The 70,928-nt window shown below is 37.1% G+C and overlaps 6 protein-coding genes, 1 non-coding gene and 1 pseudogene across 11 annotated transcripts; 2 read left to right on the forward strand and 6 right to left on the reverse strand.

Annotated features, from left to right (window-relative positions):
• The first annotated feature begins 1,686 nt into the window (after positions 1 to 1,686).
• LOC137737936 (cyclic dof factor 1-like) lies at positions 1,687 to 4,822 on the forward strand. The gene is made up of 2 exons (XM_068477524.1): positions 1,687 to 2,145; positions 3,219 to 4,822. Exons 1-2 carry the CDS (start codon positions 1,879 to 1,881, stop codon positions 4,515 to 4,517), a joined length of 1,566 nt encoding a protein of 521 aa, XP_068333625.1. The 5' UTR covers positions 1,687 to 1,878; the 3' UTR covers positions 4,518 to 4,822.
• Positions 4,823 to 20,360: 15,538 nt separating this feature from the next.
• LOC137736316 (uncharacterized) lies at positions 20,361 to 21,538 on the reverse strand. Its single transcript, XM_068475604.1, has 2 exons — positions 20,539 to 21,538; positions 20,361 to 20,389 (listed from the first exon to the last, which is right to left on the reverse strand). Exons 1-2 carry the CDS (start codon positions 21,536 to 21,538, stop codon positions 20,361 to 20,363), a joined length of 1,029 nt encoding a protein of 342 aa, XP_068331705.1.
• Positions 21,539 to 23,535: 1,997 nt separating this feature from the next.
• LOC137738260 (transcription factor CSA-like) lies at positions 23,536 to 26,032 on the reverse strand. The gene is made up of 3 exons (XM_068477889.1): positions 25,248 to 26,032; positions 24,426 to 24,974; positions 23,536 to 24,147 (listed from the first exon to the last, which is right to left on the reverse strand). Exons 1-3 carry the CDS (start codon positions 25,735 to 25,737, stop codon positions 23,819 to 23,821), a joined length of 1,368 nt encoding a protein of 455 aa, XP_068333990.1. The 5' UTR covers positions 25,738 to 26,032; the 3' UTR covers positions 23,536 to 23,818.
• Positions 26,033 to 38,935: 12,903 nt separating this feature from the next.
• On the forward strand, positions 38,936 to 43,532 carry LOC137737685 (agamous-like MADS-box protein AGL30). 4 transcript variants are annotated; one of them, XM_068477231.1, is made up of 12 exons: positions 38,936 to 39,096; positions 39,704 to 39,956; positions 40,468 to 40,527; positions 40,616 to 40,634; positions 40,786 to 40,850; positions 40,945 to 40,960; positions 41,076 to 41,137; positions 41,261 to 41,357; positions 41,835 to 41,882; positions 42,009 to 42,136; positions 42,339 to 42,702; positions 43,079 to 43,532. In XM_068477231.1, the coding sequence occupies exons 2-12, from the start codon at positions 39,772 to 39,774 to the stop codon at positions 43,088 to 43,090; spliced, it is 1,056 nt and encodes a 351-aa protein (XP_068333332.1). In that variant the 5' UTR covers positions 38,936 to 39,096; positions 39,704 to 39,771; the 3' UTR covers positions 43,091 to 43,532. The 4 variants fall into 4 exon arrangements, with proteins under 4 accessions (XP_068333332.1, XP_068333329.1, XP_068333330.1 ...); XM_068477228.1 differs by having other exon boundaries at positions 38,955 to 39,289; XM_068477229.1 differs by having other exon boundaries at positions 38,955 to 39,289; positions 43,082 to 43,532.
• Positions 43,533 to 43,630: 98 nt separating this feature from the next.
• LOC137738511 (U6 spliceosomal RNA) lies at positions 43,631 to 43,722 on the reverse strand (annotated as a pseudogene).
• A 2,229-nt stretch (positions 43,723 to 45,951) lies between these two features.
• LOC137737687 (expansin-A1) lies at positions 45,952 to 47,966 on the reverse strand. Its single transcript, XM_068477232.1, has 4 exons — positions 47,819 to 47,966; positions 47,558 to 47,697; positions 47,141 to 47,453; positions 45,952 to 46,788 (listed from the first exon to the last, which is right to left on the reverse strand). Coding segments are annotated over exons 1-4 (762 nt in total). The 5' UTR covers positions 47,821 to 47,966; the 3' UTR covers positions 45,952 to 46,481.
• Positions 47,967 to 64,127: 16,161 nt separating this feature from the next.
• On the reverse strand, positions 64,128 to 68,049 carry LOC137737028 (uncharacterized). Of its 2 annotated transcripts, none has more exons than XM_068476373.1 (4): positions 67,899 to 68,049; positions 66,563 to 67,341; positions 65,465 to 65,499; positions 64,128 to 65,383 (listed from the first exon to the last, which is right to left on the reverse strand). In XM_068476373.1, exons 2-4 carry the CDS (start codon positions 66,882 to 66,884, stop codon positions 64,499 to 64,501), a joined length of 1,242 nt encoding a protein of 413 aa, XP_068332474.1. In that variant the 5' UTR covers positions 66,885 to 67,341; positions 67,899 to 68,049; the 3' UTR covers positions 64,128 to 64,498. The 2 variants fall into 2 exon arrangements, with proteins under 2 accessions (XP_068332474.1, XP_068332472.1); XM_068476371.1 differs by having other exon boundaries at positions 65,465 to 65,505.
• A 2,056-nt stretch (positions 68,050 to 70,105) lies between these two features.
• On the reverse strand, positions 70,106 to 70,235 carry LOC137738537 (U6atac minor spliceosomal RNA). The gene has a single exon (XR_011068980.1). It is a non-coding gene; the product is annotated as a U6atac minor spliceosomal RNA (small nuclear RNA).
• Positions 70,236 to 70,928: the final 693 nt, after the last annotated feature.

A 70,928-nucleotide genomic window follows, 5' to 3' on the forward strand; every position in this document is an offset into this window, starting at 1 on the left:
TTGCAGGTGGGTCCCCGACCCTCCGTTCCTTGGTAGATGATCGAATTGAAAGCTGCCCCCACTGGTCCCCGTCCGCCACGTGTTTTCTACTGCAAGCGAACTTTTCCCACGGCACAACCAATTATTTCCCACAGCTGGCATAAACATTATCCTGCCTCAGAGAAGCCACACAATAATTATGCTCGCACAAAACAATAACTTCTACTTCGCATATCTGAATTTTTAGCCAAATTATTAAGGGTAATTTGCTTCTGAATTCGAATTTTTTATTTGTAATTTTATTTTTATGTTACATTCTTTTAGATTATGAAAAATGATTTGAATTTATATGCATATGATGAAAAATATACTATTATAGTCAACTTATCCAAGTTGGAATAGTCAGCTTATCTTTAGCTCAGTTGGTAAAACACATGATTGTAGTTGGTTAACCATTAGTTATGCATGTGGTCCATATGAGAAAAATACCACTAAACTAAGAACTTTATTAATGTAAAATTTACGGATTGTGTTTATTAAGGTAGTATTTCATTTGGTAATTTTTATTACTTCCCCATTGCTCATTTGGTAAATTTTATTACTTCCCCATTGCAAAATCTAACTTACTAATCATCATAAGGGAACAAGAGTTCAACACATTGCAGCAAGTACTTAATAGCTTTATATAACTTCATTCGGGGGTTAGGGTTTTCAATAGCCCTATATGTTCAATGAAACACAATTGAGATTTTTCTTGTGGAAACAAAACTCTATACATACTCATCCTAAAAAATCACGATTTCTTTATAGGTGCAACAATAGTCAGTATTTATATGCCTCATTTCTCGACACCGAACTTGTTTCAGTCATTTTCTATGTACAAGCTTGATAGTTTTTCCTTTTCAGAAAAATAAACAGAATTCCAAGCATACTTATCAGGGAAAATTCACAATGTTCTATAATTGTATTGGTGCTAAAATATCTATAGGTCTCATTCACCAATAATCCAATTTATACAGTCAATAGTATGTATTTATGAGTCATATTTTCTATTGAAGTACAACGTAATATGTTGTGATTAGAAACTGTTATTTTGGCACTAATTACTACAGTCTAGTTGTATTACTCTTCTTATAAGATTTTAAGTTTGAATATCGTAAATAACGAGTTCAATATCCATTTATTCCCTAACTCTTGCAGTAATAATTTGGACAAAAGGCAAAGAAAACATGGACAAATAAGTGAATCTGATAAGGCAAATAGCATAAATGAACAAACAAAAGAGAGAATATTTTTAAGTAGAAGGCAGGCAAACTGGCAAAGGCAGGTGAAGTTGGAGAAATGTTTCAGTACGTCAAAAATACGGTCTGGTACACTAAGTGTTATAATACAAGTAGTTGAATACTTGGAAAAAAAAATCCAACTGCTTGTATTATGACACTTGATGTATCAGTCTGTATTTTCGGCACAATGAAAAATCTCTCATAAAAGAGAAGGGAGTAATTAGCAAATTGTGAAAAGGGGTGGAAATTCAAATGCTGACATGGAATTGAAAAAAAAAAGAGGACAAAGAGAAGCACTATCTTTTTAAGAAATGTGGGGGAATCCAACAGAGCGAAAGATATCCTAACGCCACATACAACTTGTGGCTCACAAATCTCCTCCCTTTTCCCCCTTTTATGATGTGGCATTCCCCACCTCGTTAAACCCCACTCATTCCCTTTTCCCCTTCTCCTCAAAACTCCCCCTCATCCTCCTCGATCAGAACTCTGAGAACAACAAAAGCAACAACCATCAAGTGCACCAAAACCATCAAGTGCACATCAAAAGACTCGAACTTTCTGTACTTTTTGTTCGAAAGACAGATTTTTGTTTCTGGGTTTTAATCGAATTACGAGAATGTCGTCGGAGAGTGAAGGAGGTGGACACATGATAAAGCTGTTCGGAAAGACTATACCTTTGGCCATGGCGCCACTGAACCGTGAGTCTTCTTCCTCCATTGACGTGCGTTATGGAGCTGTTGACTCTGAAGTCGCTGCTACTGCTGGCGGCGGCGGTGGAGGTGCGGAAGACTGTTCCGAAACCAGCCAGAAGCTTTCTTCTTCTTCAGCTGCTACCAATTCGCGGGAAGAAAAGTCGGAGAGAGAAGAAGATGCACAGAAAGAGGTATGTTTGATCTTGAGTTTTCTATGGCGGCTGTTATTTTAGATTCTAAGAACAACCCATTTTTCAGAAACTCAGAATTTTAAATGGCTCGATTTTACCTGCTCTTGAGTTTGTGATTTTGGGATCCGAAAATTGACGTACTTAATGATTCCTGACTATTTCTTGTCCTGAAATCAAGATTGTCGATTTGGTCTGTGTTATTCCTTTCTTTTCTGTCCTCTTGATTATCCCGAGGTTGTCTTTGGGGAACTTGAGGATTACGTCATGATATTCGGATGCTGGCTGTGTTGGATTTACCAGTCTTATTCGGTTTAGTTTGATTCTGTTCAAGTTTCCGAAAAATTGGATTTTTGTTGATTTGGTGAAACCATTTTCATTTTTTGGTCAAAATATAATCATAAAGTTCCAGTTGAAATGGTTTGGAAATCAAAGGGCATGGTGATAAGGAGAAGTTGCTTTTTTTCGCTGCACTTTAGAAGTAGCTAATTGTGCTTTTGGCTTCTGAGACTCTTTCCACGGATACTTTGAATTGCTTGCTCTGTTTTCATCAGAAGGATTTATTTATCCATCTATGTCAAATTTGTACGTTGACATGGCTGGTAACATTTTAGAGGAAGGAAAAGGGAGAATCCTAGAATTTCACTTCATTTTCGTCGGGATCGGATAACTTTTGTCAGTTGAACAAACGGCTTATAAAATCCGAGATAGCTTTCGGTTTTTCTGCAGTGATTATGTTTTTTCTTTCCGGACAACTTCAGTGTTTTGCACCGTCTGCTTCTGTAACAACATTTTTTTCTTTCTTTGGCTCCGTTCTTATCTACTTTGGTTCCCCTTTGTATGTTTTGTGAATGACAATGTTTCGGACAATAACAAAATTTATGTATCAAAAGTTCTTCAACCCTTTTTCTCTTGTTTATTCTGCTTGAATAACTCGAAAGCGGTTTCTGTTTGATTTATAAATCAATGTTTTAGCATGTATGATCACAACAATCTGTTTATCAGTACATTGAGTGAACTCGGAACTATTCTTGTAAAAGCACTTTTCTGATCAGAAATTTTTGTTTGGAATATAGGAAACAATGTCAGGAAAAGAACTCGCAGCTGATAGACAGCATGATGATGATACCTCAGATCAAATCACAGAAGACATAAAAGCTCCTACAGCATCATCTGGAATTAGCGAGAATCCTAAAACTCCTTCAGCTGATAGAGAAACTTCATCTAAGAATGGAGACCAGAGCGAGACTGGTAGCTCACAAGATAAGACTCTGAAGAAGCCAGACAAGATACTTCCATGCCCTCGATGTAATAGTATGGACACCAAGTTCTGTTACTACAATAACTACAATGTCAACCAGCCTCGCCATTTCTGCAAGAACTGCCAGAGATATTGGACTGCTGGAGGAATCATGAGGAATGTGCCTGTGGGTGCTGGTCGTCGCAAGAATAAGAACTCTTCAGCTTCACAGTATCGTCACATTTTTATGTCAGATGCTCTTCAAGCAGCTCATGCTAGCACTGCAAATGGTGCACACAACGCTACTTTGGGAGGCAACGGCACTGTCCTTACCTTTGGTTCAGATTCTCCTCTTTGTGAATCAATGGCTTCTGTATTGAACCTTGCAGAGAGAAACCAAAATTGTATGCAAAATGGATTTCATGGACCCGAACAAAGGCTCCTAGTTTCTCCCACTGCTGGAGATAATGGGGACGACCGCTCAAGTGGATCATCCATTACAGCTTCAAATTCAACAGAGAGGGGAGGCAGAGCTAGTTCACAAGAGCCGTCAGCTCAAAATTGTCAAACTTTCCCTCCTCAAGTACCATGCTTTCCGGGTTCCCCTTGGCCTTATCCATGGAACTCAGCTCAGTGGGCCTCTGCAATGCCTCCACCCGGCTTCTGCCATTCAGGCTTTCCGATGTCATTCTACCCTGCACCGCCATATTGGGGCTGCACTGTGCCGGGCCCTTGGAATGTTCCATGTCTCTCACCATCCTCTACTCTTAGCCATTGCGCTACAAGATCCGGTCCAAATTCCCCAACCTTAGGGAAACATTCAAGAGACGAGGACATACCTAATCCATCCAGCTCTCAGAACGAAGAGCCTGCGAAAGAGAACAGTTCCGAAAGATGTGTATGGATCCCAAAAACTTTAAGGATCGATGATCCTAATGAAGCAGCAAGAAGCTCTATATGGGCAACACTTGGCATTAAGAATGAAAAGGGAAACTGTACCAACGAGGGAGGAGGTCTCTTCAAGGCGTTTCAATCAAAGGGAGATGAGAAGAATCACGTGGTTGAAGCTTCTCCAGTGTTGCAAGCGAACCCTGCAGCGTTTTCCCGGTCACTCAACTTCCGCGAAAGAACATGATCAAAGCTGAAGTTTGAGTGGTAAACTTCGGCAATGTGATGGAAGCGGGTTTACCTCCCTTCAACCTCTTGCTGCTGACAAATATGACACCTTTTTTTTCCATTTACTTTTGTACCATAAGGCAATGTTTACTGATCAGCCTCAATGTTTCTGAATTAGATCATATAGATGTATTTTCTTGAATCTCTGTGTAACATTATGGATAGTTCGTTTTTGTTTTCACATCAGTTAGTTGCTGCAGAAAGTGTTTTTATACATATTTAGGATGTGAGGTAACATAAGATAGCTAATAAAACGAGAGATATTTGGATGTAAACAAAATCCAATATTTGTTAACTAAACTTTAATTTTTCTCATGTGCTTTTCGTTGTTCTGGCAATTATGATATGTTGATCTACTTAAGTGTCAATTAAAGCTCAAAACATACTGACTTTTAATAATATCACAAAACTAACAAGTTATAAAATGATCCGACTTCAATTGTCTTTAGAGTAATGCGTGATATAATTTAAAAATAAATTTAAAAAAAAATAACGAAAAGTGAACAGTATGAGAATTGTTTCGTTAAAACTCCATGTTTTAAAAGTAACGATTCATGAAAAGAGTGAAAAAGTCAAGGTAGGGCCTAAATTGGGAAGATAAGCTTTGAACTAGTGGACAATTGAAGGGGCATATATCCCTTTCCAACACACAAGGAATCCAAATTGGTAAAGATAAAGACCATAAAGGGTAAACCGATGCGAGCCAAGTATATCCACCAAACACAGAAAGTGGCTTCTTTTCCCCTTCCACTTTGCTTGCTGGATAATATATCAAAATCAGGGAAGACACTCCATATTTATATATGTGTTTCTATTCAGATATTTCCTTGTCTTTGTCCTCACTTGGAGGAGGGCCACAAATTAGTTGTGGTGGGACCCATTAAAATTCTGAATTTTTGCTATATGATGATTATATTACAGGAAATTTTAACGAAAAGTTCCTAGTACTATTTACTTTAACGAAAAATCATATTTTTACACTAAAAAGTCAATTCTGATACTATTCACTTTACTCTTTATTTTATTCTTATAGTTAAAACTCAAAGTTTTCAAGCTATTTTCATTAATTTTCCTTATATTATATTCATACCAAATACTATAGACAAAGATGAGTTGTACATGTGGATCAGACCAGTTAGTTAAGTTTTTCTAAAACTTGGATGATACAAGGAGAATTTTATTAAAAAATAAATAAATAAAGTTATATCTAATCAAGGGGCGTAAATCAAACTATTCATAATACAAGGAAAAAAGATAAAATACATAAAAAATGAGGGACATAAACCTTATCCTTCAAAAAAAAAAAAAAAAGTAAGGTAAATTTGTATGCTAAGATGCACATCAATTTGAGAAGCGGAAGCTAGTAAAGAAAACATAGTCCGAAAAACAAAGTAGAACGAGCCACTAATGGATGAGAATCATGTCATACCAAAGTTGGAGAAGGCAAGCCATGTTAACAAAGTGTTTGCAACAACATTTACTTCGCAATATATGTGAGAGGAGTAGAAAGTCATCTTCCAAATGTGGTTCAACAAATAGACCATTGTGTACCAATAGACCAAGGAGAATCAATTGATTGGAGAGAAATTAGTGTATTTACATTTCTCGGTTGTATTAAAAGGAGAAAAATTAATTATTTGAAAAAAATAAAATCATAGTATCTTGTTCTTTGCAGTGTCAATCAGTAATACGTGACATTGATCCAAATATATTATAAAAGCTCTTGTGGTTGTAATATGTTTGCATGTTAACATCAACACCTTGACTTTGAAGTAAAACAAAGGAGATTAATATCAAACCTTACTAATCATGTTCTTTATTGGTTGCCGTATGATTTAATTTCTTCTTTTGGTATATAAAATAGAAGATAATTAGGGGAAAAAGGGTTCTTCATATATACACCTTTCTTTTTCTCTTGTTTGTTTTGAACTTTGAAGTTTTAACAGAAAAGTTCTCCCAGACATGTCACATCTGTATGTTTCCTCGTCGCTTGGGCCTCGTTGTTATGAAAATAATGATTTTGGGCTTCAAAGCTTTTAGACTTTTAGTTGGGCCCAACCCGGTTTGGAACTCAAAACGACTTAGGGACGGCCATAGGCAAGGCGAACAAGGCATGTGCCTTGTCCTCACTTTTAAATCAGGCCTTGATTTTGTTCATACTTTGCATTATTCATCGTAGCAATGATAATGGATAGGTGTTGAGTTTATCCACATGCGTTCCGAATTTAAACTTTCCACTCTCTTAAATTATAGTAATAGTTTTAAATCCTCTTACTCCCATTGATAATAATAAATTTGTTAAAATAAAAAATTCGTACTTTTGATTAAAAAGAACGGAAACAATCTCTTATTCTCATAAATATAATCTGATGTACCTCAAATTCATATTGTTATGAAATAAATCATCCTAAAATAAATTTGGAAGGCCACATTTCTTTTTCGTCTTAGACCTCATTTTGCATTGGGACGGCTCTGAAACGACTTGACTCGATGTGGTGGATTTTAGGATTTCAAGGAGCAAAGAATCTTGAGATAGTTATGGGCAGCTTCTATTGGAAGAAGCACATGGGTGTACAGACAGACAGCACAGCACAACAAGCATACAGCTCAAAGCACATGGGTTTACAGACAGTAAAGGACAGCAAGGGTGTAAAGCTTCAGCTTTCTTTGTTGCTGACTCATGGACAGCAGGGAAAGGAATTGCATGCGCATGTGTGATGTTGCATCCGAAGCTTTCCTTGTATTATGTATAAATATGCCTTCCCATAAGGCTTTCGATATATGAAAAAGATTACAATTCAAACCAGAAAAATCAATATGGTATCAGAGCAGGAAAAATAACCTGCTTCTGCATCATCTTATCCATGACGGATCCGGATGGTACATGCCCCCGTTGTCCACTGCCAACACTGTAATGGTGCTGCGCTTGTTGATCTCATCGCCGAGCTTGGTCTCCTTAAGGTAGTTGGTGTGAAGCTGCTCAGTTCCGACTGCTTCTCAAGAAGCTTGACGATGTCAAAGGCCGAGGCCGAAGAGAAGACAATAAAAACTGGAGCATAGTCCCTCCAGCACCTCAAGCACCGTCAAGTCTGATTCGAAGTTGCTCTCAGATTGCTGCAAATCCGAATTTGAACTCGCAACTTTCGGCTCGAAAAATAAGCCCTTCACGCCCTCTGCCTCCACCGTGGTCTCGCCTTCCACCGTGGACTTGCCGTAGCATCCCACCGACACATAACACTCAGCAGCGTGGACGTGTTCTCCCACCGTAGTCACGTCCTCCAGCCGCGGTCTCATGCTCTCGTGGTAATAAACCACGCCGACAACACCGCTATCCTCCAAGAAGAATTGTCTCTGCCGTTCGAGATTATCCGCGGGGCTGCGGAACGATGTTTTTCCACAAACAGCAGGAATGCTAAGGCTTATCGAGGCTGCTGTTTTTTGAGAGTTTGAAGATCCGAATCCGAGACCAACCGGATCGAGTTGTCCAGCACCTCAAGCACCGTCAAGATCGGGGGAAGTCCCTCCTCAACCTCACATCGACGACGGCTCCGATCATCTGGCACACCTGCCCGATCGAGCCTTTCCCGGTGAATTCGTCGGTGATTTTTTTCCCTCTGTTTTTTTTTTCCTGACACTCTGTGAGTGAAAGAAATGGATTTGGCGGTATGGGTTTTATAGCAGGGAGGAAGAAAGTGCTTCTGGTGTTTTTCCGTGAGAGGAAGCTACAGATTTCATCCAAAGATTTCTGATTAAAAAAAAAAAAAAAAATCTTTCTTTATATGGCGGAAGAGAATTCTTATTTGTTTGGAGATTCCCAGATATCTTCCTCCTCAACCATGTCTGAGGTGGATGTCAATCCAAATCAAAGATTAAGCTCAGTCTTGTTAAATGAGTTTAATTACTTACCTTGGTCGAGAGCAGTGAGTCTTGCCCTAGGTGGAAGGTCCAAGCTAGGGTTCATAAATGGAAGCATCGAAGTTCCTGATGTTTCTTCACCAACTTATGAAATCTGGCTTTGCAAGGATCAGCTAGTTATGTCATGGCTCCTAAATTCCATGGAACGTAAACTAGCTGAAATATTCAGTTATTCTGAATCATCATTCAAACTTTGGCAGACAGTCAAGGAAATGTATGGCAGCCAGAACAATGCTGCACGTGTGTTTCAATTGAAGAAGAACATTTCCAACATACAACAAGAAGGAAAGCCCTTTGTTCAACTTTTAGGCAGCATGAAGAGCATGTGGAATGAGCTGGAAATGTATCGGCCTCACACAACTGAGGCGTCTTTACTACTGAAAAGGGCAGAAGAAGACAAGATATTCCAACTCTTGTCAAGTCTCGATCCAGGATACGAAGACCTACGAAGCCACATACTCATGAACCCCGAACTACCTTCCTTCACCAGCATATGTGCAACAATCCAACGTGAAGAAGTACGAAGGAAAGTCATGAACACTGGCACAAAGACCAGTGTAACTGAAGCAAGGGCTTATCTAGCCAACGAAAGAAAATACAAAGTGAAGAATCCACACTTAAAGTGCCAACACTGCAACTATACTGGTCACGTTAAGGAGACATGCTGGATTTTGCATCCAGAATTAAAGCCAGAGTTCATGAAGGATAACAAGGGCTCACAAAGACTGAACCGTGCACCACATAGAGCCAACAATGCAACTACCTCAACCTCTCATAGGTCTGATGCACTCAAGAGCTTCACTGCAAATCCAGCTGCACTCATAAATGAGTTTGCAGTGTATCTTCAAAGCAAGAAAGAAAGGATTAAGAGTGACCAAACAGTCGGCTTTGAAGATGGAAGTTCAACAGCTTTGTTAGGCAAGTTTGCTGGATTTCTGACAGAAACACAACACATGGCCCAAGATGACATGCAAGGTATCATGACTGTTTTTAAAACTGCTCTTAATGTAAATATGATGCATGATTTGTGGATTGTTGATTCGGGTGCCACAGATCATATGACCAACCATGTTTCTAAGTTTCACAAGTTTGAAAAATTTTCAAAACCATCTCAAGTCTCAACTGCCAATGGTGAGAGTTCTAAGGTTTTAGGGAAGGGAAATGTCAACTTAATATCGGACAAAATTGAGTCAGTAGCCTTATTTGTTCCTTCTTTTCCATTTCAACTTCTATCTGTGGGAAAAATCACCAATACCTTAAATTGTTTGGCCATTTTCTCTCCTCACAATGTCATTTTTCAGGATTGCCTCACCAAGAAGACGATTGGTGAAGGGTTTTACCTTGATGGCCTCTATTACATATCAAAAAACAGTCCCAGAGGATTTCAAGCCAAGTCCAGTCCATCCCAAGATAGTCAATTATGGCATCAACGTTTAGCTCATCCTTCCCAACCTGTTTTGTCTTCCTTGTTTCCAAACTTAGGTAATGATTTAATTTCGTGTGAAACATGTCATTTGTCTAAAGCCACCAGATTGCCTTTTACATCATCCTTATCTAGGACTAGTAAAGTTTTCGAACTAGTTCACTCAGATGTATGGGGACCAACGTTTGAATCTTTTGATGGTTATAAGTATTATGTAACTTTTGTTGATGATTTCTCTAGAGCCACATGGTTGTACCTTTTAAAGTCTAAGAGTGAAGTGATTGAAGTTTTTAAGGATTTTCACAATCTTGTTAAGAACCATTTTTCCTCTCAAATTCAAACCTTAAGATCTGACAATGGCACCGAATATATGTCCCATATCATGTCATTATATTTGAGCAAGCATGGTATCATGCATCAAACAAGTTGTGTCGGCACACCTCAACAAAATGGTGTAGCTGAAAGGAAAAATCGTGACATTCTGGAAAAAACGAGAGCATTAATGTTACAAATGAACGTACCAAAGAGATTTTGGTCACAAGGAGTCATGGCGGCTGTGTACATCATCAATAGACTTCCTAGCCGAGTCTTGGGTTTTAAATCTCCACTTGAAGTCATGAAAGGAAGAAAAATCGACCTTTCACATCTTAGAGTCTTTGGCTGTGTCTGTTTTGTTCATATACAGTCACACCATCGAGATAAGTTGGACCCTAGAGCTCTAAAATGTATTTTTCTTGGTTATTCATCAACACAAAAAGGATATAAGTGCTATGATCCTCAACTAAGAAAAATAATTGTATCTAAAGATGTACGATTCCATGAAGCTAACCCTTTTTTCAGCAAATCACATGAAGCCACAAGTCAGGGGGAGTGCATCTTAGACCTAATTCCTCTACCAAGAATCTGTACACCCATTGAAGTCAATAATGAAGGTACTCATCCTGATAATTCTGTGCATGATGATGACTCGGTGCATGATGATGACAACGGCAACATAGAAAATCCTCAAGGAGTGGATGAAAATTTGAATGAGGATGAGACAAACCTCCTAGCACCTCGACGCAATCCTCGGCGTGATAGACAACCTCCCACAAGGTTTCAAGATTTTGTCACATATAAACCGAGGCATCCAATTTCAAATTGCGTGTCGTATCAAAAGGTAACTCCATCTCATGCTGCCTTTCTTAACAACATTTCAAGTCACAGTGAGCCTCAAAACTTTTATGAGGCTAATAATCAAGTTGTGTGGAAAGAAGCTATGAGAGAAGAACTCAAAGCACTAGACCAACACAAAACCTGGAGCATCACCAAACTTCCACAAGGAAAAAAGGCAGTAGGCTGTAAGTGGATCTATAAGATCAAGTTTAATTCTGATGGTTCGATTGAGAGGCATAAAGCCAGGCTGGTGGCTCGAGGATTCACTCAAACATTTGAGGTGGATTACAAGGAAACATTTGCTCCTGTCGCAAAAATGAACTCAGTAAGGGTTCTATTGTCTGTTGCCGTCAACAAAGGTTGGTCTATGTATCAAATGGACGTGAAGAACGCCTTTCTACATGGTGATCTTGAAGAAGAAGTCTATATGAGATTGCCACCAGGACACCCTCAAAGCCAAGAGCCTAATTTGGTGTGTAAGTTACATAAGTCAATTTATGGACTGAAGCAATCACCACGTGCTTGGTATGCAAAACTAAGTACCATTCTTCATAACATTGGTTTCAAAAGGAGTAATGCAGATTCATCATTATTTGTTCGCACAAGAGCTGCAAGCAAATTAGTTGTGTTGATATATGTGGATGACTTAATAATTACAGGTGATAATGCTGCTGAAATCACCACACTCAAACAATCACTTCAACAACAATTTGCGGTTAAAGATCTTGGGGTATTGAAGTATTTTCTTGGAATCGAAATGGCATCTTCTTACAAGGGACTATTTCTTAATCAACGAAAGTACGTCATGGACCTACTTAAAGATGCAAATATGAGTGATGCCAAGCCTGCACTTACCCCTCTTGATAGCAAGCTCAAGCTTGACTTGGGAGGCACGTCACTCTCGGATATCAGCTTATATCAGAGGCTTGTCGGCAAGCTGATCTACCTAACGATCACCAGACCAGACATCTCACATTCAGTAAGTATTGCCAGTCAGTTCATGCACTCTCCCACCATCGAGCATCTGAACCTTGTCAAAAGAATCTTACGTTACTTAAAAGGGTCTGTTGGTCGTGGCATCCTCATGGCAAAGAATGACAACACTCAAATCATGGGGTACTGTGATGCTGATTGGGCAGGAAACGCAATCGATCGGAAGTCCACCACTGGTTATTGTACCTTTGTTGGTGGAAACCTGGTCACGTGGAAGAGCAAGAAACAAACTGTCATCGCAAGATCAAGTGCCGAAGCTGAATATCGTGCAATGGCCTCAACCGCGTGTGAGCTGATATGGCTAAAAGGACTTTTATGTGACTTAGGTGTGTTCACAGCTCAACCAATGACCTTATTCTGTGACAACCAGGCTGCCATGCACATAGCATCAAACCCCGTCTTTCACGAGAGGACGAAGCATATTGAAGTCGACTGTCATTATGTCCGTGAACAAGTACAGTCGCAGGTGATTCAGACACATTATGTAAAAAGCCTCGATCAACTGGCTGATATATTCACCAAACCTCTGGCTTCTCATCAGTTTCAAAGACTCCTCTCCAAGCTTGGATCCATCAACCTACTGGATCCAGCTTGAGGGGGAGTATTGGAAGAAGCACATGGGTGTACAGACAGACAGCACAGCACAACAAGCATACAGCTCAAAGCACATGGGTTTACAGACAGTAAAGGACAGCAAGGGTGTAAAGCTTCAGCTTTCTTTGTTGCTGACTCATGGACAGCAGGGAAAGGAATTGCATGCGCATGTGTGATGTTGCATCCGAAGCTTTCATTGTATTATGTATAAATATGCCTTCCCATAAGGCTTTCGATATATGAAAAAGATTACAATTCAAACCAGAAAAATCAATAGCTTCCTCCTCAAAAAGGTCTTGCGTTTATGCTTAAGATAATATTCTGAGGAGCCATTGTTTTTGCTGTGATCGAAAATCCTCTTTGGTTATGGCGTGTTATTATGTTTCTATTAAAAGTTGCTCAAGCATTCGAGCAAGCAATCATGTATATGCACAACAGTGCGTTCTGTTATCACATTCACTATGATTTTTGAAATTCGAATAACTACAAGTCCTTGCATTGAAATTCCTCCTGACAGAGAGAAGTTGGGAGGAAAACAAAAGGATGTTGTCCCAATTTCTTAGAAGATTCGTAAAGTCTTTTGGACATTGGATGTCCTCGTGGAACATGAAACATTAAGTCGGTCACGCACTAACCATCAAGTTATGGAAACTTGCAAAGGCGATGTGAACTTCCAATTCAGATTATAGGTTGTTTAATTTCTTTTGTTGTTTTTTGCATATTTGAAGAAAGGTAGGTTTGGTTCAAACAAATTTGAAAATTAAATTTACTATAATTAAAAAATCCCGCATATGTACATATGCGTATCCATATTGGTTAGAACATAAAACGGTTTTGAATCCCTTTTAATTTAGGATGCGAGAAGTCATTAACCAATAAAAGAGAAGAAAAAAACATGAGAATGAGATTAGCTACATGCCAATATAGTTTTAAAATAAAAGTAAAAACCCAAAAGCTTACTCTCATAGACCTACTACAATTCTTAGAGTAAAACTCAAATTTTAGGTTCTAAACCTACCACAACTTGCTCCAACCCTTGGACCAAATATGAGTATTAACCCAAAGCTCATTTTTGGGGCAAATTTAACCCAGAATTCATTCCGGGTTAGGCGGGCTAGCCCACCATATATGTGTATTTTTTTTAGTTTTATATTTATAAATTCATTGAATTCAACGGCTAAGATCTAATATGATCAAATCTAACGGTCCAAATTTAAATCCAATGGCTAAAATAATTTAAAATTTTCTTTTATTTGTTTCATGTTCTTTCATAGTGTTCCACGAGTTTCATAGTGTCAGTTTAGTGATTTTTCAATATTTACCGGAACCTAAATATTTTTAGGTTAAAATTTTCATAAAATTAAATTAGGATAGTTTACATAATTTTTTTTTAAAAAAAAGTTATTTTAATAATTCTAAATTCATTATTTAATAATTTCAAATCAAAAGTTTAACCCAGAAAGGTTTGAACAGAAAACATATTTTTGGATTAAAACTCTAAATTTTCTGGAGGTTAAAAATCTTAAGTTTTAACCCAAGGTTAAAAGTCTGGTACTCCTATTGGCCCATTGGGAATAGGAGGATGTAACTTTCTGTTTCCCTTCCCAAACACTCTTCAGTAAATTCTTGTGCATCTTCCACGAAAATTTATTCGACAAAAAAAAGAGCACTGCATCTTCTCCCCTTAAGAAAGTTAAAGACGTTGACCCTTCAAGCACAAGTCACCAAGTCGCTCCTTTTTTTTTTTTCTTTCTATATAACAGTCTCTAAGTGTTGGTTTGCCCTATCACTTAGCCATGAAGGACATACCAACAAACACAACTCAACTGGTCTGCCTTTATTTTTCAGCATCGATTTCTTGGGTATTAAATTTCTTAGTTTTATCTTTACACCACATGTTTCATCCCTTTGTAATATTTTTCTCCACACCTTCGAAGAAGGTTTGCACCAATACCCGCAAATCAACTTCTGATAAAACAGAAGTAACCGAAGAAGTGAAGACGGTGATGGACAGACTAGGGTTAATATGTTATGATGCACAAGGAGATGATATTCAAGGTGGGGTTGGTGCGGAGGAGGAGCTTTCGAGACTGTTCGATGAGGAGGAGCCTAGCTTGGAGGAGGTAAAGGAAGCGTTTGATGTGTTTGATGAAAATAAAGACGGGTTTATAGATGCTGCAGAGTTACAAAGAGTTTTATACATTTTGGGTTTGGAGGACGGGTTTGGATTGGACGAATGCCGGAGGATGATCGAGGCCGTTGATACGAACGGAGATGGACTAATTGATTTTGATGAGTTTGTGACACATATTGAGAACAGCTTTTGTTGACAACCAAGCTGAAGTGTGCTTTTTGCTTATTGTTCTGGTTTGCATATTGTAATGCCTAATTCCTTTACAACTGAAGTGTGTGCTACTTCTGATTACTTTTATTTTAATTGTTATGAAGTTTCATGGATTACGAAATTGCTGTATTTTGTTGTCTTTTTTTTTTTTTTTTTTATCTTTTTTGTTTTCATTTTTAGAATATTAAAGTTTATGTCGTCCTGATTAGGTGTAATTCTTTTTTTTTTCCGCCATCAATAACCTATACCACCAAAGTTTTCTTTAAAAAAAGAAGAAGAAGCACACGGATGTGAGTATAGTCATATGGTTATTGCGAATTTGGGAGGTATCATGTCACTAGATGTTAGACCATCTCCAACCAATCCAGCCAGAGGGTTATAAGGCCAAAAATAGGTCGAAATGACACGAAAATCATCTCCAACTGAGGGTTAGGCCAAAGAGTTTGTGGACCCCATCGGGTCAAAAGCACCAAATCAGGCCAGCGAGTTGACCATCTCTAGCCACCCAGCCCAATGAGCCAACCCATTTTTATTTTTTTTAGACAATTTTTTTTTGCCCAACCTACTTTTTTTCTTGGACGATTTTTTTTTTTTTAATTTCTAATTTTTTTCATACACCATTTGTCATATACTTTTCACCATTCCATACTATCTTACCTCATTTCTAATAATCTTCCTATGTCTGAAAATCTTATTTTAATATGGTAGTTTAATTTAATTAAATATATTAATTCAATTAATTCAATTAAAATAATAAATTATGTTTGACCTATAGACATTTGGCCTCCTCGGTTAGAGATGGTTTTTGTCACAGGGCTATGTTTGGCATATGGCATTTTGGCCCCTTCGGTTGGAGATTAGCCTTAATAGGAGCAATAACCCTTCACTGCGGCCTGAACTAAAGCTATTCACTCCTTCCAATCCATTTGAAGTTTCAATAGATCATGCATATCTGGTGGAGTCAATCATGGGTTACTTATTGCACGTCCTAAGATTTTATAGGCGGTGACAGGTTTTTTGGGAGGCCGCTGACGAAGGAATTCAGGTTTACTTCAGTAATGAAGATGGATCTATTGTGCACCAAGTTGAGGTAAAAAGCAATGGAGATGAAGCTCTCGTCGTGGGTGACAACCATTCGGTCTATGTTTTGGCTTCAAATTTTCCTGGTTGCTGCGGGAATTCTAGATATTACACTAGTGATTTCATATCATCTTGTCCATCGTCTGATGGTAATAAACCACGTGATCGTGATTTGGTGTCTTTCTGATTGATCTTTCGTACTAGTCTCGTTACTTTCCCCATTCAATAACAAGGAGAAGCAGGGTTTCCTATTTCTTTCGGAACATCACACACCCTACTATTCATAGCTTCTCTGATTTATTATTTTTTCCGTTACAAGTAAATAAACATGCCATGTACGGGTTGAAATCAGGTGGTTTTTCGGAAGAACACATAAGCAACGGCAGGTCCAAGAGGAATCACTGCTCTGATACCATGTGGACAATTTTATGTATATATCATGTATAAAATAGTTTACAAGATCAACCATAAATAGGAGAGGAATACAAGGAAGAAAGTGGAGGAATGGTGCGGACAGGGATGGCAGCTCAGCAAGCATGAGTGAAGACCTGACCTCCACTATCTCTAACTTAAACTAATACCTAGCTTTACATGATGAGGGAATATTGCTCTTAAATAAGCCTAAAGTAAACAAACAAGCAGCTAACCCTAGCCGAAAGTAAGATGACAATGAGTTGTTATCCATCACCAACTAAACAATGACAACTAGACAAACCCTACCACCAATAATAATAGATACTTCAATACTCCCCCTCAAGCTGGATCGAGAGTTCTTCTGGATCCAAGCTTGAAGAGAAGACGATCAAGTTGTGCAGAAGGCAGAAGCTTGGTGAACACATCGGCAAGTTGATCACTGGAACGAACAAATACAGTTTGTAATAGCTTGGACTGAACTTGGTTGCGAACGAAATGACAGTCAACCTCGATGTGCTTTGTGCGTTCATGGAAGACGGGGTTGGCAGCAATATGCATTGCTGCTTGATTGTCACAGTGAAGAAGAATTGGTTTGGAGGAGATGATTTCAAGATCACGTAGCAACCTCTTTAGGCAAATTAGTTCGCATGCAGTCGATGCCATTGCACGGTACTCAGCTTCTGCGCTTGACCGAGCTACAACAGATTGCTTTTTGCTCTTCCACGTAACGAGGTTACCACCAACAAGAGTGCAATAACCAGTTGTGGATTTGCGATCAAGGACATTGCCTGCCCAATCAGAGTCTGTGTATCCTTCAATGGTGAAGTGTCCGTTGTTTTGCATGAAAATCCCAGTAGATATTGAGCTTTTCAAGTATCGAAGGATCCTTTTAACTAGTTGCAAATGATGAGATGAGGGAGAATGCATGAACTGGCTGACAAAGCTAACAGCATAAGCAATGTCAGGTCGGGTTATAGTCAAATAGATAAGTTTTCCTACCAACCTTTTATACTCCGATGCATTTTCAAGCTGGATGCCTGAGGTTTCATCCTTGAAATTTGTTGGTAGTGGTGTTTTGGCAGGCTTGCAATGCATCATATTTGCTTCTTCTAAAAGATCTAGAACGTACTTTTGTTGATTTAGAAACAAACCAGTTGGAGATTGATCCATTTCGATTCCAAGAAAGTATCGAAGTCTGCCAAGATCTTTGATTTTGAAGGTTGAATGTAATGTGGCTTTGAGAGCAGTTATTTCTTCTGGATTATCTCCCGTGACAATAAGATCATCAACATAAACAAGTACCACCAATCTTCCATGCGTACCAATCCTAGTGAACATTGAAGAATCTGCATTGCTTCGTTTAAAGCCGGATAACATAAGGACATAACTAAGTTTTGAGTACCAAGCCCTTGGAGATTGCTTGAGACCGTAAATAGCCTTGTGAAGCTTGCAGGCTATTCCTTGTTCCTTCTCTCGTTCATGACCAGGTGGTAGTCGCATGTATACCTCTTCTTCTAACTCTCCATGTAGGAAGGCATTTTTTACATCCATTTGATGTAGAGACCAGTTTGAATTGATAGCCATCGAAAGAAGCACTCTAACTGTGTTCATCTTTGCCACAGGGGCAAAGGTTTCTTTGTAATCTACTCCGAAGGTTTGTGTGAAGCCCCTTGCAACTAACCTTGCCTTATGCCGCTCTATGTTTCCATCTGAGTGAAATTTGGTCTTATAAATCCATCTTGCCCCAACCACACGTTGACCTTTTGGCAGAGAAACAATGCTCCAAGTTTGATTTTCATCAAGTGTCTTCAGTTCTTCAAGCATGGCTTGCCTAGGGTGGTTCGGTATGGGATACCATACCAAAACTAGTATCCCGAATCCCAAACCGAAATTTTTCGGGATGGGAATTTGAAGACCAATCCCAAACCAAATTTTCGGGAATCCCGAAATATTTTCGGGATTTTGGGACAAATCGGGAATCCCAAATTGAAATATGAAATTATGAATTGTTCTTCAAATATATAATTCAAGAACACATTCATGAACTAGGAATTTCATTTCATTCACACTACCATTTAATTGAACACTGGCATGCTTGACTCTTTTTATCATAGTCAAAATTCAAATTAATTAAACTCTTTTTGCAATCTGTTGAGAGACAAAAGAATCAAGCCTTCTGAAATCATCAGCCATGGCAGCAGCAATAATAAAATCCACATGAATATCAAACAGAACATGAAAAATATGCAAGGTGTAGGGCATTCTAGGTTGCTGAGCATGAATTAGAAACTACTAGCATCAATTATAAAAGAATAATATATATATATGTATAAATATATATATATATAATAATTAATATTATATATTTTCGGTTTGGTATGGGATTCCCGAAATATCGAGAAGCCAATCCCGAATCCCATACCGAAATTTTGGGATTGGTTCGGGATAGCATCCCGAAAATTTCGGGAATTTCGGTTTGGGAAATTTTTGGTTTGGGATCGGGATTTTTTCGGTTCGGTTCGGGATTTTCGGGATTTTTTTCCACCCCTAGCCTCCATACAGGAGATTGGTGTGCCTCTTCGAAGGATCGAGGCTCAGAATTTTGGGATAACTTGGTCACAAAGACAGCATGAGATGGAAAGCTTTTGCTATGAAAAACCATTTGTCCAATAGGATGTCTAGGCGTGTAGATTTCAAAATCATCAAGTCTGGCTGGAGGTTGTCTGTTTCGAGAAGGATTCCTTCGTGGAGGAGGAGGTTGTTCAAGTTGAGGCTCTCTCCTTTCGAGAATGACTTCTTCATTATCTGCTTCCATACTTTCAGGAGCTGGCTCTATCTCAACAGCTTCATTTTGCGGTGTTGACAGCCTTGTATCATCAAGGAAGAGAGGGGTAGGAAACACTTCATATGAGAGCTCCCCCTGAGGTTCATCATCATGCATTTGAAAGAAGGAGTGAGTTTCATCAAAACGCACATCCCTGGATACACATACCTTTATGGTCTTAGAGTCGTAGCATTTGTATCCTTTTTGGGAAGTTGAGTAACCTACGAATGCACATTTGATAGCCCTTGGATCAAGTTTATCTCGGTGAATAGTTTGAATGTGCACATAGCATACACATCCAAACACACGGAGATGACTTATGTCAATTTCTCTCCCCTTGAGAATTTGGTAAGGAGATTTGAACTTCAAGATTCTACTAGGAAGGCGATTGATGATGTATGCAGCGGTTTGTATAGCTTGAGACCAGAACTTCTTTGGAACTTTTGCTTGTAACATTAGTGATCGTGTTTTTTCAAGCAAATCTCGGTTCTTTCTTTCTGAAATGCCATTTTGTTGTGGCGTTCCTACACAACTTGTTTGTTGCAAAATTCCATGCTCACTTAAGTAAGTTGTCATGATTTTGGAAGTGTACTCAGACCCATTATCAGACCTTAAGATGCCAATTTTAGAGTTAAAATGATTTTGAATTAATTTATGAAAATTTTTGAAACACTGGAAAGCTTCATGCTTGAATTTAAGTAAATACACAAAAGTAGTTCTAGAGAAATCATCAATGAACGATATGTAAAATCTGTAACCATCAAAGGACTCAAAGGTGGCAGGTCCCCAAATGTCAGAATGGACTATTTCAAAGGCTTTGGTAGCTCTAGAGAGAGAGTGGGGAAAGGGTAACTTGGTGAACTTAGATTTTTGACAAACTTCACAATCTGGAATCACTTTACAGAAACTAGGAAAAAGAAAAGACATAACATGTGAAGAAGGGTGAGCTAATCTCATGTGCCACAACTGCTCCTTGTTTACAGTGCTTGAGTTTATGTAGAAACTTTTTGGGAAACTTGAAGAGAATTTGACATAGTACAGTCCATTGAGGAAGAACCCTTTACCAATCGTTTCCTTCGAAACTTGGTCCTGGAAAATCACATAGTGAGTTGAAAAAATTGCAAGACAATTTAGCAAATGTGTTATTTTTCCTACTGACAATAGTTTGAAAGGAAAAGAAGGGACATGCATGACAAGGGATTCTTTTTTACTCGAGAAGATTTTGAGTTTCCCTCTGCCTACTATACGAACTTTGGTGCCATTAGCTACGGAGACAAAAGAAGGAGTGGAAAAGTTTTGAAAATCATTTAGTAAAGATGCATCGTTAGTCATGTGATCTGAAGCTCCTGAGTCAACTATCCAAAAATCACAACTACTACGAAGATCCAAAGCAGTGGAGATAGTTGCAATAATACCTGGCATGTCATTTTGTGACACTGAGTTTGATTGTTCGAGGAAGCCAGCAAACTTGCCGAGCATGGCTGAAGGAGTTTCATGATTTGTTGCTCCTTGTTTCTGTTGCAAGAAGTTAGCGAATTTATTTATGAGATCAATGGGACTAGAGGAAGAGTTTATCACATTATTGGAGACATTGTCGCAAACAAGATTTCCTCTAGGAGTGTAGGCAGGCTTCATTTGGTTTCTTGGTGCTCTTCCATCGTCATTGAACTTAGGTTTAAGTTCTGGATAAAGAATCCAGCACTTCTCTTTTATGTGTCCAATACCTGTACGACCTATCTTCACACAGTGAGAACACTTTAAGTCTGGTCGTTTTCCCTTGTATGGTCTGGAGAAGGTGAAGGCTCTTGCTTCTGATGGCCTAAAATTTGATTCTCCAATGACCATGTCTGTGTTCATGACCTTCTTTCTTACTTCTTCACGTTGAATAACGTTGCAGACCATCTGTAAAGTGGGAAGTTCAGGTGTCATTAAGAGATGGCTTCTAAGGTCTTCATAATATGGTCCAATGCTGACAAGCAACTGGAACACTTTGTCTGCTTCAACACGCTTTAAAAGAATGGTTGTGTCCGTGGTATGAGGTCTGTAGAGATCCAATTCATTCCATTTGGCCTTCAAGTTGCCAAGATGTTGAACAAAAGAGAGATTTCCCTGTTGTAATTCCGTAAGATCTTTCTTCAGCTGAAAGACTCGCGCAACATTGTTTAGATCTCCATACATGTCTCGTACGGAATTCCAAAGCTGGTGAGATGATACTGAGTAGCTGAAAATCTCAGCCATCTTTGGTTCCATAGAGTTTAACAGCCAAGACATGATAAGTTGATCTTGGGATACCCATGCTGCATAATCCGGTGCAGTTGTTTCGGGGATGATGTTATCCTTTTGAATGAATGGAGCTTTCCACATCCTCCAAGAGCGAGAGAAATAGCTCGTGACCAGGGCAGGTAGTTGAATTCGTTTAGAAGCACAGAGCTCAAACGTTGAATTGGATTGGTATCCATGGTTTCGTTTTTTGAAGTTTTTTCTGCTGGTATGGCCATAATGGCTCAACTGGTTTGGATTTGGTGGGTTTTTCGGAAGAACACAGAAGCAGGTCCAAGAGGAATCACTGCTCTGATACCATGTGGACAATTTTATGTATATATCATGTATAAAATAGTTTACAAGATCAACCATAAATAGGAGAGGAATACAAGAAAGAAAGTGGAGGAATGGTGCGGACAGGGATGGCAGCTCAGCAAGCATGAGTGAAGACCTGACCTCCACTATCTCTAACTTAAACTAATACCTAGCTTTACATGATGAGGGAATATTGCTCTTAAATAAGCCTAAAATAAACAAACAAGCAGCTAACCCTAGCCGAAAGTAAGATGACAATGAGTTGTTATCCATCACCAACTAAACAATGACAACTAGACAAACCCTACCACCAATAATAATAGATACTTCAATACCCTACTATTCATAGCTTCTCTGATTTATTATTTTTTCCGTTACAAGTAAATAAACATGCCATGTACGGGTTGAAATCAGGTTTTGCTATAAAGTTCAGTTGACAAATTATGTAACCTACTTGGACCCAAGCGGAGGAGTTCTACGGTCTCGATGCCCGAATCACATGGTTGTTCGGCCAATGACCCATCATTGGGACTAGGAGAGCGTGGGAGGGTCTAGGTGGGATGTTTATGTGTCTAGGGCGGATGTGTGAGGTGGAACGAGTAGCCACGGCCAATAATTTCTCACCCAATTGAGGGGTGATTCGAGGATCCAATATTCCGAACAAATTGGTCATGCGGTACATTCATTCTGGTGACAAGTGACAACAAGCTTTAAACTCATTGGAATCTTGTACGAAGGCCAAGGCCCAAATACTAGTTAAGCCTTGTGAGACCTCCTCCATCAATCTCAAGTCTCAGCTGACATGGATTGAGAGCTTTCAAGTCGAATTCCGTCGATGCATGGAGTCTGGAACCAGGACCACTCAAATATTTTCCTGTTCTGGGCGACAGACATTTGAAATAAAACTTGCGTACGAAATCTCAGTCTAATTGTGTTTTACATTACTGAACCAGTTCAATACGCATTGGATTGGATGGGAATAGGCTACTTTGAGTGTGCATTACTTTCCACTGACGTTACTTGTTCCAGGCTTTCAGCAATATCTGTAATATCCTTAGGAAATCCTGGACTCTCATGTCCTATCCTATCCATCCCTCAGCAGAATAGTAGTAAGTACTATTTAACACAGTTCCAAACGGCTAATCCCATGTGCATTGAGCGAATTCTCTCTCTCTCTCTCTCTTTCTCTCTCTCTCTCTCTCTACCCCTCACAGTAAGATTAGCATATGATAGGATAGTCTTCAGTTGCAGAAATTGTGCCTGAGTTTTTCAGTCCCCGTGGGAAAGAAAAGGATGTTCCAAATAGTTCTAATCCAACGACCCTATTATTATCTTTGTTTACCTCATTATTTCATCATCATCCCTATTCTATCACCTTTTCCCCTATTTAATTTCTTAACCTTTACTCAAATACAAAATTTGATAAGATAGCGATTTTCACTTTCGTTTTGTCTTTCTTTAAACCTTCTTTACTCATTATCTTGTTATCGTCACTTAGTTTTCTCTTGATTTATTCAAGGGTTAGGGGATACAAAAGGAGTGCGACTTCTACCATATTTTAAGTTAGTTTGATCTTCATCTCTTGAGCTCCATGGAAACTATTATAGAGAAAAGAAGAAAACATGGAAAAAGAGTGACAAGTCAATGTGTGACAATAATCTAATTTATTGGATCACCTTTTGGTGAGGGGGTCTCATGTGAGAGTTTGGGGTTACATTGAAAAGATGGTGGTGGGATATGACTTAAAAGGGAATGATGCAGATTTTTCACTGTCAGCTAAGCTTAACTAAAACAACAAGAAGCCTTCTCTCTTTTTTTCCCTTTATTGCTTCATACTTTTTCTTGGACCACATACACATTATGCCTCTTTTTCTTCTGATGGTTCAAGTGAAGGAAAACGAAGAAAAAAAACCCTATTAAGCTTTTTCTTGAGTTCTCACTTCATGTGGCTCCTACCCCAAGAAAATCAATGAAGGGCGGTGGCGGAATGCTCGTCTCACGGTGGCTGCTGCCGCCGCCGCCGCCGCCAACAACTCTGTCAGCAGCTGATGCTGATGTTGAGGGCTTGCCGCCTGAAACTTGACATGAAGAATCTGAGTACTTTTGATGAACAAGGCTGTGGAAGTTTGACTGTTGCATTGTCGTGACATTCATGTTTGGAGGTGGATGGTGGGTATACATACCCCCATACGAATGACCCTCCATCTCACCTGAACCATCCCAACATCGGTTCTGGCTCATCATCCCCATCACCTCATTGCTCTTCGGACCTGCAATAACACAACCACCATTATGTGTTTTGAGACTTTGCTGCAACTGGGACATCCTCGTGTCGATATCCCAAGTTAATCATACACATGAGAATACATGATTATATATAGGATATGATATCCGTCGCTATCCAAAGTTAATCATACACGTGATAATGCGTGATTATAGACTTAAGATACGGCTAGTGTGACATTTCAGATTGAAGTAATCTTATTGGAAGAGGGTTTTAGACAAATGGAAAGGTGATAAATTAAAAAGAATAAGAACAACGACATACCACGGAAGAATTCAAAAGGAGTTTCTTGTTGTGAACAAAATCCACTATTATTATGAGAAAGCAACTTTTTCCTTGTGATTGCTTCTTCTTCCACACTAATCAAGTTTTGTGAACCATTTGAGCCATAATAATCAGCCCCATAACCAACAACACCATCATAGCTTGTTCCATATGAAAAAGAAGATATAGAACCACTGCCGCCGAGGCCGCCATTGGGGAGACTAAGACCACCATAAGGTGGTGGAGGTTCAGTACTCCTCGAGGCTGCATTGAAGCTTGGATTTTCCTCCATGCTTCTGTAAACAGTTTGGTTTAGCTTCCTCCTCCGATAAGCACTGGATTGCTCTCTGTACTTCCTGGCCATGATAACATGCCAATGGTTCTTCACAGCATTATCAGTTCTTCCAGGAAAGAGCCTGGCTATCATGGCCCACTTGTTGCCATATATTCTATGAGCTTGCATTAGTCTTTCTTCTTCCTCCTCAGTGAAAGCTCTTCTGTTGATTCTTGGGTCCAGCTGGTTAAACCATCTTAATCTGCAGCTCTTACCTTTTTAACAAACACAAATATGCAAAAACATATGAATTATTATAGATTAGAGTGAAAATTGTGAAATCAAAGAGAAAACATAGCAGTGATTCGTTTTCTCGTGCACTTCTCATCTGGTTTATTCTTTTTTTTTGGGTGGAAATCTGGTTTATTCAATCCAAGAATTAAGGTTAAAAAGGAGTGTAGTGGAAGAACGCGAGTGTCAAAATCACTTCCAAAAAGAAGACATAACTACAGACAAAAGGACTAAACAATTTCTCACATTTTTCTTACCTGATCTTCCTTCCAGCTTCTCTGCAATAAGGTTCCAGTTCTGAGGGCCATAGAGAGCCACAAGTTCCTTGAGCTTGGAATCCTCAGCAGGCCTCCAATGCCCTCTGGCACACAGTTTTGATTGCCCACTTTCTGTTTCCTTCTCACTAACTTTCACCCCACTCTCATTAGGATTCTTATCGTGATCACTGCTGGTATAATCTGAGCCCTTCATGTCACTGCTGTTGTGGTGATCCTCATAACTTCTGGTAGAAGGAAAACCCCAGAATGCCCTTCCATATTCTGATTCAGAAATCTTAGAGATGTGGCTGCTGTCCTGGGAAGAAACTGATGAGTATACTCCATACTTGGAGCTCAGAGAAAGAGAGCCCATATCGGCATAAACCATTCCCATTGAAGAAGAAGAAGAAGAAGAAGAAGAGGAGGAGGAGAAACAGCTTAAGGTATTAGGGGTTTCTGTTGCATATATAGCACCATTGTTAGCCATCATTTTCTTACATTGAAGAACTGTTACAAAGTCATCTTTGAAAAGGACTGGAAAAATAAATTGAGAGAGAGAGAGAGAGAGAGAGAGAGAGAGAGAGAGCGCTAGTGAAAGCTAGGTAGGAAGAGCAAGGAGTTTGTTTTGCAGGCGAGAAAACTAGAAACAGCAAAAATAGCAAAGAGTGTTCAGAAACCTACACGGCCTCTCACCTCATCAGTCTCACTGACTCTGTGGGGGTGGTGAAGAGAGGAGAGAGGGAGAGGGAGAGGGAGAGGGAGGGCGCTTTTAAGTAGTTAACAACCCTGACTGACCCTGACCCTAAAATTTAACAAGCTCCTACTACTATTTTATTGTTGTTCTCCTCTTTTTCTTTTTAACAAATCCCACGTCACTCACACGTGTGAAAGTGAGGCCTACACTCTTTCTCTCTCTCTTCATGGTGATGGGGTTGAAACTTGGAAGGGTTCTTCTTAGGCTGTCTCTCTCAAGATTGACAAGAAAAGACTCCTAATGTGATGTATGCTCGCTTGGGCTTGTGCAGGTCTAGACACCCCCCTTCTCTTTTCAAACCACAGATTGAAGAGCACTTTGACACAAGAACCCCTCCTGTTGGACACCAGTAAACAAGGTAGGCCAGCTAGCCCTCCATCTTTATCACTCACATATGAAGAGATTTTTGCGTGTGATCAATCTCGTTATATAAAGTATGTTATGTATATATTTTTCTTATCCGTAATAACAGATTCTTATGTATGTATTTATTCTTATGTATGTACCGAAATAAAATTAGACATGTAATTATATATCACTAATGATGAGACCAGCTTTTTCTGGCAAGATTAGACCCTCCTGTTTAACTAGAGTTGGGGGAATTTACCTTTGGTTTCAGTTAACCACCTGAAGTTGACCCAACGACCATCACCAAACCCCATTTGGCGATGAATTATTTGCTTTGATTTTTTCGTGTCCCTTCTTTCACAACTATTATAACAGTCCGGAAAGGCCACTTCCTCAACGTCATTCTAAACCCCACCTCTCCACCTATATCTAGTTATCTACCTCTCTCTCTCTCTCTCTCTCTCTCTCTCTCTCTCTCACGGAGAGGACGGGTGTCCACGAATCATGTACCTAGGCAACAATTTCATTATTTATGGATTTCATATATAATCCAAGATTCTAATGACCGTATTCTGTATAAGCAAAAGATTCTAATGACTTCGAATCATCAGCTAATTAAATAAACACTGCTGAATAATCTATCTTTTATATATACAAAACGATATTTGAGAGGAATGAATCTGACATAAATTTCGCATGCATAGATAAACGGTCATAACATAACACCACAAGAATATAAAATAAAAAAAAAAAAACAACCCAATATCAGATAACCCTGATTTGGTTTTAATTATTTTGAAAGTCTAGCCATTCAAACACTTGAATATTCATATAGACTGAAGTAATTTAAAAAAATCCTTTACTATGAGATTGTTTGATAATTATTTCATTTTTAGTTTCATTTTCATTTTTTGGAAAACTTAAAACTTGTTTAGTCACTACTTTAGGGTTTAGCTTAAAAGAAATGAAATCTGCTTTCTTAAGTTTACTTGATTTTCTGATTAAAAAATAAAAAATAAAACCGAAGGAACGATGCACGTTTGTGTGTCGCTACTCTCAGTCTCTCACTGGACTAGCTCATTGCTCATGCCTGTACTTAGCATTTAAGGTACATTTATATGCATGTGATCATGCTTATGAGATCCCTGCTGGCTGGGCTTCTTCATGTCATCATATCCATGGAGACCCCACGTTCGGAAGCTGCAAAACAAAACTAACTTCTGATCTGCTCATGTCATATATATTCATCAACATAATCAATGGCTAAATAAACCAAAAGTTAATCTGCATTCCTAAACTTCAATTTAGATTACAAACAAATTTAGACACTACTACTCTCATCAGCGAGACAGAGTCTCTTCAATTACTGAGTGGACTTGGTCAGACAATTAGGGTTTAAACATAATGATATATAACATCATGGTTAAGTAATAAGTGAGACAAAGACAAGGGTGTATCACTATACGAGACAGGTTTTGCAAAAGATGACAGGATGGATTAGTTATGTATTAGTACACAACGTAATGTTGTTAATTGGGACATGAGTCAAATGGGGGTAATAGAAACGATCTCCAGAAATTCACAGAACCCCAATTATCGTTAGATCTTTCAAAAGACAAAGGATCACTTGGTCCTCGACTTTTCAGACCAGATGGGAAGACAAGTGAAAACCAAGCATGTGTGTGGGTGGGGGCATTTAAATATTGACAGGTAAAATTCAACAGTACTTATTTGTGTAGAGAATATATTGTTCCCATCACCATATCTCTCGTATCATCTGCCTTCTCTCACACCTTCTGTGCTTTCTTTTGTTTTCTTCTCCCTCTTCCAGTCTGCCCCTCCCCACGTGTGACCCATGTTTGCACGTGTATAACCTAAATCTCAGACTCTGCATGAGGGGAACTTTGGCATAATTACCCCAAAAATAAAATTAATTCAACTGAAGGTATGTAAGAAACTATACACTAATGATGGTTTAATTTGTGAAACTAAATATGTTAAATAGAACAATGAAACAAATATTGCAGCTTGAGGAAAGATACGATATTTATTAAAATCGATGAAAATTGAACCATAGATAGATTACAAAAGTAAGCCTCAGTTGCTTCAAAAAAAAAAAAAGTAAGCCTCAGTTAAAAAAACTTTGCGGTGGCTTTGTACCGGGTCTAATTACAAACAATTCATATATAACATATACAAAAGAAAGAAAATAGGAATAAATAAATTATATCGTATTCAGATGTTCAGATAGAAGAAGACAAATAGAAGATATGAAACATACAGATTGATGTTCAAAAGCTAGCTATATAGCCTATGACTCTGTGCAACTGTTTGAAAGCATGTAATCCTGAATTCACCGAGCTCAGATCTTATGCTTAAGTTCATGTGTAAGCGTTTAATCAATGCAGAAAAAAGATGTATTCATAGCCCTAGGCATAGTCAATGTACTCATTATCTCTGTTTGGTTTTCATTTTATTTTAGGAAAACTGGTCATTATAGGACAACTGCGAATAGCTTTTGCTCAAAAAAGAAAAAAAAATCCAACGATCAAAACGGGACATAACACGTTAAATGTTCAAAAGGTCCAACATGCATATCATGTATTTAACAGTAAGAATTTTGGGAAAATGAAATTGAATTGAAGATTGTCGATCGATCACGTAGTGATATATTTAGGGCATATAAGATATTTTTCGTGTCAAAGTTCATGTTAGTAGTGTTGATTTTCCTATTTCAGCAAAAGACTTTTATAATTGTCCATACAACATCCAATTTCTCTAATTTTATCACTTATTATTATATTTTTCTTCAGTTCATACTGTAATGACACTTTCTTTTTTTTGTCGGCTGTGAGCATGCACATATTGTGTATGACATGTGCATGCATAAGAGTGAGGCAGGAAAGTGTCATGTAAAAGATAGAAGAGTTTGTTATATATTGAGGGCAAGTGAATGAAAGAACATGCTTCTGGGATGATCCATGTAAAGACATGGGAATAGGTTGGCTTGCTGGCTCATGCAATAAGGCAGCCAGAAACGCATGAAAGAAAGGGTCACAAAAGGTTGATATGTTAGATGTCCCACAATATAATTTGTAGGACTGTTGTATAAGATTCTAATGAGTCTGTTCCTTTGGAACTACATGCAAAAGAAAAGCCAGCAATGTCTTAGTTCCTATAGGTTACTCTCCTTCCACTCCCCCAAGTAAGGGTATCTTCCAAGGTCTATAGCTGAAGGATGTCTAGTTAAATGACTAGCTATTTTAGCTTTGTGAATTTGGCTAGGAGGAGAGGAAAAGCTAAACTTTTACTAAACATTAAAAAACACAAAAATTTCATTGTTTGTGGACTTCAAAAGAAGACAAAGATTTGGGTCGTTAAGGTTAGAAAAAATAATATTTAAATATTTTAAGTTAAGCTAAAACAGTTAGTATTGTTGGAAGTAGTGGCTAATCAAATTAACATTTGGGTCACTAGCTAGAATAATTTATTTGGTATTGTTGGAGATGCTCTAAGAAGATCTAGACAAATCTAACCAGCGTGATTGGATTTTTCCAAGGCAAAAATGATGAACTCAAATTTTATCCGTTGTTTTTGGAACAAATGATACGTGTACCCAACATATTAATGAATAGAGTAAATTACATTTTATCCTTTTAGGTTTGGAGTCGATTTCAATTTCTTATAACATCTTTAAAACATTTCAATTTCATATATTTACTTATCATTTTATTTCAATTTCGTACAACCGTTAAAAAATCTGTTAAGTTCCATTAAGTGATGACGTGGCAAATATGGGGTTCCCATTTGTGCTGATGTGCTTGTCACATTTGTGCCACATGGCTAAACACTTAATTAAAATTTTAAAATATTAAAATAATTAATTAAAGAAAATTAAAAAAAAAAACCTAGAACCCCATTCGTCTTCCCCACCCGAGCACCCCCTTTTCCCATTCCCCATCATCCACCCCTTACCCACCCGAGCCACCCTTTCTTCAATCCACTCATCCCTCTTCACCTCCCCGACACACCTTCTCCATCTCTTCCACTGCCTTCACCTCCCTTCCCTTATCTATCCCCAGATCAACCTGCACCCAACCCTAATCCCCAAAAATTTATTAGCCCTAATTTTATCCCTAATTTTGGGCGACAAGGGAACCAAACAAAGCCCTGGGTCTCGAGGGAACTAGAAGAGGATGAGGAGACACGATGGAGGTGGGAGACGTCTTTGAGAGAGCAGCGAAGGAGTTGGTGACGAAGGGAGAGGAAGTGATGGGCTTTGTCTGGGGGAAAAATTGGGGGATGGGTTTGGTGATCTCGGGGGGGGGGGTGTTCTGTTACTTATGGGGGAACAGGGTGGAGCCGTGGATAGGGATGGCAATTTAACCCGTCAAATCCGATCCCCGCAAGTAACCGATCTGAATGGTTTGATTTTGGGTATAAAATTAGGGTATTTTACGGTTATGGGTAACCGTCGGGTAAATTTTTCAGTTTCGGTTATGGTTATTGGGGTATCCGCTCCAGACCCATACTCGAAACCAAACCATTTCATTTATGAATAAAATATATAAATATTTATTATATGAAAAGGGATTGTTAATAATCATGCATTATTAAATATGAAATTAATTATTTACTTTTATATCATTAATGTCACATCCCCGCCCGGGTCCCCATCACATCTCGGGCTCGACTCTACCGTAGCACGATATTGTTCGCTTTGGGCCCCGACCACGCCCTCACGGTTTTGTTTTTGGGAACTCACACAAGAACTTTCTAGTGGGTCACCCATCTTGGAATTGCTCTCGCGCGAACTTGCTTAACTTTGGAGTTCCGATGAAATCCGAAGCCAGTGAGCTCCCAAAAAGCCTTGTGCTAGGTAGAGATGGGAATATACATATAAGACTTACAAGATCCACTCCCCTGAACGATGTGGGATATAACAATCCATCTCCCTTAAGGGCCCGACGTCCTTGTTGGCACACTTCTGCCCAGGGATTGACTCTGATACCAAATTGTCACATCCCAACTTGGGCCCCCACTACATCCCAGGCTCGACTCCACTGTAGCACGATATTGTCCTCTTTGGGCCCCAACCACGCCCTCACGGTTTTGTTTCTCGGAACTCACATGAGAACTTCCCAGTAGGTCACTCATCCTTGTATTGCTCTCGCGCGAACTCGCTTAACTTTGGAGTTCCAATGAACTCCGAAGCCAGTGAGCTCCCAAAAGGCCTCGTGCTAGATAGAGATAGGCATATACATATAAGGCTTACAGGATCCACTCCCCTGGACGATTTGGGATGTAACGATTAATAATAGGAATTATATGCTTATAATTTTTAGGAGTGTAAATGTTTTCTTAGTAATATAAATTTTTAATATTACTTATTAGATGCATTGTATCAATTGTATTAATAATAGCAGTTTATTTAATATCTTTTTTTTTTAATACTTCATTTAGTTAATAATATAAATAAACATATAAATATCATAATGGGGAAAACCGTTCCCCGATCAAAAATTCGTGACCTAACAGGTTCGGTTATGGGGAAAACTTGTTCGAGGATTCTATAGGTTCAGGTATGGGGATGGCACATCCGAACCTGATCCACCCCGTTGCCATCCCTAGCCGTGGAGGGGGTGGAGGGGATGGAGGGGTACTCGGGTGTGGAAGACGAAAAGAGGTTCTGGGTTTTTTTTTTTTTAAATACTTTTCTTTAATTAATTATTTTAATATTATAAAATTTTTATTAAGTGTTTAGCCACGTGGCACAAATGTAGCAGCCACGTCAACACAAATGAGAACCCTATATTTGCCACGTTATCACTTAACGGTTAACTTAACAAAATTTTTAACAATTGTATGAAATTGAAATAAAATGATAAGTAAATGTATGAAATTGAAATATTTCAAAGATGTTATAAGAAATTGAAATCGACCTCAAATCTGAAGGGATAAAATATAATTTACTCTAATAGATAATAATTGATGCAACAATTTACAGATGGTTTCTAAAACATTGAATAGGATTGTAAATATAAGTACAAGAAAAAATGAAGCATAGATTAGAGTGTTGGATATGAAGCATATGGAAATAGAAGCGCAGTCAACTTTGTCTGAGGACACAGGCTGGGAATATGGAAACAACCATTAGAGAGAGGGTTGTCTGGAAATTCTGGAACTTGACCGTCAAACCACTTTACATACTGATACTATTCCATATCTTTAATAAGGAACTTTAACAAAAGATTCCAGTACAATTTATTTTAACGAAAAATCATATTTTTACATTAAAAAATTAATCATGGTACTATTCACTTTATCATTTATCCTTTATTTTGTTCTTATCGTTAAAACTCAAAGTTTTCAAGTCATTTTCATTAGTTTTTATTTTTTAATATGAATGCAAGACAAACTTAATTGATATATTATTAGGCACACTTCAGGTATAGTGTTAAGTGAACAAACTAACGTGTTATAACATGAATAGTTAAGACTAACAACACTATGCGTTAATATTGATGATGATATCTAAGCGCATACATGGATGATAATGATGTTCGTATGTAAGCATGTATGATGATGATGATGATGATGATATGAGTATATACATGGCAACAGAAGCCCAAGAACAAAAAGTCTACAAGATTAGAACCTCTTCAGTCAGTCAGGTTATATAGAAGGTAGGGTGAGCAAGCTAGCTAATTGCAGTGCGTGCTCAGAACTCCAACAAAGGAGCTACAACTCTATGCTCCCCACATTTCATCACTACACCAGCTAATGAAGTCATGTATAGCTAGATGTTTCCAGATATTAATAGTACTACTGCATATACATACATTATGAGAGAGAGAAAGAGAGAGGTAGAGAGAGAAATTACTTGTGAGTCAAAATAGACAGAACGGGGTGCTAGTTAGTAAAACTGACTGACTGGGGAGTGAATTATCCAAAGAAGGGGGAGGCATCCAAAGCCATATGATGCCATAAGTAGATAGTAAAGGTCGACTGTCAATTTGTCATAAGCGTTAGCAGTCAGTAATAAAGCTCACTTGAACATGACATACCACTCTCATTTCTTCGCAAATTCACCACCCCCATATATGGTAAATAAAGGTTGGTTTTCAGTTTTTACCCCGCTCTTTTCCATGATTCGTTAAAAAAAAATTTGTTTACTGTAATTTAATTGGATCCCTCAGTCTCTCAGTCTCTCAGTCTCTCAGTCTCTCATTGCTTGTTCAAATTAAAATCCCTGCGAATATCTGATTCAATAGTACTACTTACTCATCAGTAACGTGAAAAATATCAGAGGGTACAGTTAGGAAAGGGCCAAGGGTATAGGGGTATAGTTGGGAATTTGGGGTTTTTTATTTTATTTTTGTACAGTAATAATGTGGGGTGTATGATGTATCAGTGAATCTGTGCGTGTAAGAAGTTAAGTAACTGAGAGTCTGGGGGGTGGAAGAAGAGAAAAGGACAGGGGGAGTTGATTTTGTTTGAGATTTTCTTTCATTGACTGGGGAAAAGACACAGCTTTGTGTACATTGAGGAATTGTCCCTGTACCCTATACTTTTAGGTTTAGGGTTTCCCTTATTTCATTTCTTTTTCTTATTTCTCTTATTTATATTTCTTCCCATGCACATATATTAACTACAGATGTGACTTTTGAATATGTTCCGAAATATCTCATGCTTCATGATTTTCGACCGTTAAATAAAAATACAATGAGCAACATTTAACAAGTGAGTGACAGAGGATATCCCGAATTCAAAGGTGAAACCCATATATTTTTACCTTTTATCTATATGAGGAGATGAGAAAGTTGAACAACTGAACAAGTGAATGATTTAATAACCACTGTTCTAAAACTTTTCGTCTAGGTCTAAGCGTTAGACGGTGGATCATCGTCCTGATTAATGTCTAAGCGTTTGAAAATTAAAAAAAAATGCCTATACTTGCTAAGGCATCCATCAAGACCGCATATCCCTCCCAGACCCGTCTAAGTCGCGTTCCACTTAGACATAAAACAGATAACTTTCATTTTTTAATAAATTGTAAGAGAGATGTTGCATATTTAAATGAACACACATTATATTCTTGCTTCTTATGTTTTTATTATGTTCTAATACTTTATAATAAATATGTCACTCTATTTTGTTGTTTATGATGAAATTATATATATTTTAAGTATAAACAAACACTTATTTATATGAAATATAATAAATTTACTTAAATTCGTCTAATTCGCCTTAACGTCCACCTAATCGTCTAGATGCTAGATCCCAACTAACCACCTAACTAACGCTTAGCATTTTTTAAAATCTTGATTGTAACAGAAATCCACGTGCGTTGGAGCCCCTGTTGTTTGTTGTTTGCAAAGAAACAAAACAAAGCCAACGGTTCATGGTCCTTTTGGACACCCGTACCCGTAAAAGCCTGTCGTTGCTAGACAACCATGCATGTGTGTGTAGTCATCCAAGGAAAATTGTGCTCGATTCATTCACTTTATTTTGGTTTCTTATGTTGGTTGATATTCATACATTTATTTTTCTATATATTTTTGTTAATATTTTATTGTTGAGAAGAGTGTGAAAATTAGAAATATGTGTGTGGGTAATATTATTATTTTTATATATGTACATGTATGGGATGAGAGATAGAAAGAAATATTTATATATTGTTGAATAAAGCAAAAAATTCCACATCTGCCATCTTACAAAACTAATCACAACTTATATCAAATGGTTCCACTGCTAATTACATCGAGGCATAGTGGACTACGACTTGTCTTTCTTAAACTTTAACTTGGTATCAGGATGGATTTCAGATCTGGGCCCGAATTATCAGGTTCACTTACAAACCTGACTGATGTAGCTACATGTTTGGCCCACTCTAAAGTGGTTCAAAATGAGGGGGCATGTTGAAGACCGCAAAAAGTCTCACATCAGTTATCTCACAAAACAAATCACAATTTATATCAAAAGGTTCCACTTTTAACTGCATCAAGACTTTTTGCATAAAAACGCCACACTTATTGATTGCACAGATGATTAAGTGTGGACAACTTCAATGCTATTAGTATAGTGGTAGACCGATGCCTGTCCCTCTGAAACTTTAACATATACTTGGATAATAACTTCAATAAGGGCATCCGAATATTTAAGTTGTAAGGTATATTTCACTTAAGTATGAGACTCACAGTATTTTATTACCACCTTATATCACATAGATTTTTCTTATGTGAGAGAGTTGATCCTTGTAGCGAAGGAAACCTAATCTCATGTTGCATCACTTCTTATTTAGAACATCTCCAATCCTTGGGGATAAAGCTTAAAAATTTAAGCCCATAAGTCATAAACTGTTTTTCTCCTCCAATTCTTGTGGCTTAAAATTTTAGCCCGTGATGATTAAATAATGATTTTAGCCTAACTTTTTGTTTTCATTATTTTTTTAGATAAATTTTACGTAGATTATCTTAATTGATTTTTATGAATATTTTAGTCTAAAAATATTTAAATTCCGATAAGTAATTAAAAATCATACAAATACATAGGTATTTATAAAGTTTTAAGTCAAATTTGATTTAAATAATTTTCTTAGATTATTTTAAATGTTAGATTTAATTTTGGGTCGTCAAATCTTTTTTTTTTTTTTACTATTAGATTTGATCTCATTTGATTATAACTGTTAAATTATAAGTAAAAAAACAAAAAAAAATATTTGAAATATGACAGTTTGGTGGGTCCAGAATAATTTAAACCAGACTTAAATCTTGGGGGGAATCTAGTCCAGAGATATATTTTATCCTAAAATTTATTTTAGTCCATGGTTTGAGAAGGGGGTTTAAAGCTTATATTTTAAATTTTATCTCATAAGTTAGAAATAGTCTTAGAAAAGAATTTGAGGGGAGTGCCCAATCATGTCAACGGCCAAGAAATGTCTCACACAGTCTTGCCTCGTTGTAAAAATCGCCCTAACGTATCAAACATGAACTCTTTTACTTGTGATGAAAAAGGTGGTGGTTTAGACATTCCCACGTTCATTTGATCTTTCTGGTATAACCTGCAGGAGAAAGGGATGTTTGTCCAAAAGCCTAATCAATGTTTAACGTGCTTGATTGATGTGAAACTTTTACAAAGTTTGATAGATGGTAGTAAGTAGAGGAGTGTGGGGGTAGGGACCAAGGTATTGGTTTTTCAAATGCAGAGTCATGACTCCTGGACTGTCCTGAAGAACCCCAACTGTGATAATCTTGAGTGGACCAACTTCACCACGAAATTGCTTCACTCGATTGAAGAAGCTTCTGTCTGCACTCTGAAGTAAATAGTTAACACAAAATAGTGCTTCATTATAATTGTCTATATATTCGAAATCAAATGCATGCACAGATAAATATTGGTGCAAGTCCTTTTGGAAACAAAGTCATTTGTTGCTGTTATTTATATGATCACCAGGGGATGCCTAATACCTTACTTTTAGTGATTGCTGTGAGAAGCATTAACTACTTTCTAAACGGCAGATTATGCTTTTGTTTGTTGGGCATGTCCAGTCCAAACCTATACAAATTCTAAAAAAAATAGGAAAACTAATAAAAAAAAAGTTTAAAAAATTTGAGTTTTAATGATAAAGATAAAATAAAGGATAAAGTGAATAATACCATAATTGATTTTTTAGTATAAAAATATGGTTTTTCGTTAAAATGAACAGTACTGTGAGCTTTTCGTTAAAACTCTTTTAAAAAAATCCCATATATTTCATTTCCGGTCACATATAAAATAGTAAAGTGATGAGCAAAATAAATAAAAAAAGGCATAAAATTTGTTGCATGAAGAATTTTTTTAAACAATAGAAGATGAAGCTTAATCCTAATTTGGTATCGAGGTGATTCTGAAAAAAGTGGCTATCAAGAAAAGCTGGGGGCTTTTTTTATGTTTGATAAACATTCAGCTTCAGTTTTTTTTTCACAGTTTTGAGTGAAAAAAAGCCAAAAACACAAAGTTGTAAAACCCAGCTTTGAAAAACCAGTTTTTTTTTTCACATTTGTTTTACATAAAAGTTTATCTAACACTATAATACTACTTTTTTTTTTCTTTTCAAAAACATTTCTAGAAAAAAATTTACCAAACACTCTACTGTTTTATTTCACAACTAGTTATTCTTACAATACAGAAGAAACAATTTTTTTCAAAACATATTAATACTAAACCAACTCTTAATATAACGATCCATTGCCACAAAATCACTATATAAAATAGTTAAAATGCATCATAACAAGGTGTAATTGACTTGAAAATATTGATACAGCACATCTGGCTGGAAGTCTCTCTAGATATTCATCTCTTGTTAATGCTATGACCGACCCTCTCATCTAGTCTTCTGTCGGTCGGTTATTACTTATTACCGAAGGGTGGAGATAGAGAGCATCAAAATTCACAAACCCCACACCCTCGTTATTATTGCTCAGAGTTTCTTAAAACCAGCAATCTCGATTGGTCATTTCAGAGAATAAAGTCTCACAATTTTAGTGTCAGATAATATTGTCAATATACTGTCAGTGATCCAGAAAATCGATCGACCAGAGAGAGAGAGAGAGAGAGAGAGAGAGAGAGAGAGAGAGAGAGGTGGTTATTAGCTAACTGATTTATCCGATCTGACGTAACGCAACCCAAAGAGGTTCTTGAGCTCCTTGCTTTTTATGGACAAACTAGTACCTGCCTTAATTTATTACACTTTCCAAACGCCACGGCCCATTTTTGCACGCATATCAAATTTTAACTGATTGAAAAATATGATGATGCACACGAAAATCCGCTGGTCCATTGCTGGTGGCTGCTCAGCTGTTCGTGCTGCTTTTCTTTTTGACCTCAGTGTGATGACTCTAGCAGCATCAGTGCAATCAAACGTTGGCAATTACTGCAATGTCTAAACCTTGCTATTATATACTCAGTACTTTTATGGGTAAGTAAATGAATTAATGTGGGTTTGGGATTTGATTATCAATGTGTTTTTGCCTTGATCAGTGGATAAAGTACCTTTTATTTTTTAATCATAAGTCTACCCCTCTCTCGTAATACTATTTAGACACACAAAACTAATCTCATTGTTGACATTCTTTGATAAAAGTGAGAGCTACCTAAACCATCGGATGTAAGACAAACCCGTATTAGAAAGTGTCAACAACGGAAGTTAGTTTGTGTGTCTAAACAGAATTAATCCATACAAATTGTGATTAAGAGGGACAATCCTTTTCTGATTTGAAATCCTAGATGTTTAGTAGGAGTTTCCTCTTCTCACTTGCTGGTTTCAACTACAATCAAAGGATGGACCATATTAATAGAGTGCAAGTGTGTAACCAACCCAATCCATCAGGCCCATTTTTCTAGTCCGGAGGCCCATGAAATAGTATGTTAGCAAAAATAACACCACATTTTCCAAGCATTAATTACTCGTTTCCTAAAACGACCATAACGACAATATCTTTTCCATCAAAACGCATGGGAAGTGAAGGGTAAAAACGTAATTTCACAAAATTTAAGTTCTGAAGTCCTCCACGACCCAGCAAAATATGTTAGAGAACCAAAAATCTGTGTCGGATCAGAGGACAGAGTCGGAGGAGGAAGGAGGTCGAACGACAGACAAAATTGTTTTTGGTTGGTTGTTTTGGGAATTTCCGACGTTTCCGATTTTCCCGCTAATTTCGTTTACCGAATTTTTCGGTCACCCGGTCGTGTTATGCAAAGCTATATGTAAGCTCACACACACCCTTCTCTTTTTCTCTCTCCGTCTCTCTCTCTGCCTTTTGAATCTCCTCCCTATTGGCTTCCCTCGACAGCCAATCTCTCTCTCTCTCTTTCTCTCTCTCCTCTCCTGTGTCCCAACATTTTCCGACGTTTGGATTATGTTTTGCTAAAAACTCCTCTGTTTCATTTCCTCTTCTGGGTAAGTTTCTATTTTTTGTGGTTTTTTAGATATGCTTTTTGCCTTTTACTATTTATTCCTTATTTTTTTCAAATATCCCACGAGTCTCCGGTTCTCAGAAAAGGTAATCGATTTTGGTTTTTTAGCTTCATTTGCAAATGGGTTTTTGTTGAATTTTTGTTTTCTTATCTGGGCTTAAAGCAATTTTAATCACCCCTGATTATGTAAGATTTAATTTGGTCATTAGGGTTTGGAAAATAGGAAAAACATCTGTCTTTATTTTGTAATGTTGATAAATTTGTGAACTTTCGGTAGCATCTTCTTGTATCTGGCAATGTTGTTTGAATTGGTTGCTGAATTGTGTGAGTCAGGAAATTGAACTGTGTGTGGTTGGATAGATTGTGATGAGAAATGAATGATTTTGTTTTTGGGCAGGCTTTTCGATATTTTGGACAGTCAAAGAAGAGGGATTCAAGCGTAAGATTCGCGGTCGAAAGTGCAGGATGGGAAGGGTAAAGCTAAAGATTAAGAGGTTGGAGAATACAAATGGGCGTCAAGCAACTTATGCGAAAAGGAAGAATGGCATCATGAAAAAGGCTAATGAATTATCTATACTATGCGACATTGACATTATCCTTCTCATGTTTTCGCCTACCGGAAAGCCTTCTTTGTGCTGTGGCAAACGCAGGTATGTATATACAATTGTACATTCATTCTAATAGTAACGAATTAAAGAATTTATATGAAGACTCGCACAAGGGTTTTGTGTTTGCGTTTGAAAACTTTTCAGGTTTATCGAGATTAATCCTTTTAGTTAATCGAAGCAGTTGATTCAGGGGAATATGTTTAATGTGTGAGGCACCTTAATTCATTCAGTTGTTTAGTTTAATTACCAAATTATATTCACTTTAGGAGTTACAGTAGTAAGGAATGTAAAATTCTTTAGATCACATGACCTACCTTAGTGTTTTAATTGTTTCTGTTAATTCTGAACAAGTCTGATTGTTCTATTGTAATGGAGATTAGATTGTATAACATTATTGGTAACAAGGGCTGTAAATAACGATCATGCACTTGTATTTATGAAATCATGTGTGGATGAAATTTTGTTTTGTGTGCCTTCGTCTGTAAGAGTATAACCTTTCGTTGGGAATCAATGATCAGTAACTTGCCCTTTTCTTTTTTCTTGTTGACTTTAGTAGTATTGAAGACGTTATAGCAAAGTTTGCTCAACTTACTCCACAGGAAAGAGCTAAAAGGTAATTTCTTCGCTTAAAGAAACAATCATGTATCTGAATTAAGTTTCAAAGTATCCTAGCTAAATTTAATTTCTTTGGATTCTAACAGGAAATTGGAAAGCCTCGAAGTAAGTCCCTTTTGATAACCTTTTATTTATTTACTTATTTATTAATGATATTATTGTTCTTTCTTTTTTTTTTTTTTCTGTTTGGATGTAATCTAGATACTACCACTGCTGTCTCTTACTTAATTTTCTGTTTTTCTTGTTGAAAGTGTAGGCACTGAAGAAAACGTTCAAGAAGTTGGATCATGACGTTAATATACAAGAATTTTTGGGTACAAGGTACACAAGCTAACACACTAGGTTAAAATGTTGTCAGAAATCATGAAATTACAAGAATTACAATTAATATGTTTTTCTTTTCTTTTTGTTTCAGTTCTCAAACGATTGAGGTAAGAATGCAAACCCATATTTCCAATGTGATATTTCACCATTCGAGTCTCTTGGTCTTAACTTTTCATTGTTACATGCTGTTTATATTTCTCTCTCTCTTTATTTTTCCAACAGGATCTGAGTAACCAGTCTAGTTTATTGCAAACCCAGCTTTCCGAAATAAAAAAGAGACTAAGGTGAATACCTGAAAATTTGGTTCACGAGCCATATTTTACGTTTCATTAATTTAATTTGCAATGAAAGTTTACTATGGTCTATGACCCCCTAAACTAATGCTATACCAATCTTGGATTCTGCAGCTGTTGGACTAGCCCTGATAAGATCAACAGTGTAGAACAGTTGGGGCATATGGAAGATTCACTTAGAGAATCGCTTAACCAGATTCGAATACATAAGGTATCCTCTTCATCCAGTTGTAGGTTTTATATGAAGAAATTTAGTATATACCCGCCCGATGTTAGAATTCTTGCGCTTGATAGGGTCAGCACTGGGAAGTGTTCTCATTGTCTGGTTCCAAATTTTAAGATTTTCTAATTATTGTAATTGGCCTAGCTCTCCAATATTATATGCCATTGAAATTTTACCACTGATAATTGAAAGTTGCTGAAACGATGTACTGCCTTAGACTGTAGAAATTTAGAAATTGATTACTTATTAATCTGGAAATGTATGTGAATAGTAGTGAGTATACATCATTGGAGTTTCAGCAAGAAACCGTTGACAGTTACAAACAAAATAAAGTTATCACAATTGTACAATAAGGAATGTACAATTTTCTTCGAATCCTTTCTCTGTAGTTTTCAAGTGACCTTGTGCTACAATGATTAGTTCTACACCTCTTGATACTAATGCTATCCAATTTTCCGCTGGCAGGAAAATTTACAAAAGCAGCAGCTTATGTCGATAAAATGCACTAGTCAGGTAAAGCATTGCTACTTTTCTGACATGAGAAACTTTTTTAAGGTGTTATTTAATTTTTTTGAGGTTTTATTTACTTACCGGTACGATATTGGCAAACATAATATTCTTATGGTTCTCATCTTGCAGTTCCAAAATGGGTTGCATATACCCTTCAGCATGAATGCTGAGCAGCAGCTCCAGCCTTTGTCATGGATTCCGACTAATGAAAGCCGACATATAGTTTTACCTGAGGACACGACCTTGCTTCCCCATAGGTGAGTGATTGTTCGGAAGTACATACTAGCTCTCCTAAGAATTTTTGTTGTGTAAGACGGAAATATAATTGAAAAGAAAAGCAACATGTTATGCGATAAGATGATGCTCCTTATAACATAGAACGTTAAATGGCTCCCTCATCTAATGGTGGATTGCCTTTATCTCAAAAGTGTTACTCAGTGGAATTATTTCCTGTTATAGGGATCTGGAATGCTCAGCAAGTTCCTCCTTTGGTAGTTATTCTGGTTACCTTGGCACAGGAAAAAGTCCAGAGATTTCTACTTCTGGACAAGAAAATGGTATTCTAAATGACTTAACCAGAACCGCACCGCTGAATCTACAGCTGGGTGGGCACATTCCCTATCTTCCGTACAATCTCAATATGCTGACTGATACGAAATTCCAGCCACCGGCAGAAATGAGTCCTCAAGAAAACCCTGTTGAGTATCAAGTTAATGGAAGCTTTGAAGCTCCTAGACCTGAGTTTTACCCCACTCAGCATAATTGGGCTTCTACATCTGGTCCTTGTGCGGTTACCATGTTTGACGAGCATTTATATTCCCAGGTCAGTTTCTCTTCCCCAATTTTCTCAATTAATTTTTCTTGCTTGTTACTAACATGGCTTCCTTTGCTGTATTATTATGACTGGAGTAGCGAATTACGTAAAAACTAGACATTGCTTATTATAACATTGTTTTCTCCATGTATATTGTTATACTGTTAATGTGATTGTTCTTTCGGCTACAATCTAATCCAATTTATTTTTCTTCGGAGATGAACTGCAAAGTCAATTGTTTTCCTCCTTGCATATTCCACCTTAGAAAGCATCTCTGTATTATGTTGACTTACCCCGTTATTGCAATGTTTTGTTCTACTAATTGGAAGGTTTACTTCTCTGTACTGTATTGAAATCTTAAAAGCATCTCTATTGCTTGATGCAGCAGACAAACTGAAGTCCATGGGTGATTTTGTCGTTCATCCACCGATGGGGAGTTGCTGGAGAAATCCAACTGAATGCTTGAAGAACATACTCATCCATCAAGGTTTTCGCAGTCATATTTTTTTGGTCGTGGTAATATAGAAGGCAACCACTGAGTGTACAGTGCGGGTTCAACACAAAACGGTCCTATCATTAGTGATTAGTCCCCCTGCGAGAAGAAACAACGGTGCTGATGCGCAAAGAATGAAGCACCAAAACTATATTGAGATCTTCTGTGTGTTTAATATATATAGAAATATCGGTGTTCTGCTGAGTTTTTTGGCTCCCTCCGCCCCCTTCATGTCTTTGGCTGTCAAGGTTTCCAGTGGCAGTTTAGGACATTGCCTTCCCTTGCTTCCCCTCTCAGTAATCTGAGCTGTAAATAAAAGTACATATAAAAATATACAAAAACCATAACATTGGAAAATTTTTACAATTCCATTTTTTTTCGTAAATTAATGTCTACTATTTCTTGTAGCTGTCTACACACCGCAAAACATCAGTTGGAACCACAAAGCAACTATAGAAGGTATACAAGGTCTCGTATCGTCCTTTTGCAAGGCCATGCTAATCTTCTCTGCTTCGTTCCAATTTTACAGACGATATGGTTTTGGTTTGCACTTCTAAAGCATAAAAAATGTTAACTAAAAATTAAACAAAAATGAAAAGTTCAAAAAATTGTAAAAAATGGAAGTAGTCGAGGATCTGTATTCAAATAATGTTTGCCCAACAACTACATTGCATGATGTTCATATATGATTCTCAAAGTCAACCATTTGGGTTAAACTTACCTTCCTCCTAAGCAGACGGACAACTGGAACTTTTTTTGTTGTGACCAGTGAGTTAAGAACCACTACCAGGACAGCATATGAATCCTTCTTCTCTTCCTCCTCAAAACATTGTACGTACGACATGTTCGTGAGCTTGAGGGGTGAAACCACCTCCACGGGCGTTAAAAGATGCCGGAATCAATGTCTTTAATGGTGACGAGGAAATTAGACGATGGCAAAATATAACAGCCGTACTGGCGCAGGAAATCCAAGGGTCTAGGATCTCTGTCATCGTCTTCTCGAGGAGCTACGCAGCATCAACTTGGTATCTTGAAGAGGTTGTGAAGATCATGGAGTGTAGAAGAACACTAAGGCAAATGATTTTGCTAAAATTCTATGATGTCAGATGAATTTCTAGACTCTAGTTACAAATTGCTAGAAAAGTTACCAAGGTTCTAGTTCTATATCAATCGTTTTGCCGTTGAGGTCGGAACCTGGCAGGCTGCACTTACTTGTGAGACAAGGCAAGTGCTTGTTGTGTTTGCAAATCCCCATTCATTGAAATTTAAATAGTACTTAAACCAAATATACAGTGAGTTATTCAGTTCAAGTAATTTATGATAACCGAATAGATCGTAAAGGCGTACAAAGTATAAAAGTTTACATCATTTAAAATCTAGAATTCAAGCTAATCTTTTATCCATTTATTATATAAAAAAAATGAATGATAATTGGACACACAAAACTAAAATAGTTACGTATACACGTAAACTGCTATTATTCCGTGTTGCTGTCTGTCTATACACACAGCAAACATTTAAATGAAACCACAAAAAAAAAAGGGTATGTGAAGTTTCGTAAATCTTTTGTTGTTAACTGGTTTGAATCTTTTGAGGCAATCGACGTTGAAAGGGACATGGAAAGCAAAAGGGACAATGGATGAGACGTTCAAAATTTTGAGATATGAAGTGTCTTTACAGATGTTTTACTCCAATTCATGTAACGTTGTAACCCAATCAATTATTCAGTCCCACCACACAAAATTTCTGCTCACAGATTTATTATATCGCCTTGTGAAAATAGCTAGATGTAAATGATGAAAGTAGGGCAGCCTGATCGCGTGATTGGTTGGACCACTCTCACAAAGGAAATGATCTTTTATTTTAGGGTATCATCCGCCTCATGGGAAAAGGATCCTCGCCGGATCTTTTTCCTAGGGATCTCGTGATCTCACATGTTAATCGTATATCGTACGGTCAGTTTCTGTTAGGTATTATTCATATTTAATTTTAAATTTTAAAATGATTTCTAACCGCACAATATACGATAAACGAATAAGATCACGGGATCCCTAGAAAAAGAATCCTGATATACGATGAACGAATAAGATCACGAGATCCCTAAAAAAAGGATCCTCGCTGGATCCTTTTCTCGCCTCATGTGGTTACAAATTCTCAACAAACGGTAACTCACGCTTTATGAAGGGCTAACCAAGTAGTTAGCTACGTGGTCATGCTGCCCTATTAGATTTTCTCTTGTGTTGGCCCTTTTGGTTTAGGGCAGGCCCGTACCAATATATTTCCTATAGCTGGCCAGACACATGAAATTCAATCTCGATCGATCACCATTTCCTTCATTCCTTGCAATCCCTAGCATTATACTTTTCTAACTTGTTACCATTACCAATTACTTTAACTAGACAACGTCTTCATGCTTTTTCTCTCATGCTTATAAGTTGTTATTGCATCGAACACAACCTAGAAAACTGATTACCAAACCTACTCATTCAGATGCAAGAACTATGAAGAACTATGATTTTGCTTAGTCTTGAGAGTAAAGGTTATTTTGTAAGTAATTACAATACGGGGAATTAGAACTTAAGCTCTACAAAACACATTGCTCTCACCAACTGATATAACCCACGTTTGTATTATTATTATTTTATATATATATACAATTTGATTTAACCCATGTATGCATTATTTTTCTAGTTTCTTCATTGAAACAAGCACAAATTAGATGAACAAAATGATTGATTATTTGCAAAAGGTAAAATAAGAAGGAATAAATAGTAAATTAGAAAATCCATTACTTAGTAGAAAAAGGAAAATTTACATTTAGTCCTTCAACAACATTCAAATATAACAACCACGGACAACACTGAATTAACCATCAGCCTCAGCTGAATTACAATAATGCCCTTCCAAAACAAGCCCAAGATGCTAGTAATATTTCAAAACACTAATGGCGGGTGGTCAAAGTCCACCACCTCTGCCAACTTCTGATTTTACAAATACTGCAGAAGTAAAAAGAAACAATACCCAAGGAGTTAGGGTCCCAAAGATAGTAGGGTACCCTACACCTAAGACACATATAATTCAAAAATTAAAACTTGATGGGAGAGCCCTTATAAAATAAGCCCTACTCACTTTTGACCGCAGAGGCCAAAGACCTTGACTCAGTGACTCAGAATACTAACTAATATCCTAGTATACTTAAGAGTCACACTAATCTTAAATATACTTCAGTATATATTTAATGACCTAGGAAATGGCTAAATATGGAGGGTAAATTAGGAGGTGGCGTGGGGGTGCCCTAGCGGAGTTGGGCACCGCTGTAGGTCTGCCCAAAGGACCATCCAGCAGGGGCAGCATTGTAGGACACAACAGTCCTGCCGTCACTTGTTGTGACCTTGAAAGAGAGAGCTTGGCCGTTGAGGTAGCTGTTGGATTGCCAGTTTTGCCCCCAGTTTCGGGACATTGCTTGCCAGCCAGTTCTGGACCCTTTGACGGAAACAGAGTGCACATCACCGGCACCACCAACGTTTGTGATAAGGACCAGGTTGAAGTAGGAGTGTCCGTTGATTGTGAATCTGATGCCTCCCCTTCTCATGCAGGGTACCCTACAAAAAACCCAACAAAATAAAATTAGAAAAGCACCTTAATTAGAGAAAAAGAAAATTTCACAAATATTTGCATGTCATCCTCTATCAGATATTTAGCCTTGAAGTTCCTTTAATGCCCTTCCTTCATTTCCAGGAATTTTTAATTGTGAAATTCTTTTGGTGCCCTTCTTCCTTTTTTTTAATTTTTTTATTCAAAATATAATGCAATATTAAAAGACCATGATAAAATCCCACTAAATTTTAGTAATTTTGATAAGAGCCCACAAAAATTCTCATAAAATTAATGATTTTTTTGGAATAAAGTATGGATCTTTAGCTATGAAATGTTGAAATTTAACTAGGGTTTTACCTTCTGTAGGACACAGGCACAACTCCGGCTTTGTATTGGGCAATGTGCTGGAAGACAGGCTGAGAGAGGTCGAAGTGGTGCTGGGGAGGGTTGCACCAGCCGCCGGCATTGTTGGGGAGGGCGTTGTTCGGCGGGCAGAAATTGGTGGCGGTGACCACAATGGAGCCCGGCAGACACCATTTGGGGTCGTTCACACACCTAATCTCGTAGCAAGATCCGCACCCCAGCCCATTGTTGAACAGAGCAGTGCTCAGCGCGGCCGTGTTGGTTCCGTACCCCTGGCTGTAGAGGTTGCCGTAACCACAAGCTCCGCCTTCAAAAACAAAATCCCAAAAATTCAGAAGTCAGAGGTCAGAAAGGGCACTTAAAATGGTAACATGAAGTAAAAATGGAATCTTCTGCTGTTTTGGTGCATACCCATTGTGCCAGAAGCGTCACCGCCGCCGTAGAAAGTGGCGCGAGCATTAACCCACCCGCCTCCGCCGTAAGCATGCGCAGACGCCACCAACATTGCAAGAAGACCCGCCATGAAAAACCCAGATGAAGAAGCCATTTTCCTGCATGCAAAGAAGTGAAAGCATTAAGCATTTTAGAAAAAATGCAGCTTTTTGATTGGAAACCATTAAGCATTTCTAATTAAAATTTGTAGAGAGAGAGAGAGAGGGACAAGATTATTACATTTGGATTGGAAACGAATGAGGCTTGAAAAAACAGGGGAGAGGAAATGGGAGGAGGCAGATGAGTGAGGGAAGTGGGGGGGTTACGAAGGATTATATAGAAATTTTGGGGAGGTAGGGGTAGGGTTAGGGGAATTTACTGTTTAGCCACCATGGCCACTGAGCCACTGACATAAACTTTTATTTTTTAATTAGTTCTGTTATATAAGGTTATCTTCAACCGAGAGCTAGCTAAATGGTTCGTTTTAGCCCTCTGGTCCTCCAAGATATTAATATTTTAATGAACAGTATATGGTCATATTTGCCTCCATCTTCAACCAAGGACCAAAGGGCCATAGGGCTCGTTTTAGTCCTGTCACAAAAAACAGTCTTCAACTGAGGGCCAAACATAATTTATTATTTAAATTTAAAAACTATAACAACTTAAATTTAAAAAGGTTGAAAATTATGTGAGAAATAGTGTAGGAATGACTTAGTTATTTATCGAAAAAAAAAAGGGAATTCTTTAAATCTATTAAAAAAAAAAATTGGCCCAAAAAAAAAAAAAAAAAAATCCAACTATAACTAGCTGTTGGATTCAAAATTTTGGCTTACTATTCGTGTCGATTATAATCGACACTATTGCTCTTATTTTTGTTGGTTATATCCGACAGTTTTAAGCAAAAACTTTGGCCAGGCCGGGGCCGGCTGTCTGATTGGAATGGACCAGCCCTTTAGCCCTTTCAGATTCCTTGGGGCCCACAAGCCCTCTGGCCTAGCCCTTGGTTGGAGACGGTTTTCGGGCTATTTTCGACTCTCTGGACCCTTTTGTTGGAGATGGCCTAAGATGTTTGGGGAGGGGACCATAAACTGCTAGAGCTAAGTGGTTTTGAAATAGTTAAAACCCAAGACCCTTTGGGGTGGAAGGGCAGTTTTGGAAGAGAATTTTCAATGTGACTGTCACATGAGGTGCTACACCATGTGTCTCTATATAAATGGTGGGATATGTGTGTTAAAAAGTTAATAACTTAAAAATTAAAATTTTCCACTATTTGGTGTACCATCTATGTTCCCGTCACAACTAAAAATTTCTCTAATTTTGGAGGACAAACCGTGTGGTTTTGTGGGGGCAATTTCCCAAATGCAAGTGAGATATGGTGGCTTTTTGGGGTGTTCTTCTGTAGAATGCAGACCTCACATGCAAGCATTGGCCATTTGCCGCAAACAACCTTTTCCCTCTTTTGTTTGTTTTCCATGCTTCTCTCTGCTTTTACTTTTCCTCCTCTCTTTTCATTATTTAGATTTTCAATTATATTTTTCTTTTTACAAAACAATATTTAAGCTAATTTAGTTTAATGAAAGAGATAAGAGACTTCGAACTCAGGCATAGCCGCGTAAGAGAGATTGTCGTTAGTTAACAAGCTTAACCAACGTCTAGTATAATTTACGGAAATGAATTTCGAATACAAAAAAAAGAGATTGCTTTAAGCCAACTTGACTAACCTACGTGTGAATATTATATTTATTATATAGGTTTTTCTTCAAGGAACCCATACTCACCACAACAACCATTTTTAAAGAGCTTAAAGACTCTTGGTGAACTGGGTTTTCTTGCTTCGGACAGAATCTCTCTTACCTAACAGAAAGTGAACAACTTTATTTAGATTATTGCAGAACTGAAATGTGCATAAATAAAAATTTGCAGGGAGATTTTATCTTGAACCACAACCTTTGCTGTCTCAATCAGACAAGAGAGGGAGGGGGAGGGAGGGGGGGAGAGAGAGAGAGAGAGAAATGTGTTGTGTCTCTGTCTCTCTTGTTCTCTCTTTCTCTGCAATGACACACATTGAGACACATCTCACACAGTTAAAGAAGCTTGAATTACACAGCCGTTTATTAGGACCTGGGGCAGGATGGGAGGAATTCAATTCCCAAATTTTTTCTGGTAAACGAATTGAATGAGGATTTTTTGCTCATGAATCCATGAGTATTTCATCCTTCTTCGTTAAATGGCATCTCTTCTGTAACAAAATAAAAAAAATCATCATCAGTTTACACTTTGTAAATATCAAAAGAATAATTTACATAAAACGAGTTAATTGTTATTGAGCGTTTCTATGTATGCGGAAAAAATGAACATACAATTGATTATTGAGATGTTATATAACTGGACACGCTATATAACGGTGAACTTGTTATATATCATATATAATTTCAAATTTTTATTGTAGTTATATTGAATTACTGTAATCGTCCGTTCGTTTTCAAGTATGTTGGGTTACTGCAGATGATTCTATCAAATCATAACAGGAAGAAAATCAGAAAAAGAAAGCAAAAGGTCCACGTGTACACTCGGAGAAGCACATGGGTGACGACATTTTCAGCAGCTTAGGTGTCTTCTCGTTGAACAAGACGGAAAGGGATTCTATCCGGATCCCTTTCCACTTAATCCATTAAATTTGTGATCCGAACCGTTGAAATTTGATCCAATAGTTACAAACGTGAATCTTTTTAACTGTAACTGTTGGATCAAATTTCAACAATCCGAATTCCAAATTTAATGATTAAGCGGAAAGAATCTCCTCCCGAACAAGACCTCCATCTTATTAAAATCCCCACTATTTTATTTATATTCTTTACTTGAAGTGGACTATCTTTTGCCTCTCAAAATATGATTAACAAATCATACAAATATTATGAGCAGAACAAAGCATTTTTATTTAAATCGTAGTTTAGAGATTTATTTGAAATAAGATGGGTGATTTATCTAAAATATATAAAGGTAGATTGTCCTAGCGAAATCGAGGTCTCCTTTTTATATAAAAGAAAATATCACTATGAATATTCGTTAATAACAACTTAATAAAGAAGGTGTACGTTAGTGGTTTTTTTTTTTTTTTTTACGAAACAAACTTCACCAAGTTGATCGAACTTAGGGTTCACTTAGGGGTGTTTACTAAACATTAGACAAAAGAATTACAGAGAGATTTTCTTAATCGCAATTGATTGAACAAGAAAGTGCACACTTAGGATGGATGCAAGTATTGTTTTAGGTTGTTTTGTCTTCAATACAACAAAAATCAACTCGAAATGAGGGGCGTGGGTAATTAACAACATGATCTAATTATAATTAGATACTGAACTCGTCATATATATGAATCAAATATGAAACCTTGTACAAGTAAAATTATATTGGCTTTGTATTTTCTTCTGATATTTAATTAATGGTGCTTGTTAATCACATAAACTAAACACAGATCTTGAATCTTGATTTATATTTAATAAGATAAGATTGCAAGGAAAACGACAACCTCTCTATTCCAACTTGATTTGGAGAGATCTTAATAACACCGTGATACTCGGCATTAGTGTCTTCAATCATCTAACTAGTGTCCAAATTACACATAGAAAATTTAGGTCATGTACGTAATTAGTAGCAGCAGTAACCATGTTTATTGACTTCATAAGTTTTTATTTTTGTTTTTTTTACGCTATACCTTTTGTTGTACGGCTTCATTTTCATGTGTACTATTCATTAATATAAAAAGAAAATTGGCAATTTGAGGCAAGTTTAATCATAAATGAGATGAGTTTATCAAGGATACTCATGTTCAACTTGCCATTGAACCCGGTCAAGACCTCCTTCCGCCGTCTGATTTTGCTCTTGAAGCCCATCTTTTGGATCATGGAAAATTGAAGAATGTTGACTTTGCTGCCATTATCCACCATCACTCTACCGACCATGCCCAATTGCACATAGATTACCAGGACGTCGTCATGGGAGAAGTCTACTCGTTCGGCGTCTTGCTCCGTAGAGCCGATGATCGGCCCTGGTATAGCATCGACAGTTTGAACCAGGAAAATCGATCTCGCCTGCTGGATCTTCCTTTTCTTGGAATTGCTGGTGGCCCTAGATGTTCGTATATTTGTGATAAATTTGGATCGCATATGTGAATAACCTCATAATGGTAGCTCAACATTGTAACAAGTGTGTTATTCAGTTATAAATGTATATGACAATTTGCAATATAATCAGAGTATCTCAACTCCTTATAAGCCTTTGCAAAGTTTAATTTTTCTCCAATACAAGACTCCTTTCTTTACATTCTTCCTATTTTTTGACATATGTGTGTATCTGCTGTGGTCCTGATAGTCTGTCATCCGTTACAATTACTTGATTGAGGTAAAAGTAATATTCTTGGCACAGTTTAACCAACTTATTTAACTTCGTGCATTTTCAAGATATGCGCCCATTGTCTGGTGAAAGAGACTCGTTGAGTCCTTTAACGGCGCCAAGTTGCAGCTGCTGCACATGCAATTGTTTGGCTTATTGTTCTTTGTTCAAAACCCATTTGGCTTCTATCCGATTTTCCTTTTGAGTTTTTTGTTTTCTGAGAGATTTTTCCACACAGAACCATTAAATTATAAAACCCAGGTGAAAGAAACCCAAATAGAAACAGACAACGCACTTCAAAATCGGATCTGATACGCGAAAGTTGCACTCCAATCTGTGTCTAAAATCCGATAAACTTTTGTGGGTATTGAAATACATGTCTCGTAGTGTATCGTTTCATAAGTTACTCAGGGTTGACAACATAATCCCAGAATATTATTACTAATAAATCAAGAACTGTTATTAACATTCCAAAAATATCATTCTACACTCCTCACAGGTGTATTTTTCTTTCTAATTATAGAAAGTTTGGAGTGCAAAATGAGATTTTTTGTGTGCCAATAACAATTCCCATAAATAAACTTGGTCATTATAACTTAAATTAAAATAACTAGCCTCTATGCACGTGCTCATGCGCGTGCAGAAGGTAATTTTTTGAATCATTGCGTGCTACAAGCGATTTACATGTTTTAAATGTATTTATTAATGTAGACGGAAATGAATAATAAATACATTTAATAAAAGCGGTCTTTTAACTAATCAAAGCAATTGAATCCATGTTAATAAAAGCGGACTTTCAATTTTCATTTACATTTTATTGAATTTATATTAAGATTAGAAAAAATAATATTTAATAAACAAATTATTGCTAGCCCATTGTGAGGCTAAGCCCACTCCCTCCCCTTAGTGTAGATAACATCATTTGTTAAAAAAAATGATCATTTGACAATTAATTGAATCACATTATTATGCGTGTGCGAGAGACTTTTTTATAACTGACACTACGCATCTCTTTAAGTGTTTAAAATTCGAGAAATAATATTTAATAAATAGCCGCGTGCAAAAGGTATTTTTTGAATCACAGTGCACTATGCGCGACTTAGATATTTTAAATGTATTTATACGAGTGAATTGCTTCAATATTTTTTTATTTCGTTATTTTCTTTTTTTATCACCTGTGCACCTCTTAAAAAGTTTTGAACACAATATTCATGATTTTTTTTTTTTTGTTATTATATTTTTCTTTCCCATTATCACGTGAGCACCATCAACTTTGTCATTGTCATTTGTTTATTCTTTTATCTCTTCCCTTTCATTTTTTTATTCTTTTCTCTCTCCACATTTATATTTATATTATAATTTATGATGATCAAATTACCAACTTGCCCTTGCATAATTTGATATATTATTTTGAACAGGTTTTGAATTTTTTGGCTGAGGGACAGTTTGGTCCAATATTTTTGTACAAGCCGGTGACACCATAATGAGCCTCCGGCTTTATATATAGAAGATAACGTCAGTTTTATAAGTAGACAAAAATTTAATCTGAAAATCTTCAACAATACACTACAAAACCATTTTAAGATATTTATTTTATGAGAATTGTTATTAGCATTTTAAATATCACATTTGTTATTTTAAACTTTTTATAATTACTTATGAAAAGTGTAAAATGAGATTTTTGAAGTGCTAATAACAATTCCTTATTTTATTTGAAAATTAAAGTTTAACGGCCAATAACCAACTTGTAGTTAAGATACGTCCAAATGAAATAGTCCATCAATCCAAGTTGCTTTTTCAACTGCGCCCTTTTGTATAAGATTCCATCTGGACCGTCCATAGTCCCAAGTATTTCTGACCGGTATCAAATGGTGATGGCGTTTTAGATTTTGTAACCTTTTCTGTTTTCTCACACCTTTCACTGTTTCGAAAGGTTACGCTGCCTTCTGCGGCCACGAGAAATTTTTCCAAGTGACGGGAACACCATGACACGTGGTGTTCCTTCACATATTAGATTTGACATCTTGAATATATTTCAATTTTATATTTCAATAAATAAATAAAACTAAATCCTAATGTGTGAGGGAACACCACGTGTCATGGTGTTCCCGTCACTTGGAAAAATTTCTCTGCGGCCACCGGCCCCTCCTATGTTCAAGATTTGATACTCTGCACCCGGGCAAGGTGCAACTACAAGTCAAATACATCGAAAAATCTCGTTCATTCTTGACTTATGACTAACATATTAAGGTCTTTTTATATTACTCGTTATTCAAATCAATAGCTAGATTTAATCTTCAACAAGATGAAACGATCATCTAAATTATATATTAATATAATATTTGTAATTAACTAAAAATAAATAAATAAACTATTTAGTCTTCTACCATAAAAAAAAATAAAAATAAAGACAATAACATAATTTCACGTTACTACCCTTAACTTAACTATAAATAAATAAATAAATAAATCTCTCACCCTCTCCCTCCACTCTCACATTCTCTTTCTCTCTTCCTCTCTCATTCACTATTAAAAATAAAAATAAAAAACTTCACACACTTTGTGTATGACCATATACTAGTATATGACAGTCTAAACAATGTCGAAACATAATTAAGGTGTGCAATTTTAAGTCCAAGTCTTTCTCGCTTATCTGATTATCCACCATTTAAAGAATAAGAAAATACTACAAGCATACGCTAAACCTTTCATAAGTTTGTATTGAACAAATTTTAGATTCAGAAATCATCAGACACAAATTATATGGCATGACATGTGAATGTTGTCTTTATGGTTAATTAATTAGTAAAACTTTATTAATTTGATAGTTCCGCTTGAAGAAAGTACAAAGGATCTACCATAAATCAACTGGCAGTATATCAAACCGTGCATGTCCTTGTAAGCATAAGCAGTAATCTACTCTTCTTCGTGTTACTAATTTGGTTTTATGATACAACTTGAACTTTCTTTACGCAACACATAATCTTTTTTCCTGGAACAGTATTAAGAATCTGTTAAAAGGGAATTAAAGATTTGATTAGATTGCAGTAGTACTAATTATATACCTCGTGAGGATGACTGTAATTCGCAACTCCTCATAATTTCTATGTTCATCTCTTGTCTCACCTCTTTCGTTGTGCTTGTTAAAAGTGACAATCACATGCTAATCATATGGAGCAACGACTTCAACCCAAAGCTATAATCAATCGAATACTAAGGGAGTTGTTATTCACATATATCTTTTTATCTCTCACAAACTTTTTTAATTTTTGATCGTTAAATCGGATTAATTGAAGAATATCAAATGACAGTAATTATTAAGAATTGTTAGGGAGGTCAAAATGTGGGTAAAAAGCCGCCCACCCGCGCCCCCCCCCCCCCCCCAATAACTAATTACCACCAACATGTGGTCCAGCAAACAAATTAAAAAAAACAGAAATTTGTACCCCCAACAGAATTCCTCCAGTTGGAATGAAACAAAAATTTGAAAAAAAATTAAAGAATGGTGGAGGAAGACGATTCAGTTGGCTGTGATTTTGAATGCTGTCCAGTCTCTTATTACAAGTCCGTGAGGAGAGAGAGAGAGAGAGAGAGAGAGAGAGGAATGATTCTGAATGCTGTCCAGTCCTTAGAGAGAGAAAGAGAGAGAGAGAGAGAGAGAGAGGTATAAAGTCACAGCACATTGCTCTAGAAGCAGAAGCAGAAGGAGGCAGGCGTGCGAGTAAGGGAATGTGAGAAGGAGAACAAGCCCGCGATCAAAGGAGTTGTTGCCTACTCAAAAAGCAGGAGGGACTTGAATTTAATTTGAAGATATATCTTTATGGTAGATTGGCTTTTCTCAGAAGTGCTTTTCTTGTCTGCATGCTCTTTTTCTTTTCTGTTTTAAACGCTGCCTCATAGTTAACCAACCCAACTACCTCTAGGATTCTTTCTTCCATAGCACTGGGCCAGTAAAGGCACCTCCAACAACCCAAAGAAGATTTGGTGAAGTGCTTTCAAAGTTTTAGGGTTTGGTTTTTTTACTTGGTAAAACAATAAGCACTGATGGTGGGCAAAAAAGTTTAGTGTTTGTTCATTCCTAAACGGGAAGAAGAGTAAAAATGATTGTCTTTCTAGTCTGAGGAATGTAAAATTAGAGACGCAACCTAAGTAAATTTTGAAATTTTGAACCCTAAGTAACCAATGATTGTGTTTTACATGTTATATCTTAAACAACTTTAAGCCTCTTTTATTTGTAACAATTAAAGTACAACTCTCGTGTGACACATTATTCTCTTGTGATATTGTAGAAAGAAAAATATGCTGCCGACACTAATTATGTTTAAGATTTGCATAGATCCTCTTGTTACAACATTTAATGATGGATCACTTGACTTTTTACATTAGAATAAACCCTAAAAAGTTGTTTATGCAAAAGTGTGCGTCGGATCTTGCTTTGTATTTTAAGTAGGGTGTAAAAATAGTTTGAAGTCAAACGAATACACACTACTAATTCCCCTTTGGGCCATGCATGTCCCATGGTGTTCGAATGTGCATGAAAATCTATTGGATTCTCTGTGTTATGTGACCCCTCACTATCACAGATTCACAATGGTTATTTTTTAAGAAAGTTGAGGAAAATCTATTGGATTCTCTGTGTTATGTGACCCCTCACTATCACAGATTCACATTGGTTATTTTTTAAGAAAATTGAGGTTTTACTATAAAATTAATTAGTAATATGAGAAGTGGTTCAATCTGTTATAAGCAGATGTAAAGTTTTTCCTTTTCTCGATGTGGGATTGATAACTCTCAACAAGCCCACATGCTCCCTTCCGTGTGATGAATTTTTAAGTTTAACACGTGGACAACACAATGAAATGATGACTTGGAGTACGTGTGACCGTTGGACTTTACAACTGTGACAACCTACTTTGATACCATGAAGAAAGTTAAGGTTCTACCATAAAACCAATTGGCAACATCTGAAGCAACCCAATCTTTTATAAGCACATGCAAGGTCTCTCATTTTCTCAATATGAGATTGATAACTCTCAACAAAGTACTACCTCATACATATTGTACCCCTTGAAGAAAAACATTTTTGATCTAACAAAATCTACGTCAAGAAAAATATATAAAAGGTAAATACATATAAAGAAATGATTTTTACATACTTTTTCTTATTTTTCACATAGATTTTTAGTTATTGATTGAAAAAATGAAACAAGAATCAATGGCCGAAATCAAGAAGGCTATCTAAAAAGTGTAAAATATATATATATATATAATTTTTTTTTTTATGTAAAGAATTTAAGTATTACTAAAAGAAATGAATATTATTACATTTCAGTAAGCAATCTACATTTTAAGAATGTTTGGTTTAGGTTAAATTATTGAGGTATTCATCAATTTCCCCCCTGAATTTGTGACCATTAGCCAATTTCCCCCCTTAACTTTAATTTTGGCCAATTTCCCCCCTGAACTCTCATGATTAGTCAATTTCCCCCCTCAACTTTAATTTAGCCAATTTCCCCCCTCAACTCTTATAATTAGTCAATTTGCACCCTACTGTTAATTTTTTAATTTGATCATAATTAAACAAGTGTGTGTAAGAAACTAAATAAGATGTATGTTAATCATGTTCCTATATCTTTATCCTATTACAAATAGATTAAAATTTAGAATTTTACAATTTATCATAGATAGTATTATTAGTCATAATAAATCAGTATGGAGTAATTTTATTTGATTTTTGACTATACAAAATTGATAACAAAAAGGATTGATGTGTAAATTTTTGTATGTGAATACAATTTTCTTTATAAAAGTGAAAGCTAAGTTCAAGTAAATTGCGGAGAATCGAGCTTTAGTGAAAAAATGGCTAGTCTATTCATAATTTTCGACTCCTTATTAAGAATAACCCATTTTATTGAAATAGGTTTGATCCATGAGTTTAGGATTATTATTTCTTTTTGTTATTATTTCTTCTTCTACATGCTTTAAACCCGATTCATAACTTTTTCTTATAATCAACCCATGTCACATACTAACTGTATTATGTTTTTGTACATTTTACTCTATATTATGCAGGTGAGTTTATGTTAATTTTAGTACTTTGTTGGAAGCTATTAGAAAGATTGAAAATTAAGAAAAGAATAGATGGAAAATTAAAAAAAAAAAAAATTAATAGTAGGGTGCAAATTGACTAATTTTGAGAGTTGAGGGGGGAAATTGGCCAAATTAAAGTTCAGGGGGGAAATTGACTAATTATGAGAGTTGAGGAGGGAAATTGGCCAAAATTAAAGTTCAGGGGGGAAATTGGCCAATGGTCACAAGTTCAGGGGGGAAATTGATGAATACCTCTAAATTATTCCATCTTGTCGAACTAAATTAAGCCAACTGCCCAACTTCTTGTCATGCAATCTTTTTGTTGAAAAAATGGTTCGAACTACAGAAATCTTGGGTTAATAACATTTAAAGCTATCATTTTCGAGTCGATTCGTTTCTACAAAACCTAATTCATGTTGCACAAACATGACCTAAATCGATGTGATGGTTAACCACACAGTAGTCTCGATTTTCAGTACTGTGGAAATATTTCACCGACCTCTGGATGCTCTTACTCGATCGAGCACTTGTTTGAGATCACAAAAGCCGTATAGCCAGGCCAAAGGTTACATGACATAAGCCATGAACTTGCATTCAGTACTTTACAAACTGAAACCCTATTTGAAGCAACTGACATACAATATCCAAATTAATCCTGCCATATAGCTTAAGCAACATAGCATACATCTTTCAGCCATTGCAAGCAAGCAACAACGAGGGGGAGTTCCATCACGTGTGTACGTAAAGAGAGGTTTACAGTCACACTTGCATGCACGTGCTTGGACTTCTAGTTCTACGTCCCTTGCGATTGCATGTGCCATACGGTTTAGGGTTTATAGTTTCTAACAATTTGTAGAGAAGTTTGACTTGTACGCTTCAAATTACATTTATATGTATTAATTATTCTTCTTTTTATAGTCAATGAGAAAATCAACGAGTAGATCAAGTAGATCAACCATGTTTTTCATATTAAGTCAATTTATTCCAATAAATATAATATAAAGAAAAACTTTATAATAAATGATAAGATATATATAACGTTAATTATTAGTGCGTATTGGTTAAGTCACACAACAGATCAATAATAATTTAATATCGAATTCGTTATTTATGAATTTTAAGACCATCATTTATAAGCAGATAAAAATATCATTAAATTGTAGTGTTAATGACAATATATGTATATTGTGATGGTACAAGTTGGTGCATAAACTTCAACCATTACCCTTTAACTATCAGTTATAAATTTATTGCTTGGAGGTTTGAATTTTATATTTTTGAAACGTTTGAAACAAGTTTCCGTCTAGGTTTGGTGAAGGGAACATGTCCACATGCAATTGGTGGTTCGTATAAGAGTTTCTTGTTATAGAAAAGAAAAGAAAAATGCTTGGATTTGGGTAAATTACACAGAACTATCTTAATTATTGGGTCATTAACAGTTTCATACCTCGTTTTTAAAAAGTTTCAATCTCATACTGTATCTTCGAATTTGTTGCAATATCATACCTTCTATCAATTGTCTGTCAATTCATCTGTTAAATACCGACGTGGCACACTTTATATTTAAAAACTAATAAAATATTATTAATAATTAATTAAAGAAAAGTTATTTAAAAAAAAAAACCCAAGTTCATCTTCCCCCCACCCCCTACAACCCAGAAAGGAAGAAGAAGAAGAAAAAAAAAACCCATCTTCATCTTCCCCAACCCCCCCCATCCCTTTCTTCCTCCTCCCATCTTCCCATTCCCTCCTCCTTCGCACCCACTACCTGCAATAAAAAATAAATAAATAAATAAACATCTTCATCTTCCCCGACCCCTCTTTCCGTGAACCCAGATCCCATCTTCTGCCGATTCCGTGGGTAGAGAAATTGGGCACGGAGAAGATGGGGAGAATGGGTGTGGATTTAAAGAGTGGGGTGTGTAAAGGAGGGAAGAGGGTGGGTGTGGAGGAGGAGGGAAGGGGAAGACGAGAGGGGGAAAAAAGGGGTGCGTTACAGGGAAGGGGGTTGGCGGGGAAGATGAAGATGGTTTTTATTTTTTATTTTTTCCTTCTACTTTTTCTTCTTCTTCCTTTCTGGGTTGGGGGGGGGGGGGGGGGGGGGGGGGGGGGGGGGGGGGGGGGGGGGGGGGAGATAAGCTTGGGTTTTTTAATTATTTTTTTTAATTTTTTTTATAAATAACTTTTCTTTAATTAATATTATTTTAATATTTAAAAAATATTAAATGATTTTTTTTTTAATAATATTTTATTAGTTTTTTTAATAGAAAGTGTGCCACATCACAAGCCACGTTAGCATTTAACAGAGGAATTGACAGACAACTGATGGAAGGTATGATATTGCAACAAATTTGAAGATACAGCATGACGTTGAAACTTTTTAAAGACAAGATATGAAACTGTTAATGATCCAATAATTAAGGTAGTTATGTGTAATTTACCTCCTGAATTTTTACTTTTCTTGAATTTCTTTCTCATTGGTCAATGCTCTTTCAATTGGGTTGGCCCAGATTATGAGGCCCATATCATGATAACTTGGGTTGGCTCTAGATAACCCTACAGTTTCCCTATCTCATAGTAATGGCTGCTAAAATTTGGAGGGAGTCTATCATCACCACAGTGCCCGGCAGAATGGTCCTACGAATTGACAGTAGTGAGTACGAAATTTACGAGGGCACGTGGATACAATATCTGTCTTACTAGGGCCCTACAAGCATCAAGCATGGAAGGGAAAGTAAAATGTTTAAAAGGGTAAACTGTACAGTACAAGATTTTCTAGTATGGAGTTGCATATTCAACTTTTCGTTCATTCGGTGTATATCATACACATAATAATTGTAGAGCTTTCAATTAAACTAATTGTGTCGTCTAAACACAATTAAATGGTAAGCAAAATGCTATTTTTGCATTGCCTAAGTTTTATTTATACGATTTGTTAAGAGATAATCTGCTATACAATTGTTGATATATACTTTTGTTTACATGTTAGATTTTATCATCTTAAGAAGAAAGCATATTAAAAGTGGATGTTGATATATATATTTGTCGCAAAAAAATAAAAAAATCTAGATCATTGCTAGATCAGGATTCTCCATTTGTCAAATGTTGAAATTGAGACCTTGAGAAAAGAATTCTAGGAAAGGATAAAAATGAGTGAGCGTGATATGGTTGTGGCTGTCCGAATGGTACTTTTCATGCTATAAGATGGGTGCATGGATTGGATATATGATAGAGAAAAAGAAAAACCTAAGCACTGCTAATTGAATCCAGCTCTGCACTAAATGAAAAAGAAGATAAGAAAAAGTAAAATATCCATTGAACGACAACATGGTCACCCACTAAAACGTATAGTAGAGAGTTTGAAGACGTGCCTCAATGACAAGGCGATGAGCTTTGGAACCACTAAACAAAAGCGAACCCGCTTCAAGTTTTATTACAAACTACTTTTCAACTTCGCTCAACCAATAAATACCAAGACATCTCACACTATAGTCTAAGAAGAAGGCTTACTTAAAACGAGAACACTAAAGATATAAAATATCAGTGTCTGAAACGTATCACGTGTCGTCGTGTATTTCATAGGAGGAACGATTGCTTGAACTCGAAGAGAAGAGAGTGACGTTAGGTTGGGCAGAGCAAGTACTGTTTAGGAAACAATCCCACATGAAAGAGGCCAGCATGTTGGAGGAGTTCCTCCTCAACTCTCAACTGATAAAGTTCTTCATGCACGCTTGGTCTGTAATGGGCCCCTTCCCTCCCCCTCTTCACATGCAGCTCACCTTAAGGGAGCAAAACTTCATTACAAAAATACATAAAGGAGCAAAACCCTAATCTTTTGTTATTAAATTTAAACAGCCTGGAGCTGGTTTAATTACCTAATCAGATAACTAGTTAAAAACATGCATGCATGCAACTTAGGCACCGACTCGGCCACAAATATCGCGGTGGGCTGAGCCTTCTAGGTGGTAGGTTTAGCAATGAGATTAAGCTACGTGCTAAGATGTTATTGGATGATATTTTATAATCTCGGTGGGATTTAGCACGCTCGAGCCAGACCTAGTTCCGTCCCTTACCTCTTTTGTCAAGTTAAACCAACATGCATGCAACCTAAATACCTAACTAAACTTTTTACTTTTGTCATAAAAATTTACTTTCTTCTTAAACCCTTATTCCATTCAGTTTGAGCGCCAACTGAATTTGACTTTGCAAAATTAAAAAAAAAAAACAACGATTTGTAATTTATAAAGTCGTTCAAAAGAAAGAAAAAGAAAGAGACACATTGGTCGTATAGGATTGATAGATATTTGCCTCATGCATGATGAGCTTGGTTAATATTTTCATTCATTAAGCTAATCAAATCAATTGAATTGGGACATCGCATTACTATTGTCGGCTGCGAAATGATAATTGTTAGGATAATTACTAGATTTAAACATGACTAGATGCTCCCACAAATTTAGAGAGATGGCATGAAACAAAGGGTGAAGGGTTTTCCCTTTTCCAAAAGGAAATTAAAGATATGCTTCGATTTTTGTTTCAAATTGTACATTCTTTGACAAATTCAAAACTTTATCACTCCCATTAGGAAAGCGAATTTAAAAGCATGTGTGAGTTATGTCAATGGATTAAGGTAGTATTTTATCTCATTCACTAAAGTTTAAGTTACTCACATCGTAAATTAGAATGATTTAAAATATCATACTATAAAATAAAAACATTAAGTGGTTAATTAGGTCAGTTAGTTAATACAGTGTGCGTCTCTCATTCGCTCTTAATTTCAGATCATCAACTTCGTAGGTTAGAATGGTTGAGAATATCGTATTATCATATAAAACCTAAATACTTAGCCTATGGGCCTATAATCTAGTCACAATCGCAATACTATCTCAAATCTTTGTAGGAGTAATTAGGGCTTTTAATCTGATTGTGACAAGGAAAGGGACCATAACATGGCTACAAATACAATAGGCTAGTGGGTGAAAGTTCCATTTGTGATGTTCAAACATGGCCCAGTTGCAGAAATAGTGATAGTTGATGGTTTGAAGAAAAGAACAGAACATCTGGGCATGGTGGCATCTTACAAATGCAGGATGTGCATTTGTCTGGGTCAAACCCGGCTCCGCACATGATTGTGGGGAAGGAGAAGATGATGGTCCCCGCAGAAAATATTCCACTAACCCCATTTCCATTGGTAAAAAATTTCAATGGGAAAATTGTATCGAGATTCTCTCCGGATCTCTTAATTCGGAGCCGATCGATCGAAAACTCTGGACTGCTCATTTTGAATTCTATGGTCCTCCTAAGCCTATTCACTGACTCACCTCACAAATCAAGGATCCGTGTCTCTCTCTCTCCCTCTCTTGAACTGGGACTGCGAGAGCCAGAAAAGATTTGAATTCAGGAAAATTGTTCTCACTTGGCTAAATTATAATACACTCTAATTATAAACACTTTTTGTGGTGGAGGGTGAACTTTACACTCACATCTTAGTAATTACACGAGATGGTCCAAGAAATCCGATCCCTGAAAAGAAATCTGGCCCAGAACAACAAGGATATGATAAAGTTTTTGCAGCAACATGTTAGATCCCTTCGATATACGCATGCAAATTGCAGGATATGTAGAGGACCAATATTTGATAGTGAAATTGTCTGTATTAATATGTGCATGTTAATATGTTACGTTGCACTCCCCACACAACTTAATCCAATTTTTTTTTTTTTTTTTTTTTACCATTATCTTTGTTCTTGTCTGTAATCTGTGACAGCGGCTAATATGTCTACCATGCCAAGTGAATAAAAAGCTTCTCAAATATCAAACAAGATTCATGTTGCTTGACCACGTAGCCGTTTATTTAATATCAACATTTTGTCCATATTACTGGTGTTTGTTATTGACATTTCAATACCTAAGTGTCAAAAATCGTGTCGATGTATTTGTCACTAAAAGTCTAAATAAATAAATAAAAAAAGTAAAAAAAGTAAATGATAATGTAACAATATTTTGCCAGATGGTTGACATGACACGTCTACACAGAGATTGAGTCGACTGAGCGAGCTTCCCGGGCAAAAATAAACCACCTCCGAGGCACCGACAATATTATAGTTCCTTTGAAGGACTTGTCGAAACGAAATGTGCAACACAGGACTCTTTAGTCTTCAGACAAAATCAGATATTCATTTCCACAGGGGAAAGAAAAATCATTCACAACCAAAATACAGAGGCACAATAACAACGTTAAACACTGCAGTTGTCTACTTCCAAAAAGGGTTTCCAACACAATTTGCACAAGATCGAATCTATACAAGGCGATAGGTTTTGCAAATCACGGTTGATATATAACGATCTATTGAGACTTCCAACCAATTAGCAGACTTGAACGATCGCCTATTGAGAAAAATTTCGGACTCCAAACTTCCAGTTAGCTATGTGTTTTCTTCAGTTTTTAAAACTCGGGCCTGCTGTCATCTTTGATTTTGAGCTTCCAACTGCTCCCTGGTCGACTGATTTTCCACTCAAATGCTGCAAAGAGTGAGAACCAATTTTTCTTAGCTTACCTGGAAACTCTTTGCCCAAATTAGCTTTCAAAGAAAGATTTTTCTTTATGCGACTCCTGTTAAGCAACAGCATACTATTGCGCGGGGGAGCATGCAAAGCCCCTTCAACGCAATCTCCCACCTGTGCACAGCCCCAAGGCCTGGATGGCCCATCATCACTAATTGGTCTAAGCCTTGGAAAACCAGCCCGCAATCTTGAGAAGCCTTGTTGCTCTTGGAGATTTTCTTCCTCAAATCTGGCACATAGGGGACAGGGAGGGTCGCTTTTTCGTGTCTTGGGTGTTGTTTGCTCCAAGCACTCTGCATGGAAAACATGAGAGCAAGAAAGAACCCCGGTAACTGGCATATCTCCACTTCTCACTATCCGACGAGAACTCCAAGGTGATCTCTGTGAAAGAAACCTTTCACACATGCCACATCTAAAACCATCAGATACATTATTACAAGGTCGACCGGAAACCTCTGCCTCAAATGACTCAGAAACATCTGCAAAATCAATGCTGCTACTGGCACTACTCCAGCGGTGGCCATCTCTTTGAGGAGTAGCAGAATCATACTCTGGAAACCCAGCAACTGTGAGATCAGAAGACTCTCTGGGGGAAGTTTGTGCAGGAAAGGACAAGGGATGAATAGGTTTGGACATGAACGAACGCCGACTTGCATATGTATGATGAGAAGATAGGTACGGCTTGACAGTGGGTTCAGACTCGCCACTGTCTGAACGGGATGAGGTGGAGCCCCCCATGTCTTGGATTTCTGAGGTTCCCTGCAAAGATACCATAAAAGGAAACGCTAAACAAATTTCCTTAATCTGATAAACTAGGAAAGTTAAAATCTCATACAATACCTCCATCGTAGGTCTAAAGGATGTATGCCCCAAAGCTGTACCTAGCAAGTAGGAGTGAAGTTAAAACAAAATGAGTTACAACATTAATATTACCAAACAATGACAATCTTGAGAATGAACGTCCTTAATAAGTATATATTTTCAGTTCTCTATTTTTACAAAGCTGAAAGGACCTGATTAATGATCAATCATGGAAATTGTTTAAGCATGGTTTGTTATAATCAATGGCAATGGCAAGAACTCAATCAGGGCTACACTTCAAATGATATAACCAAATCCTTCAAAATGGAATCTTTGAAAATCCCCGAGGATACTCTATCAAGAATCTCAAAAGTACGAAATGTCAATTGAACTTGTGATCATCTGCAATCCGGTACCTGGGAATCTAATGGGCACAACAAAGGTCCACATCCAAGTTTACTAACTCATAGAAATGATCTTGAAACGAATGGAATTCCAGATCAGATACAATAAGCTCCAAAAATTCTTTATCACTAGCACCCTACATGATCGAGAAGAACAAGATGCATTTTAAGTTGTTAAGTATAAGTAGTCAAGCATGACACTAGTTATCATTATAGAAGTGTCCAACAGATGATCTATAATAACCAAATGGGACATATACGTAGGATAGTTAGTAAGAACCATCTATCAGATCACCTAATTCAGATGGCTTAGCTTTTTGTGACACCTTCATGGTACACACATGCACACAGATGTTAACGGGTACTATATATGTAATAATATTTTTCACGAGACTGTTACATACACTCAAATTGTGGAGTAGCTGCATATGCAGATGTGTAACTCAAAACTATAAACAATAATCATGCAGATACTTTGCACAAATTCATTGATACATTGTAAGATCATTAACAGGCATAAAATGGTACTATGGTCCAGTTCAATCCAACTAAATGAACTGGAAAAATATATGGAATCCGAGAAATATCTTAATCATTGAGGTTACCAAACATTACTCATCTGCACTTTCTGTCGCCAGATTTAAAGCCAAGAAGTAGAAATTCATCTCAGATGTCATAATATGTGTGTTTGCACAAATATAACAGAATAAAGATTCATCATCAATTGTATTACCTCTCCTTTTTGCAGTTTCATAATCATCTACACTGATTTCCTGTATTGCTGGAGGTGTCCATTGAGGACCTTGAGAAAGGTCAGATGAACCACTTAAAAACAGCCCAGCACCATCAGAAGCTGAGTAGTGGTGATTGTAGAGATTGTTGCCTCTTACCCAGCCCCTACTTCCTTTACTGTTTGATGAAGTAGAAGACCCATATTGCTGAATACCATCATGTAAACCATATTGTAATTCTTCAGGTTGGAAACGGAAATCCCATCTTGATGGGGGTGGTGAGAAGCTGGTATTAGTTCGCCAGCATGGCTCTGCTGGACCCATTGACCAGTCCCTACTGGCAGTATGTGATTCATGTGGCCTTGCGGCCACACAACACAGCGACCCCGTTTTAGCTATTTTTTATAAGACACAAGAAGATTGATTCTGTTTGCTACTAAGCTTCCTGAAGCTCAGCTCATTAATTTACATTACTCACAAGAATTCGTCATCACAGAAACAAGTTACGCTCATTTATGCCAAGTGTCACTTATCAAAGGCTCATGGTACAACACATCATACTACAATGTACTAGGCAACGTCTGACCTTACTAATGCTGTACTCAAGGGTTTTCTATGACCTTATGAACTTCACACGTAAAACGGGCAAACTCAAGTATAAATAGGATCAGAGTTCCTTCCACATTAACCAGACATAATATAAGTATGCTGCTAACACCCCCAAACTTCTTCAGCAAAGCAGAAAACTTTCAAAATTCTTCAACGGTCATAGTGGCAAACCCTACGAACAAAGTTAAGTCAGAAGAACTCAGACAAGGCTCTGTTCAAACACCTAATACGCAATTCGCTTCAAGCTTTCAACAAAATAAAACATCAGAATGCAAATACTCAACAACAAACTAATCCATCACCACTACCATATATCAGCTATTAAAACAAAAACAATGAAATGCATAGAGATAACTACTAACAACTGCAAAGAGCCGAAAATTACATAAATTTGACAAATCCAGTGACTTTTACCACCTATGTCAAAAGGGTATTTTGATAACGACCCAAGTTAACTCAAATTTCAAGTCTTTCGGAAAGTGCATTTTTTTCATATTTATAGAATATTCAACAAAAATCTCAGTAAAAAAAATTTTCAAAAGACCAAAAATTTAGTCTTCGAAACACCAAAAACACATACAGAAATTACAGTGAAGAAAAAAAAAAACAGATGGAACGCGCATTTGGGAGCTGAAATCAGTGGAAAACCCTAGAAATTGGATATAAACAATTGAGTATTTTTGAATCCCTGAAATGTAAATCGAGAAAGTGAGAGAGACAGGAGCTTACAATTAGGCGACGGTGAAGAAGCACGAGAAGAAACTCTCTGAGTCAGAGCCGTGACCTAGGCGAGACTGGTCATCAACTGAGGAAGAAATGGAAAACCCTAAATATATTTGGGGAGAAAAAGGAGGAGCATGTTTAGTGGACCTTTTTGCATTAAGATCCTCCCTTTTTGCATAATTTTATGTAATCACCATTAAACTTTATCAAAACCCTTAATCAATTGCCTTCTCTTTTGGGTGCAGTTTAATTAACAATTTTGTATAGGTGGCAAAGATTGGTTTTTTTATGTTGCATGACATGACTCATAATTATTCTCCCAATTTTCTCATAATTTAAAAAGAAAAGATATAAACTGTTTAGAACTGACAACGAAAGACAGTGCAAAATCGAACGCAGTAACATTTTAAGATTTATACAGCTGATCTTACTTAGTGTAATAAGATATGATCATTGTTGTTGTTTTTTTGTACGAAAAATTTGTCATTAATTTTTTTTCTTCTTTTTCAACTTACTTTCTTTACATTTATTTTAATTGTCCATGCCCATAATTGGATTATATATTAAATTGTATAAGATTGAAAGAAGCTAAAAAGATTGTATATTAAATTAGACATGAGAGATATATACACACACCACACATTATGGGACCAACCTAGGCAGGATAATATATATTTAATTTGGCTGATGATTTTCTAAGTTATAGAATTTGTTTTATTCTTGTAGGATTAAAAAATCATATGTCTATTTATTTATTTCAGGGTTACGTTAAAAAGAATAGGAGAAGTTGGAACATATGGATTTACTCTTGAGGCCCAAGTGAAGTTGCCAAATTCCTTGCATTGAGGTTGTAGTGACCACAATTGTTTCATAACCACGCTTCCTACACGACATTTTAGTGACTCATGTGAGTATAAAAATTAAATAATTTAACTCATAAATTGGAACCATTTCTATGTACCTAAATTTTTTGGTGCACTGTAAGAGTTAGTCCTATTAATTAGAATCAAACTCAATTTTCGACCCGCCATGAAACGCCTTATCTAGCCAACATTCTCCATCAACATTTTTTGGATATCAAGTGGACCTCCCGGCCATAAGGTAATTATAATATGGCACTTGTGGCTCGTTCTCGGTCCAAATTATACTTCTTTATTGCACAAATTGCCTTTTAAGATTAGATAATTGGAGAGCTTTTTCAATGTGTCAGGAACACGGTCTGATACACAAAAATTTCTCTAATAAATGACCATTATTTATGGGATCCCTTTTCATTTAAGTTGATAATCACACATTATTATAGCTTATAGGTGTAACAAACAGATTACGCTAATTGCTAATTCATCAGGAATTATGTAATTGTTAGTTCAACTTCCCTTCAGCAACAAGCAAGAACCTTGAGGCCCACAAGCCGAATGATACTGCATAGAAGAAAATTTCGCCATCGCATGCAGGTTCATGCACTCACTTTTTTTTTTTGTTCTCTCTCGCGTTACGTGTTTAGACCAATATTGAACGACGGGGTAATAACCTTATGTTGTCACTTACAAGCTATTCCATACACTTGAGGGTTTATAATTGAGGCACTGGACAAGGTGGTCGTGTGAAGGTTAATTTCCGAGAACCCGGATTTGGACAAGGTGGTCGCAATTGTGTTTGCTTCTCGTTTCCCAGGTGAGACGACACCCATCAGCTAGGGTTTGTTGCAGAGGATGAAGAACATTGTGTATGAATCTAAGGATTGTACCATCTGCAGCAGCACCATACAGCTGCAAACAAAATGATAAACCACAATACTCTTAAGATTTCCAGCTCACACGACCTTTTGCAGCCACATGCTCCACGAACAGGTAACGTCCGCCTGGTCTTATAACTCCCTTTTATATCTGAAGGTTACAGGACAAATGAACTTGTTAATAATTCGGATTTTAGATTAACACGGTCTGCAGACTGCGGAAGTTACTTTGTGTGAGAAACGAACGCGCATTTCACATCATCATTTGACAGCGAGAAGGAGCAGTTTTTTCGAAAGCTAAAGAAATAAAACGGATGCTTCCCAAACGATCAACTTAGAAAGCAAAGGCATCTACAATCACAAGTAGTAACCCTTAGACGACAATTACCTCGTGCTGCAAGCGTACGAAAAGGAAATTGTGCCCCTCGTATGCTAAATTACCTTTCAGAGTGTTATCGACGTCTTTTTTTTTTGGTAAAAAAAAATTGGGTTGTAGATCCACCGCAAGGGTAGGTAGCCTTAACCGGATGTGTGGTAACAGGTAAGCTCGGAAGCTGTTCCCGTCCCTGTCAGGGGAGATGCCAACCATCTCTCCTTTCTACGAACACTGTTATCGACATCTTTAACAGAACACAACACAAGAGTTCCAATACCTGCATCAACTGAAGCATCATCTAATGGAATAGCTAAAGAGTCATCAAAGTGTTCATAAGAATTGCTTATAGTTTGTTTTAGTTGTTTTGTAGTTTGTTAGTTTGGTTAAGGGCATAAGTGTAATCTGTTAGAATGCCCACAATATATATATCAGACTTTGTGTAATTATCTGAATTGTATTGAATGAAAGGCAGATTCATTTTCTATATGGTATCAGAGCATCTCGCCTCACGGCCTTCTCTCTCTCGATCCTCTTCGCTTTCGCTCTCAATTTCTGATCTTTCTCTCTGAATTTTGCTGTGATTCTTCATTGTTCTTCTTCGATTGTTGCTTCGATCTTGTTGTTTGGTGTCTTTCTCGCTGCAATCAGCCATGGCGACTCCGTCCAATTCGTCTTCTCCCCTTGAGTCGGTGCAAGCTCCAAACCCTAATTCGTCAAATTCTGCCATGTCTTCGTCTTCATATGCTTCTCTGACGATCCAAAACATTGGAAGTATGGTGCCAATTAAACTCAAACGCTCCAATTATCTCCCCTGGCGTGCATTATTTGCTCCAATTCTGCGCAGGTATAAGCTCCTTGGCATCATTGAAGGTACTGAGGTCTGTCCATCACCTCTTCTTTCTGATCGATCTATCAATCCCGACTT

The sequence above is a fragment of the Pyrus communis genome, chromosome 6 (assembly GCF_963583255.1).
Source record: "Pyrus communis chromosome 6, drPyrComm1.1, whole genome shotgun sequence".
In the NCBI taxonomy this organism is placed as follows: domain Eukaryota; kingdom Viridiplantae; phylum Streptophyta; class Magnoliopsida; order Rosales; family Rosaceae; genus Pyrus; species Pyrus communis.

Coding starts and splice junctions, on each gene's coding strand:
- LOC137737028 (XM_068476371.1), bottom strand. CDS start 66,884: ATGGGTCCAGCAGAGCCATGCTGGCGAACTAATACCAGCTTCTCACCA. Junction 65,506..66,562: donor TGAAACTGCAAAAAGGAGAG/GTAATACAATTG, acceptor CCTACTTGCTAG/GTACAGCTTTGGGGCATACA. Junction 65,384..65,464: donor CCTTTAGACCTACGATGGAG/GTATTGTATGAG, acceptor GTATCTTTGCAG/GGAACCTCAGAAATCCAAGA.
- LOC137738260 (XM_068477889.1), bottom strand. CDS start 25,737: ATGATGGCTAACAATGGTGCTATATATGCAACAGAAACCCCTAATACC. Junction 24,975..25,247: donor GAAGCTGGAAGGAAGATCAG/GTAAGAAAAATG, acceptor TTTGTTAAAAAG/GTAAGAGCTGCAGATTAAGA. Junction 24,148..24,425: donor TCCTTTTGAATTCTTCCGTG/GTATGTCGTTGT, acceptor GTGTTATTGCAG/GTCCGAAGAGCAATGAGGTG.
- LOC137736316 (XM_068475604.1), bottom strand. CDS start 21,538: ATGGCTGAGATTTTCAGCTACTCAGTATCATCTCACCAGCTTTGGAAT. Junction 20,390..20,538: donor CACCAAAGTTCGTATAGTAG/GCAGAGGGAAAC, acceptor GTGATTTTCCAG/GACCAAGTTTCGAAGGAAAC.
- LOC137737936 (XM_068477524.1), top strand. CDS start 1,879: ATGTCGTCGGAGAGTGAAGGAGGTGGACACATGATAAAGCTGTTCGGA. Junction 2,146..3,218: donor AAGAAGATGCACAGAAAGAG/GTATGTTTGATC, acceptor TTTGGAATATAG/GAAACAATGTCAGGAAAAGA.
- LOC137737687 (XM_068477232.1), bottom strand. Junction 47,454..47,557: donor TGACGCTTCTGGCACAATGG/GTATGCACCAAA, acceptor TTGTTTTTGAAG/GCGGAGCTTGTGGTTACGGC. Junction 46,789..47,140: donor GTGCCTGTGTCCTACAGAAG/GTAAAACCCTAG, acceptor GGTTTTTTGTAG/GGTACCCTGCATGAGAAGGG.
- LOC137737685 (XM_068477231.1), top strand. CDS start 39,772: ATGGGAAGGGTAAAGCTAAAGATTAAGAGGTTGGAGAATACAAATGGG. Junction 39,957..40,467: donor TTGTGCTGTGGCAAACGCAG/GTATGTATATAC, acceptor TGTTGACTTTAG/TAGTATTGAAGACGTTATAG. Junction 41,358..41,834: donor ACCAGATTCGAATACATAAG/GTATCCTCTTCA, acceptor TTCCGCTGGCAG/GAAAATTTACAAAAGCAGCA.